The following is a 72,089-nucleotide window of genomic DNA, read 5'->3' as shown; positions in this document are numbered from 1 at the left end:
TGTTCAGCAGCATGCGGGCACAGAGTTGAGCACACTGTTCAACAGAGTGCGGGCACAGAGTTCAGCACACTGGTCAGCAGCATGCGGGCACAGAGTTGAGCACACTGTTCAACAGAGTGTGGGCACAGAGTGACCACACTGTTTAGCAGAGTGCGGGCACAGAGTTGAGCACTCTATTCAGCAGAGTGCGGGCACAGAGTTGAGCACATTGTTCAGCAGAGTGCAGGCGCAGAGTGAGCACACTGTTCAGCAGAGTGCAGGCACAGATTGAGGACACTGTTCTGCTGAGTGCAGGCACAGAGTGAGCACTCTGTTCAGCAGCATGCGGGCACAGGGTTGAGCACAATGTTGTGCAGAATGCGGTCAGAGAGTTCAGCACACTGTTCAGCAGAATGTGGGCACAGAGTGAAGACACTGTTCAGCAGAATGCGGGCACAGAGTGAGCACACTGTTCAGCAGAGTGCGGGCACTGAGTTGAGCACACTGTTCAGCAGCATGTGGGCACAGGGTTGAGCACAATGTTCTGCAGAGTGCAGGCACAGAGTGAGCACACTGTTCAGCAGCATGTGGGCACACGGTCGAGCACACTGTTCAGCAAAGTGCGGGCACAGAGTTGAGCACACTGTTCAGCAGAGTGAAAGCACAGAGTGAGCACACTGTTCAGCAAAGTGCGGGCACAGAGTTGAGCACACTGTTCAGCAGAGTGCAGGCACAGAGTGAGCACACTGTTCAGCAAAGTGCGGGCACAGAGTTGAGCACACTGTTCAGCAGAGTGCAGGCACGAAGTGAGCACACTGTTCAGCAGCATGTGGGCACACGGTCGAGCACACTGATCAGCAGAGTGCAGGCACAGAGTGAGCACACTGTTCAGCAAAGTGCGGGCACAGAGTTGAGCACACTGTTCAGCAGAGTGCAGGCATAGAGTGAGCACACTGTTCAGCAAAGTGCAGGCACAGAGTTGAGCACACTGTGCAGCAGAGTGCAGGCACAGAGTGAGCACACTGTTCAGCAAAGTGCGGGCACAGAGTCGAGCACACTGTTCAGCAGAGTGCAGGCACGAAGTGAGCACACTGTTCAGCAGCATGCGGGCACAGGGTTGAACACAATGGTCTTCAGAGTGCAGGCACGAAGTGAGCACACTGTTCAGCAGCATGTGGGCACACAGTCGAGCACACTGATCAGGAGAGTGCGGGCACAGAGTGAGCACACTGTTCAGTAGAGTGCAGGCACAGAGTGAGCACACTGTTCAGCAGCATGGAGGCACAGGGTTGAGCACAATGTTCTGCAGAGTGCAGGCACAGAGTAAGGACACTGTTCAGCAGCATGGAGGCTCAGGGTTTAGCACAATGTTCTGCAGAGTGCAGGCACAGAGTGAGCACACTGTTCAGCAGCATGTTGGCACACGGTCGAGCACAATGTTCAGCAGAGTGTGGGCACAGAGTTGAGCACACTGTTTAGCAGAGTGCGGGCACAGAGTTGAGCACACTGTTCAGCAGAGTGTGGGCACAGAGTTGAGCACACTGTTTAGCAGAGTGCGGGCACAAAGTTGAGCACACTGTTCAGCAGAGTGCGGGCACAGAGTTGAGCACACTGTTCAGCAAAGTACGGGCACAGAGTTGAGCACACTGTTCAGCAGAGTGCAGGCACAGAGAGAGCACACTGTTCAGCAAAGTGCGGGCACAGAGTTGAGCACACTGTTCAGCACAGTGCAGGCACAGAGTGAGCACACTGTTCAGCAAAGTGCGGGCACAGAGTTGAGCACACTGTTCAGTAGAGTGCAGGCACGAAGTGAGCACACTGTTCAGCAGCATGTGGGCACACCGTCGAGCACACTGATCAGCAGAGTGCAGGCACAGAGTGAGCACACTGTTCAGCAAAGTGCGGGCACAGAGTTGAGCACACTGTTCAGAAGAGTGCCGGCACAGAGTGAGCACACTGTTCAGCAGAGTGCAGGCACAGAGTGAGCACACTGTTCAGCAAAGTGCGGGCACAGAGTTGAGCACACTGTTCAGCAGAGGGCAGGCACGAAGTGAGCACACTGTTCAGCAGCATGCGGGCACTGGGTTGAACACAATGGTCTTCAGAGTGCAGGCACGAAGTGAGCACACTGTTCAGCAGCATGTGGGCACACAGTCGAGCACACTGATCAGCAGAGTGCGGGCACAGAGTGAGCACACTGTTCAGTAGAGTGCAGGCACAGAGTGAGCACACTGTTCAGCAGCATGGAGGCACAGGGTTGAGCACAATGTTCTGCAGAGTGCAGGCACAGAGTGAGCACACTGCTCAGCAGTATGGAGGCACAGGGTTTAGCACAATGTTCTGCAGAGTGCAGGCACAGAGTGAGCACACTGTTCAGCAGCATGTGGGCACACGGTCGAGCACAATGTTCAGCAGAGTGTGGGCACAGAGTTGAGCACACTGTTTAGCAGAGTGCGGGCACAGAGTTGAGCACACTGTTCAGCAGAGTGTGGGCACAGAGTTGAGCACACTGTTTAGCAGAGTGCGGGCACAAAGTTGAGCACACTGTTCAGCAGAGTGCGGGCACAGAGTTGAGCACACTGTTCAGCAGATTGCAGGCACAGAGTGAGCACACTGTTCAGCAGAGTGCGGGCACAGAGTTGAGCACACTGTTCAGCAGAGTGCAGGCACAGAGTGCAGACACACTGTTAAGCAGAGTGCAGGCACAGAGTTGTGCACACTGTTCAGCAGAGTGCGGGCACAGAGTGCAGGCACACTGTTCAGCAGATTGTGGGCACAGAGTGAGCACACTGATCAGCAGAGTGCGGGCACAGAGTTGAGCACACTGTTCAGCAGAGTGCAGGCACAGAGTGCAGACACACTGTTAAGCAGAGTGCAGGCACAGAGTTGTGCACACTGTTCAGCAGAGTGCGGGCACAGAGTGCAGGCACACTGTTCAGCAGATTGTGGGCACAGAGTGAGCACACTGATCAGCAGAGTGCTGGCACAGAGTTGAGCACACTGATCAGCAGAGTGCGGGCACAGAGTTGAGCACACTGTTCTGCAGAGTGCGGGCACAGAGTTGAGCACACTGTTTAGCAGAGTGCGGGTACAGAGCTGTGCATACTGCAGGCACAGGATGAAGCAAGCTGCAAAACCTTCCTCTAAACCCTGCAAATGTGCCAATGTAGGCTCTCAGCTAGCAGCTCTCTCCTTGATGGAATGACTGCTGCGGCCAAGGGGGTTCCCCTTTGCCTCTCTTCACCTTCCTGCTTCCCAGCAGAGCCATACTTTTGGGCAGCACGCCCAGACGCGGCAGGGGGAGGGGCTGCCCCCTGAATTCCCTCAGAAGGGTATTTAGGCTGGGTCTTCCGCCAGCATCTGTGCGCAGAGCAGGGAAGCACTCGAGGGTGCTGTAATATTTAGAGAGCTCGTTAAAGGGCAGCCTGATTAAGAGGGAGTGGATGTGCGCGGAGATGGGGCTGCTATTCTTAGCCTGCCAAGGATACCTCGGAGTGAGGAGGATTCCAGGCGAGGCAGCCTCTCTGCATCCCCAGCCTCTTCCACACAATGACATTTCAATCAATACTAATGATCTTTTGATGTGATAAGGGCCGCATTTGTTCTTGGTGATATCAAATAATAATCTAATAATTGAGAAACTACAGAGTTCTGAAGCCTCCATATCTGCTGAGGCTCAACTTCAATTACAACCTGATTAAAAATAATCCCGAGGAAATCCTGTACACTCCACCTCGTTATTGATCATAATGCAGTCTATGGATATACTTGATCCAAGATCACACAGCGCGTGCCTCACTCATTCATGGATACCCTGCAGGCACCTAACTAATGGTCGGAGTCGGCACGGAAGATTCGGAAGTGACCAGAGACCTCAGCTGCGATCATACTGCATAAGCTTATAAAACGGTTGTATGACATTACAACGCGTGCTTTTACCACGCGTGCCATTACAACGCTGTTTTTACAATGCAAGTCGTTACAACGACTTGCGCTGTAAGCGCTGGATAGTGGAATAGTTTAATTTTTTATTCCAACTGCAACCCACGTTACAGTAGGGAAGGTGTTGGAATAGAAAATTAAACTATTCCCTATCCAACAGCACCCTCCAGCGCAAGACGTTGTAACGACTTGCGTTGTAATAGCAGCGTTGTAATGGTAGCACGTGGAAATGCCCGCGTTGTACAGGCTGTTCCCCTATAAAACTGCACACGCATAATACAAACAGGCATTTTATGCATGCCTTACACCTCCACTATGGGCATATTTAACAATGGCAATACTGCACTACAGAGCAGCCCGACTGCTTACAAATGTCCGAGAAGAACTCCTGCCTCCCCATTGTTAAAACAACTACACTGGTTACGAGTTAAATACAGAATTCAATTTAAGGTGCTATGCATAGTATTGAAGGCTTTTCATGGCCCAGCACCAGCTTTCTTCACTAACTGGTTCAGCAGACACATAAAACACATAGCCTGCACTCTGCATCATCACATGTTATCGTTGTTCCAAGGTTTGGAAAAACTCAATGGGAAGGAGCTACATTGAGGGATTCTCTTCCATTTTCACTGCGATCAGAATCTGAACTCCTTTCTTACAGAAGTTTCTTAAAAACCTGGTTGTTCAAGCAAACATTTTCCTACTAAATTTTCACAGGTAGGTTGAACTGCACCGAGAAACCAGTGGTACATGTGCACCATATTAAGTATCTGTAACATAACATGCATTACTCAGATATGTCCATGCTGAAGACGCATAATAGATATTTGGCCATACTGCAGGCACATGCCAGATTTGGACATAATGAACAATTAACTCAGTCAATATGTGCTGATATACACGCATGACTCAACTCTACACGCAACTCAACATGGCCATCCCGCATTATGTATAGATGAGTACTGTGCATTGCTCATCCAAGTCTATACTGCCCAAGAAAAATCAGCCATTGTCATACAACACAGACATATCTCTGATTCAGCGATATTAAATGCTCCTATCCGAGTGATATCCATAGTCCATCCATATTACTCAGATATGCCCATGTGATACATACACGTATCTTAGTCACTCAAGCGTAATTAATTCAAGACCACGATGCATGTGCATAACTAACACATGCTCCTATACTCTTTACTGGATTCACATTGATCACAAAAGTGCATATTGCACAGGCTACTCAGCCAATAGCATCGTGCATGTACATGACTCATCTACGGCCAGTCTGCACATGCATAATACAGCAATGGTCATAGAGTAGGAAAATAACTTGCCTTGGTCATATGGCATGCACACAACTTAGCCAACATGATAATGCACAGGCATTAATCAACCATGACCATACTGCTTGCGCATAATGCAGGCATGATCATGCTGTTCTTAAATAAGTCAGCCAAGACATACATGTACTATGTTAACTCAGCCATATCATTTCTGCAGGACCATCATTTTCAAAAACCATTCTGACTGGTCAGAGGCAATTCTATACTCCACAAGAAGGAATCATTTTTGATCAAGCTGCTTGCACACTCAGCCATCACAACTCTTCCACATGGGGGAAGGGCGCCATGAACCATGAACAATGCACCAGAGACTGCACTGCAAGGGAATATCTCTGCTATGAGCAGACAACATCCACAAAAATCAGCTGTGACTGCAGCACATTCATATCTCAATCAAAAGCATACTGCATGGGAATAAATCAAACCTCATTAAAATTCCTCATCCAATATTTACCTGGATGAAAATAACAAGCATCATACAGCACCAACAATTATCGGACAAGAACATACATACAACAAAATGAAACTTAGCCAAGACATTACAGTGTGAACATAACTCAGCCAAACCATACTGTGCGCTCATAAATCAGCCACAAATATCATTGACTTACATAACAGGCTAAGTTATTAATGTGCAACCATACTCCTGCAAGATCCTACTGCCAATCTCAGACACTGCTGTTGATTACCCTTTTTTATCCTCTACGAGCATAAATCAACCAAAGAACACCGTAGAAGCAAACCATAGTTAGGACCATACTGTTGGCATACAATCAGTCATAATAAGAACACGGCTATTTGATTAAATCTGGAAAAATAGTGCAGGAGCATTACTCAGACAAGAAAAAAATTACCCGACCATAACTTCACTGTGCCTTTACTACATAACTCTATCAGATTGTAAATGAACAAGCATAACTCTACAAAAATCAAACAATACGAACAATAAAAACATAACGCAACTTAAACCATAACTAATACTGCTTACTTAAGCAAGACCATACTTCATGAGTATTAGAACCGGGTTTCTGATTGGCAGAGGTGTGCATCCAAGTCAGGATAAGTATAGTACATGCTAAAAGTTTAGCTGTGCCCACTCCTGGTAGCTTGGTACAGAGCAGTTAGGCTAAACTAAAGAGACAAAGTGTAAAGTATTTACACTCACACACATAGTGTAAAAAACACAAAAGTACTCCACACAAATCTAGAAAAATAGGCAATATTTATCTGAGTAAAACTACATAAAAATGACAAAAATCCAACATACAAAAGTCAAGCTATACATTTTGCAAGATTAAATCAAATTACAGTGCTTAGAAGTCAATAGCTCCAACTGGGGTTATCTTGTCGCGATTGACAAATCCAAAAGGTCAGTCCGACCATGATGGAACGTGTGTCCTGATACAGGAGTCCTGCAGAACCCCTAACAGTACCTTTGATGCGTCAGAGATCGAAGACGATGCGTCATGCAGAGGAGGTGAGGTTTCGCGGATGCAGGTGAGGCATTGGTTCCTGAAGGCAGTGCAAGGTCATTGGAGCTTTCACTACCTTGCGCAGGAGGTGATGCTTTGGTTGCTGGTGCGAGGCCTCGGTTCATGAAGATGACTTGGCACTGGGGATGTGTCCCAGAGACTTCAGAAACAAGAGGCAAGCTCGGTCAAGCCCTTGGTGTACCTTTAAAAACAGGATGTGGAGATTAAAATCCAGTCCTTTCACTCCCAGGCAAGAAGTAGCAGGCAGTAGACAAACATAGCAAATCATGCAGCAAAGTGGCAGTCACTTCTATCAGCACAACAGCTCTTCTTCCTGGCAGAATAGCCTCAGTCCAGAAGTGTTCTGAGTATATGGTGTCAGAGGTCCGGTACTTATATCCATTTCAGCCTTTGAAGTATGGTGAATTAAAAAAAAGGTATTTGTAGTGCACAAGCCCCTACCCTTCCTGGCCTCGGCTCAAGGCACACTACAGGGGGGTATGAAGCTCTTTGTGTGAGGATGATAAGCGTGGCTAAAATACCACACGAGTGACTTACCTCACTCACCTATAGTTACCCAAAATAAGTCAGCCGGACAGTGGAGAAGAATAAACAAAGCAAGTTTATTAGGCCACAAACTCCCATATGAGAGGGCCCTATATCGACCTCACCCCTAAGAGTGTGCCGAGAAGGACTGCCTCACATCATCATGGTGATACATTATATTACGAGAAGGCAGAGTAAACACGCCCATAATGGAAAAGTACTGGTCCACCAGGAGTGTGGACAATGGCCTCATACAAGAGGCATCTGCACCTGCAATAGCAACACTTGTTATCATCTCCCAAGGACACAGAGCCAGGCCGCTACATCCCCAGCGCATGAGAACGGCCTGATAAGGAGTTTCGCTAGCAGGAGTTTCAGCTACAGTAAACCAAGAAATGCATATATGCTGACACGAGGAATTATTCTTATTCCTACGGGAGGGGGAATGAGCAAGTACGGTTTGCACGCAGAGAGAAATAATTCAAAATGGTGGCACACATGCTAAGCTAAGAACACTGCAAACGGTATCACACGCATAAGTGAATAACTGCATAATGAGAACATAAACGTAAATGCGTAAATGCAAGTAATTAGTTAGACACATTCCGCTAACTCATAAGCATAATATACGAAGGGGCGGGGCTTGGGATTGACGCCTATCAGACCCTCCTTTTAGCGGACTGTGGCTAACACGTTTGTTTCCATTTATTAACCAAAAGGAGGGCCTTTACAGCAAAATCTATGGGCAGGGAAAAACTGGAAAGACATACTTAAACCAGAACATCATCATGAATCAGTATCAACCAATTAGCATCAGTAAGCTCAACAGCATTGGAGACAGGGTATTGTTTCAATCTTTTCGTAGACTTTTTCATAGTGCTGGCACACATGGAGCAACAAGGGGGAGGCAGTAAACGCAGAGGCAGCATGACAGTAGGAAACCTATAACACCTATAATGACCATGAATATTTTCCAACCCCAGGAAGAGAAAAGACCCCACAACCATGTCTGTAGGGACCAGGTACCAGTATCCTGATGAAGTTCAGCAGCCAACCTATGAAGTTTCTGCACAGCCAAGTTAACTGTCGGGGCGGAGTCAGGAATATATACACAGCAAGACGTCCCGATGACGCGGCAAGCTCCACCCCTATCTGCCAGGATGACGTCAAGAACCATTCTATTCTGAATCGTAAATAATCTCATAGCCTGCATCTCCAGTGACATATTAGCTGCAATATCAGCTTCAGTATTCACTACCTTTTCCATAACCCGTGAAAGACGTCTGATGGACCTACTATTAAAAATAGGGCCCCAGAATGGCAACAGGCCTTTAGAAAAGTCGTTAAACTGCTGTCCAGCGGTGTCCGTCTGATCAACGTCATCAACTTGAAGATCCCTCCTTTTTCGCTGTCCTTGCACCGCGTCAAACCTCCTATGTGTCTTATGATAATCCGAAGGTGCTACATAAACAGGAGGGAGTAAATACGCCAGGTAGCATGTCCCACCCCAACCCTCAGGCAACCACAGGTACCCGTTATCTCCACATACAAAGTAGACATTAGGGGGAGTGACAAGCGAAGGGCTAAGGGTCAACCTAATCGAGGTAGTCACATTACAAATGCTGTCATCCACCTTTATCGGACCTCTACCCTGTATACAGAAATAAGGCGAGGGTCCCACTACTGCTAGGGGCACCAGAGAATGACCACTACTGTTTGTAGCAGGAGGGCGTCGGTATGCTAGAGAAGAGTTTAACTGTAGAAAACTCTCTCGTACCTTATCAGTGTCATTAGGTATCAGAAATTTGTCCAACTTTTTCGAGCAAGTCTCTAAAAATGTTTGGTCAAAACGTCCATCAGTAAATAATCGTCCAAGGGATGAGGGCGGCAAAGGGCGTACTCGCATCGTCAGTGTAGACTTACTGTCGGGGAGTCGTGGGGTGAGAGAGTCAGGCTGCTGAAAAAACTTCACCCTACCTATCAAGGTATACCAGCCCACGCAGCTATTCACAGGGGTCAATTGCAGTGCCAATAACCTGTCCTTCTTATATGCTGCAGAAGGAAGCAACCCACATACCCAGCAATCTGTCACATTGTATACAGCGTGTGCATGATGTAGCGTTTTTATGAAGACATTATCACGGGAACCTTTTCTCATACATTGTTCACCATAATCAACAGTAACCATATTATGTTCTGGTAAGGGAGAAGGGGTAGGAACCAATTTGTGGACTGGGTAAGCTTTATCTAGAAAAAACAGTATTCCAAGCATGATCAGGAAGACAATAATGAGCACCATAATAACCACAATTTTACTTTTTCGTGATAGGGCACGCCATGGTGAATCTGGTTCTGGTCTGCGGGGGGCAGCAAAAGGCTGTTCCTCATCGGGTATTGGGCGACCAAAAGGATACATTTCTGCTAGAGAACCGGGCAAGGGATATCCTAAAAGTTCAAAAGCTAGGGACACTACTAAAAGTTCAGACACTCCAAAACCGGCCAGAGGGGTTCTTCACCCTTCGATGGGCTGTTCTCCCTATGTCCGTTAAAGCCTCATAGGCAGGCTTTCGACTTCGCAAACCCTATTCCCTCGACGGAGTCACACAACTGCAGTGACTCAGGAGCACAAAACTTGGGCCCACGTACAACTCTAATGTTCCATCCAGCAATGTCTCAGAAGCAATGTCTCAGAAGTGCACCAGGGCTCCTTTCAGCAGTCCATCCCTATTGCTACACTAACCTATCGACTATAGTCCACTCCTAGTCCCTATCTCAGCCCTTCTTCCAGTGCTCAATGCGTTTGCCTCTCTTTCCTGGGCCGCAAGTTATAGCGAGTGCTCCCTCGCACTTCGGGGTCTGAAAACAGAATTGGTGGATCGTTTGGAAAAGAGGTGGCTTCGGTCACTTGAGCACCGTGACCGATAGAAGCCTCGCTACTCGTACTCAGGGCTGGCTTCCGTGCTTTGTCGTCGTGCTCCTCCCCAATCAACACAGCATCAGAGAAAGGGAGATACTTAGGCAACGATTCTGTTTCGTGATCTGCAATGCCACCTCTTACCCAGGCATCATAGGGTAAAGGCAGTGGGACTTTCTTTACGTGAGAGGCGTGCGTCCACGCCTTTCGACCCTCCACTCGAAGTGCGGTGCGGGTGGTGAGCAGCACCAACCGTGGCTCAGACCACCTGGGCTCCAAACAGGACTTCCGCTGGTACTTCTTAACGACGACCCAGTCCCCTGGGTTGATGCCGTGGCCGGGCCCCTCAGGCAGCGGCTTCAGTGTGTCTGCTACCTGCTGGCGAACAGAATGGAGATCTTTAGTCAAAGCATACAAGTAGTCTGTCAACATAGGATATTCTATCTCTGAGAAACATATAGGTCTAGGAACTCCCCACACGTTGGCGGGCCTGCCGAATACAACTTCGTGGGGAGAAACACCTGTATTGGAATTCACTGTAACTCATGTGGAGAGTAGAGCAAGGGGAAGAGCGTCTGGCCAGCGTAGCCCAGTACTTTCCTGTATCTTGGCCATTTTCAGTTTCAACGTACCATTAAATCTTTCAACTAAACCCGCAGCCTGTGGGTGTAAGGCTGCGTGGAATTTTTGAGAGATTTGTAATCCCTTGCATATATTTTTCATCAGTTCTGCATTGAAGGATGTACCGTTATCACTCCAGATCACCCTAGGTAACCCGAACCTGCTAAAGTATTCCTTAATCAACATTTTAGCTGTCGACATGGCTGTACAGTCTTTCGTTGGAAAGGCCTCCACCCACCTACTGAATGCGCACACCACCACAAGTACATACTTAAGGTTGTTCACTCTTTCCATTTCAATGTAATCCATCTGTATTACTTCAAAGGGGTATGTTGGGGGTGCAAAATTACCCACAGGGACAGGTGTTCCCTTCCCAGGATTGTGTCGTAAACAAATCATGCACTGTTGTACCATACGTGTGGCCACCCTGGAAATGTTCTTATTACTCCATACTGGGTCTAATAATTTACATATTCCTTTGGCACTTATATGAGCTGGTCCATGAGCCATTGTCACCACTGGGAGGACATATGCATTTGGGAGCAACCATCGTCTTTTGTCTGTCACATCCGTCCAACACTCATCCGAGTCCAACTGTCCCTTTCCATTCTTCCATTCCCTCAGCTCCTCCTCAGTCACTTTCTCCTGTATGTTCCGCACGCTCTGTACAGTATCTGCAAACATATTAATGTCTGGTACCCATCTAGCCGGTCCAGCCACAAACATTCGCGGGAGTCTATTCCTGGCAGTTTCTTTGGCTGTCTGATCTGCAAACGCGTTTCCCCGTCCTACATCATCAACCACCGCTTTGTGTGCACTGCACTTTATGACTGCTAGCCTTCTGGGAAGCGTTAGAGCCGTCAACAGGCGCAATATCAATGGGCCATGTTGAATTCGTTGTCCGTGTGATGTCAAAAATCCCCTCTCTGCCCACAGTCTTCCATAACTATGAGCAGCGCCAAAGGCGTATTGGCTGTCAGTATAAATGTTCACATCCAATCCTTCACTCAGTTCACATGCACGCATCAACGCTATTATCTCTGCAGCTTGGGCTGAGTTGTACGGGACTCTAGAAGTCTCCACCACTGTTTGTAATGTCGTGACTGCATATGCTGCTGTTGTGGTGCCGTCCGCTAGTTTAAAACAAGACCCATCAACATACAACTCTCCGTCAGGGTCATTTAGGGGCTTATCCGTCAAATCTACTCTCCCTTTTGTCTCCTCCTCTGTTCGGAACAGGCAGTCATGCACTTCACCATCTTTCTCATCTGAAGGGAGAGGCAACAGTGTGGCTGGATTCAGGGTAGCGCATCTTTTTATCGTTACATGTGGGGCAAATAGTGTCATCTCATAACCTGTCAGACGAGCGCTAGTCAAATGCTGCGTCTGTGTTCTGTTTAGTAAAATGTCCACTGCATGTGGTACCATTACCGTAAGAGCTGAACCCAGTACGAGACCTGCCGATTGTCTTATCGAGACTGCAGCAGCCGCTGTAGCCCTTAGACAGCTCGGAAGCGCTCTTGCCACATTGTCGAGCATTGCAGAGAAGTAAGCACACGGTCTCTGTTTCCCTCCAAAATCTTGTGTTAAGACAGACAACGCGCAACCTTCCGCCTCGTGCACATAGAGTACAAAAGGCTTCTGGTAATTGGGTGTTCCCAAAACGGGTGCAGAACATAGAGCAGTCTTCAACAACTCAAACGCTTCTTGGCATGGAGGTGTCCAAGGTAGGGGCTCACACACCTCTTTCGTGGTCAGATATAGCAGGGGTTTTGTTAGTAAAGCATAATTAGGTATCCACTGACGACAGTACGATGTTATACCCAAGAATGCGCGCACCACTCGCTGTGTTTTAGGTACTGCCATGTTAGTTATTGCCTTAACGCGTTCTGGTGTCAGCCTTCTCCCGTCCTTCGATAGGAGGTGACCGAGGTAGGTGACCTCCTGTCGACAGTATTGGAATTTGGGGAGGGACACCTTGTGTCCCTTACGAGCCAAATGGTGTAACAATTTAACAGTAGACTCTCGACACCCCTCCTCAGTATCGGAGGCGATGAGAATATCATCCACGTATTGCAACAAGACATTGCCTTGCGGGAGCTCCAAATCATCTAACTGTGCTTTTAATGCTTGGCTGTAAATACTAGGGCTTTCTGTATAACCTTGAGGAATTCTACAAAATCTAAAACTGCGGCCAGCCAATGAGAATCCGAAGAGGTACCTGCTATCTGGGTGTACAGGTATACTGAAGAACGCATTCTTAAGGTCCAACACTGAAAAGTATTTAGCTGAGGGGGGTATCATAGTCAAAATGGTAGTAATGTCAGAAACCACTGGGTACTGGGGCTCAACCACTTTGTTAACATGGCGTAAATCAATCACAAAACGATAGACGTCAGGTGTATTCTCACCCGCGTCACCTGAGGATCTTTTAAGTATCGGAAGTATCGGACTATTACAGATATTCGAGTCCGTCTCCTCGACTACTCCCGATCCAATCAAATCCTGTATAATCTGCAACAGAGCTCTCTCTCCATCTCTAGAGATCTTGTATTGAGGTATGCGAGGCAGCTTCGCTCCCACCTTAACATTTATGGACACCGGTGCAATGTCCATTTTTCCCACATCAGTATCGCTACTGGCCCACAGACTCGGAGGGACATCCCTGAACTCAACTGGGAGGGGCTCATCCTTTGAAAAACATTGCTGCGCACGCGCGACAGAAGGACCCATCGTAAGGTACACACCATCCGGGGAACAATAAATCGTAGCATGCAACCTTTTTAACAAATCCAAACCCAGCAAATTTTCACCACAATTCGAAGTCAAGAGAAAAGGGGAGTCAACAGTAAAGGGGCCAATCGTAAGTGTCAACGGCTTAGAGATGGGGCTAACCCCCGGGGTACCAGAGAACCCCACTGAAACATTAGTCTTGCCAGACAGAGCCGCCCCTGGAACCTGAGAACTTGCTACAGAACTTTTCGTAGCACCTGTATCCAATAAAAATTTCTGATGGGATCCCGACAAGTCTGCCGTTACATAAGGCCCACGTTGATCAACATCCACAGAAACAGGTCCCTCACTCTGCCCTACGCTGTCCTAGTTATAGGAAAATCCTGTGAAATCATCCATGGCGTGCGTATCGTTGTAGAACTGTCTATCCCTGCCATCAATGCCCTCCCTCTGAGAATGCTGTCTATCCCTTCCTCCGTCAAAATAATTTCCTCCCGGTCTCCTGCCCTCCTCAGACTGCCTAGTGTCTCTATTCGCTTCTCCCCGACCTCGTCCCCTACCAGGTCCAGCCTGGGACCGTAGTAGTGGACAATCTTTCCACCAGTGCCCTTCCTGTTTGCAGTTAGCGCACTGGTTGGGTCCCAAACGCTCTCTTCTCTCTCCTCTCCCGAAGCTACTTCCTCGACCACCTGACACGGGCGGGGCTCCCCGTCCTCTGCCCTTCGCTACTTGCTGCAACAAAACCTTCGTCTTTAAATCTTTCGCCTTCTTTTCCTGTCTGTCCTTATTCTCGTTCTCTCTATGTTCATAATACTGGGCCATGCTCAAAATGCCTGAGGGGGTAGATGTTGTCCATGTACTCTCAGACGCTTGCAGTCGGGCCGATATTTCTGGCAGCAGATTCGTAACGAATCTATTGACAAAAAGACGGAGCCCTCCATCTTGAGAGATATCTTGTCCGCTAAAATCCATAAACGTTTCCTCAAAGCGGGTGAAAAAATCTGAAACTGCCTCATCCTTTTTCTGTTTGCAAGCCGTTAACTTATCCCAATCTACCTTTTTAGGAGGAATGAGTGAATGCATATATTTAATTATACGCCCGGGTAATGCTAGTATCTCAGGTTTCGGCTTTTCGCCTGGCTTACGTTCCTTATCCCAATCTGTAAATTCTTCCCAAGTTCCGCCTAACTCATCTCTATGTTCCGAACCCTTCACCTGTCTCCACACATCCACGGGGACCAATAATCCGAAAAACAGTTCAATATCTGCTAACGTCATTACTGTTGAGGAGGCTGCCTCTGTTAATTCCTTGTAATAAGCCGTTGGATTTTTCCTAGAGTCGGGTAACTGCGCCTTCAGAGCTAAAACCTCGCTCCTTTTCCAGGGCGTATACACCCATTGTTCTTGGAAATGAGCATCTACACGTGGTCTAGTCACCACCAAGGTGGTCGGGTCTACTATTTCAGATACCTCGGGGTGAAATATAGGGTGTACTTCACGCATTGGATGTATCCCCGGGAAGTGGGTCTCACCTGTTGCTGTTAGCTCATTCCTGTACTCCAACAAATACCTCAAACTACGGAGCACTTCCGCTGCTCCAGTATTAGCCCTGTAAGCATGAGCCTTAATATCGCGAAGAATCGCTGGCGCCTCACCACCATATCCCTGCTCCCATAGCGCTATTAGGGTCGTTGACATGTGCCACAAAGCATGCTGCTGCATCAAAGGCTCATAATCCTTCATAGTAGACCAAATATCCTCTAGTGAATAAATGTTATTCCTGGCCCATTGACAAGCTTGATTAGCTACCATTGTCTTCTCGTCTAGGGGTACAGTAGCACGTGTGAGTAACTTTCGTACCTGATGGAGTAGTCCTCCCTCCGCTCCTCTAGCAGGTGTTCGCAACGCGCTCTGAGGGGTGACGCTGGCAGAAACAGTGGGGATAGCGGGGCCAGCAGAGAACACCGGGGATAGCGCAGCAGACGCAGGGCTCGCCGCCGAGAAAGGGAGCAAGGGTGCCATGGTAGAAGGGGAAGTAGGTCCCCCTGCAGAGGAAGCAGGTGTACCGGACAAGGGAGGGGCACTGACTTGGGGAACTGAAACCACCGCCTGTGGGGCGGAATCTCCGAGCACGGGGTACAGCGGCTGTGGAGCATATGGGGGAGGGGGTCGGGCGCTCAAAATATCTTCCATCTCGTCTATATCCTCTTCCTTTACCACATAGCACTTATTTTCCAATAACCTAAAACGCCTATCTGCGCGCTCAATCCGCAGCTCATTCTCTTTCTTAGTGTGTTCCCTCGCCTTCTGCGCCATGGTCTGTGCCGATCTTTTCTGAGCAACCTTCTCCTCCCTTATCTGCCGTTCTCGTGCCTCCTTCTGCCACATTCGCAAAGAATCAAACATACTCTGACGGCTGCGCCTAGCAAACAATTTGTCTTGTAAATAGTCTAATTTTTCCGCATCAAAAGAGCCTAGTAAAGGCCACTGCAAATCCACATTATCCATTGTATACTTATGCCATAAAGAGGAAAACAAAATAGGAGGCAAGCCGTGTTTGACGTACATGTCGAAATTTGGAGAGCCTTCCTGCGGGGCAGGTTGGCTCTTAGCCAATCTCACATCTGAAACCTCATCACAACACCCGAAACACCGCAATTTACTAAAGCACGGCATTTTGTTCTCTTACAAACACACAACAGCACGACAAAAAAAATTCACAGTATCAATATGCATATATCAATCAAATAGAATCCGCACCAAAACACGTGTTACCAAAATGGGACAAGGCCCGTCGACCAAGCCCAGGGAAACCTGGACCCTACCGCAGACTGAACAGCACACACCCGCTGTTCCGAGACTGGGAAACCAATCCGTTTCCCGGGCAGCACTACAAATCGGCAGGCGCCACACCACGCGGGACCCGGCACTCTCCCGTAAATCACCACATTAGGTGTTCGGGCGAGCCCAAAATCCTCGCGCAGCAAGCCGCTCACCAACCCGCAGTACTATCCAGTCGGATTTTCACAAACCCACGTTCCCCAATCTCCATCAAGTCTGTCAGAGCGCTATCCGCACCCTGAGTTTCCCGGAGCACACTAGCCCCAGAAGCACACCGGCTCCTCCAATCACCAGAGACACCCCGGTCTCACAGAGCACTCCGGCCCCTCAATCACCGGTCGGACCACTTACCTTCCATGCGCGGTCCCGACCTCTACCGTTCTCCACTTCCGGCTGGCTGGACCAACACGGTCAGCTCCAAGGTTCCGCCTTCCGGACTCCGGCGTAGGATCATGGACCGAGACCTCCTCCGATCAGCAGGGTGGGGCAGCGCTGCGAGAACCAAGCTCGGCATCAAAGTGGGTACCCGGGCCCACCGTGCCGACCAGGGGGTCTCCGGCCTTCTGCTACCCACTTACGGGTGAGAAAGGTCCTAATCGCGGAGTCCCTATTCGGGCGCCATCTGATAAGCGTGGCTAAAATACCACCCGAGTGACTTACCTCACTCACCTATAGTTACCCAAAATAAGTCAGCCGGACAGTGGAGAAGAATAAACAAAGCAAGTTTATTAGGCCACAAACTCCCATATGAGAGGGCCCTATATCGACCTCACCCCTAAGAGTGTGCCGAGAAGGACTGCCTCACATCATCATGGTGATACATTATATTACGAGAAGGCAGAGTAAACACGCCCATAATGGAAAAGTACTGGTCCACCAGGAGTGTGGACAATGGCCTCATACAAGAGGCATCTGCACCTGCAATAGCAACACTTGTTATCATCTCCCAAGGACACAGAGCCAGGCCGCTACATCCCCAGCGCATGAGAACGGCCTGATAAGGAGTTTCGCTAGCAGGAGTTTCAGCTACAGTAAACCAAGAAATGCATATATGCTGACACGAGGAATTATTCTTATTCCTACGGGAGGGGGAATGAGCAAGTACGGTTTGCACGCAGAGAGAAATAATTCAAAATGGTGGCACACATGCTAAGCTAAGAACACTGCAAACGGTATCACACGCATAAGTGAATAACTGCATAATGAGAACATAAACGTAAATGCGTAAATGCAAGTAATTAGTTAGACACATTCCGCTAACTCATAAGCATAATATACGAAGGGGCGGGGCTTGGGATTGACGCCTATCAAGGACAGGCATAGCCCTATTCAGGTCATGTGTCATCTTCTCCCTCAACTCCAGCTCAGGAAGATCCATTAGCCAGGTGAAGGGCCTCAGGATGTGCAGGACACACCTCAGCTCCCTTTCTGCATGACTATCTAGAGTGCATTTGCAAAGACCTGCTGTCACTCTGACCCAGACATGTATTCTATGGACAGTCAAATGCACAGAATGGTTAAAGTAAGAACATGGCAACTTTCTAAAAGTGTTGCAGCAAACGAATGATGGAGGGAATGCTGATAATGCAAACATTCTCCCCCAGTCAAAAGATCTGGGTTAAATCCATTGTTATTTTGCCTACTATGCCACCCCAGTTTGGACCCAGCCAGGCGGGCAACTAGAGCCAAATTTCGGGGGGGCTGACATTTTTTTCGGGAGGGGCTAATCCTTCCAACCATAGACTGAGTGACTGAAAGAAGGGGTGAAAACACATCAAACGCTCAATTTACACGTAAATGGTCTTTTAAAGACCAGTTAAGCACTCGGGAGCGACTGCAATTAGACTGTCGCCAGCCGCAAAGCTGTGTCAGCCCGGGCTGACACACACGACGGGGGAAGGGGGGGCTGTAGCCCCGTGAGCGCAATGGGTGTTGCGCGCCTGGACCCAGCCATATGCAAATCAGTGTTGGCAATGTGCCCTATGGGAACAGTCCAGACTGAACTTCCAGGCCAGGTCCTCCCTGGACCGGAAACAAGCATCCTGGGACTGGCTTCAGGGTATGTCACCAATCAACAGCCAGGCTGGCTTGAATCCAGTGGCACAGTGAGCAAGGGACCTATGCCTGGGTATACCCACCCCACTTAGGGCAAAAAGTGTTACAGCAAACACATGATGGACAGAATCCTGACAATGCAAACATTCTCCCCCAGTCAAATGATCTGGGTTAAAACCATGGTTCTTTATCCCACTACACCACCCCAGTTTGGACCCAGTCATATGCAAATCAGTCTTGACCCTGTGTCCCATGGGAACAGTCCAGACTGAACTGCCAGGCCAGGTCCTCTCTGGACCGGAAACAAGCATCCTGGGACCAGTTTCAGGTTCTGCCACCCTTCATCAGCCAGGCTAGCTTGAATCCATTAACACCACCTTGTAAATTTGGGGCAGCATCAAAAGCAACGGGTGTTGAGGTGGCATGCCCACAGCAACACCCATTGGTCGCCCATTCACGCTAAGTAAGGCTTGTAAAGAGGCCGTTTTTACAAGGCGGTGTTAAGTCACAAAAAGTGGCTTAACGCTGCTTTGTAAATATGGAGAATGGCATAACACCACCAAAATGTTACTAAAAGTGACATTCTGGTGGCCATATTCCCTTGTAAATATGCCCCCTAGTAATGGGTGAGGACAGGAAACTCCAGGGCCAATCCCCGAGGAGTGGCAGGAATGCAGTTGTGTTCAAACATCTATTGCCAGCTTAGAAAGAGAGGGAGGACTAGAAGGAAAAGTGTCCTATCCATATACGAGTATGGTTTACCCCAGTCAAAATGGGCGAAAGCAGGTTAAGAAGAGCTCTGCAGACCGTGACTATTTTCCTTTTGCAGGAAATTGAATAGATGTTGAAGGGAATAGGAAAGTGGAGGGCCCGAGCTGGACACTAAGATTTATCCTAACCTTGACCATTATTTCTTGCATGATCTCAAATCTGAGTCAACATCCCAATGAGATAGAGTACCTGGGTCTGAAGGGGCTGTAAACTGGGAAGGACTGCAAATATGAAGGATGTGGCTCTGAAACTGGAACTTTAATAGAAGTGCTTCTGATGCATGTATGAAAAGACTAACCCACAACTGTGGGGTTAGCCCCCTGGAATTGAGACTGATAGACTGTGGGCCGATTCTAACTTGTGGTTATTTAATTATGTTTCACCTAGTAAGAAAAGAAAATAACACATACCACGGTTCCTTCCACATGATAAGGCTCTGGCCCCTTCATGAGAAAGCACTATTGTCTGCTGGAAGGATTTGATTAGCACTTTAGGGCTAAGGTTTAGCTTAGTAGGTTGGCCATTGAGTGCCTAACATGTAAGCCAGATAAACACATGGGGCCTCATTTATGAGGCTGTGCGTCAGTTTTACGCCGCCGGTGCGTCACTTTTTGTGACGCACCAGTGGCGTAAAACATGCACCTTGTTGTGCCATATTTACAAAGTGACGCATCTAGGTAGATGCGTCACTTTGTAAACCCCTGCGCCACATTATACCTGTGCCAGGTACAATGTATGCAAGGGAGGCGTATTGACGGAAGGAAGGGTCGTAGAAGTGACGCAGTGAAATCTATCAGAATTACTGACGTATCTGTAACTCCTTGCGACATGATGCGTCATACGTTAAATATGACGCATCAGGTATGTCGCAAAGAGTGTGCACTGAGAAGTGACGCATTGCTGCTTTCACGCAGCGATGCGTCACTTCTCATAAAAGAGGCCCATAGGGCCGTATTCACAAAAAACATCGGTACTCATGGCAGAGACCTTGAAGTCGCCGCGGGGGTCGCGCACTCACGGCAGGACCTACGCATTAGAAAACTGCTGTACAGAGGTCCCAACATGAGTGTGGGACCCCCACCACGACTGCGAGGCATCCGCCATGACTGCGGAGGCCGTTTGTGAACTAGGCCTGTTGAGTTTGATTCTCAAACCGCACTTTATAGTACATTTTGTTGTACTAAAAATGTTTCATAAAATGTACGTTTTGCCTACACTTGTGGCCTGTAGAGTTCTCCCCTCCCCCCAATAACAGTCTCCCCACATACAGGTGTATACTTTAGTAGTAAATATGGGAGAGACATTGTGAGTGGGTGGGGGTATGGACAGACTTACTACTGATGGGCATGGGATTAGGGAGTGTTTAGAGGGGTTTAGTGAGGGCAGGAAGGTGTTTAGGGAGGGACATCACACACCCACACACGAGTGAACACATTGCATTACTCTTGGGGTGCAGACATGCAACTTACACTTTTTAGTAAGTTTACACTCAGAGGTTGTGAATACCAAAAGTGATATACGTAATATAAAGTGTAAACCTACTCAGAAGTGTAACTTTACTTTGTGGCCCATCATGTTTCTTATATTATGCATGTGGTTGCTTTTCAAGAAATAAATTCATTGTTAAAAGAAGCTGCATTTTGAAGCTTTCCCCTTTTATTACGTACAGATAATTTGCCTACAAATGGGGAGAGAGCAATTTCAACCTAACCTGTGAGCTAATTTTATTCTGAGAGAGCATTAAAGACACATCTATATTTGTATTTACATCCTGTTTGGCATTTGTGTTTCATGCCATGCTAATAGCTGCCGCCTGTAATGATGCTCACAAACATTCTGAAAGAAATAGTAAAATAAAATGAAGCCTTATTGTCAAGGAGGAAGGATTGTGAAGTGTTGGGATAGCTTTACATTTGATCGCTTTGTATATGCTTCAACAAAATTATTAGTGCTCTGCTGCCTTTATAGGAATGGCTTGACAGCACAGCTGTCGAAAGACAATTTTTGATCAATCTAAAGAAGTGCTTTAAGAAACGCTACCAGGAGAGGGGTTTTGGATCTGCCCACATGTTGGTAGCTAGGAGTAAATGTTTTGATTGAGCAAAAGTTGTGTGCTTCTACAAAAAAGTGCTTGCCCTCCACACATTGTGTTTATCCAGATGCCTGCCCGAGCTTGAATTCTCTGGGGCGGACACTTGAAATTTCAATGTTCTTAAAGTGTCTAAGATAACTAGATCATTTACAGTGTTTGTTTTCCTCTGGCAGCTGCACAGAAGGGAGGAGGGCAGTTATTAATTTTAAACTTCAGGGTGTAGTTTTGTGTTTGAGAGTCCAGGGCTAATGATTTTTATGTCTGGTTTAGCAGTGCAAGTCTCGCCTGACCCTATGTGGTCAATAAAATGAGCTTCCAGAGTCCTACTGAGAGAGGGACTAAGGCTCCACCCACATGCTGGTCTCCCTGAGTAGAAGATTTGGGCTGCATTTGTGTGCTTCCACTGAAAATATGGTTTGTATTGCAAATGCTGGATTGTGCGAAAGTTTATACTAGATACAGCAGTACTGGATTGGTTAAGGTGGCAAGCCAATGACCATGGCTACAGACCTGATCTGTTTATTATAACATGTCATGATAAAGGCAACAGCCCTGAGGTATTTATTATGAACCTGGCCATTATCCCTAGGATTAGGAAGGCCAGGAGTGGAGGCCGACAATTTTCGTTCAACGCTGCCAGACTCTGGAACTCCCTTCCCCTCCACCTGCGAACAGAATCCAACCACCTTTCCTTTCGTAGATCCCTGAAACCGTTTCTCTTGTCTTAACTGACTGAACATCTCACTGTTGCCACTGTTAGTGCTGGGATGCCTCCGGGTAGCCATGCGCTATACAAATGTCTTTCAATTTCAATTTCAATGAATAGCATATTGTAAAAATAGACATTTTATAGTTGATTGTTTTTAATCTAAATTAAAGTACACACATAGGTATATTATTACAGGGAATCTCACGGATTACTATAGTATGCAAAGGTTTTGTGTTAGTCAGCCAGACCGAGATTTACCAAGGGCTTGCACTGACCTTGCATCACACAAGGTGATGCAAGGGCTACACAAGCCCTTAAATGAAGTTTACCATGCCATGCAGAGCCACCTTCTGCAGCTTTGCGTACCATTATAAATCTGAAGAAATGTAGCTGTCTTGCATTTCTACGCCCAGGGAAGGCTTTCTGTGGGTGGGGCATGGGTGGCCCTACACATCCACCATGCTCATTTCCAGATTTTCTAACAATAGTAAACCTGGGAATGAGTCAAAATGCCACGCCTTCACAGAGGAAGCGTAACAAGCAGAAATATGTTTTTCTCTTCTAGGTTTTTCCTCTTCTATGTATGCTGCAGTAGCACACGTAGAAAGAGGAAAAAGCCTCATGCAGGAGGGTGTCCCTTCCCACAAAAAAACAAACCTGCATTCAAAGCAGACCCCCTTGCTCCATAGTGAAACGGTGCCTGCGTTGGCACTTGGCAGCTGCTAGTGAGCCAGCTCAGAGAGAGCAGGCATGAGCCATATCTCATAGATATGGCCCATTCCTGCCCTCTCCATTTGATGCAGCAGATCACAGCAAGTTATCTTGCTCCGTTGTGCTCTGTCAAATGTTAGCAAATCTTTGCCCCAGTGTGATAAACTGTAGATATAGAAGGTTTGCTCTGTAGGAATCCTATGGCCGTATAAAGGTATCCCTACAATTATTTACTAATAGTGAAGAATACCATAGAAAACATATAGAGGTCCTACCTCTCTTCAAAACGTCACCAGGAACTACAACCCAGTGTTCAAGGGCTTGTTGCCTTCTGCTCTATTTGGGGCGGATGCCTCCTATAGTCACACTTATGTCAAGGTGGTTCCCTGCCCCGTTGAATAGCCAACTGGTACAGACCGGACCATGAGGCAACTAGCCCTTGAATTATAGCATACAGATAGGATTTTATTATTTGAAATTTCATAGATTACCTTAGTAGGTAAGGGATTTGGTGTTGGTTGCCCCCTGTGGCAAACAACAAGTATATGCGATTTATACTGTGAAAATCCTTGTAAATCCCTGCTAGGAGAAAAAGTATATTGCTTTGCCAACTGAACTGTAATTTTGTATACATATGCAATTTTGACTGTATGTCTGAACGTCAACTTGTGGAAAGCTTACACTCAGTACAGTATGACTGTGTTGGTTATGGTGACAAACCAATTATAACAGCTGCAGGCTTGATTGGTGTACAGAGAAGTGTTATTCCTAGTGCCACAGTTCTGACTCTTTATTATGAAAAGGTATTTCAAAGGCAGTAGTCCTGGCTTATTTATTTTGAGAAAGATATGTTAAAGTCAATAGGCATCTAACATTTCACTGTTATCACATTGTGATACATGCCATAGACAGTACTTGGTTACATGCAATATCACCAATCGTCATAGTAGAAAAAGGTTTGGTGTTGGTCACCCACTCTGACTAACCCTTGGAGTAATATTTCACTGTGGTGATTCTTGTTAGGCCCTATTGAGAGGGGTTGTATATTAGTTTTCCAATTGTAATTTTGTACACATTTGAATTTTAAAAATGAATGCCTAATTGTTAGACCGGTCAGCTTTACGGTCATGTTCCCCCAAACGTTCTTCCTTCTCACCTGAATTCAAGTCTGTTGGACTTAAGACTCTGTGCATGTTACCACTGCTAACCAGTGCTAAGGTGTTTGTGCACATTCCTTTAAACATGGTAAAATGGGCTTACAACCGATTGGCATATTTCATTTACTTATAATTCCCCCATAAAGTGGTATACCATGTACCCAGGGCAGGTAAATTAAATGTTTCTAGTGGGCCTGCAAACAGAACAATTGATTAATGAAATGGTGAACTATGTCAAACACTCACCCCCAAATCCATCGTTTTTTTGCTCAACATACCATTCCAGTTTGGACTCACCCACATACAAATCAATCTTGACCCTGCTCCCATGAGAACGGTCCAGCCCAACTAATAGGCCAGATCCTCCCTGGACCAGAAACAAGCATCCTAGTATTGGTTTCAGGGTTTCACTGGAACCAAGCGATAGCAGGCTGTTGAACCCATAACAAGGGCAAAACTGCCCCTAGCCATTTTTTCATGTCTACATACTCAAGGAAAGCCTTCTTGAATTGACCAATGGTGGTAGGCATGCTTCCTGTAATATTCATGATTTTAATAGTGAACTAGGCAGTTACCAATGCTTCACATTTACCTTCACTTTTAACAAAGATATTTCCCTGCTGTTTTGTAGAAAAAACAACCTCAGCTTTCCCTTGCCGTCAAAACTGAGTGAAAAGGTACTTCGGAGGTGATTGCATGTGCATTATTAAATACCCAATCCCTAATCAAGAACAAGTGTGAGTTTGCTGATTTGGTAGAAGCACATGCACTAGACATTATATTTCTGACAGAGACTTGGCTGACCCCACTTCAGAACCTGGCTTTAAAATTACAATCCCTGACAGTTTTTATTTGGAAAGAGTTGACCGACAAGAAAGGAGAGGAGGTGGCATTGTGATAGTGTATTGCAGATTCATAAAGGCAGCCTTTCCACCTATCACCCAGCTTGATTGTGAAACGCTCATGTTTAATTTAAAATGTAATAATACAAACTTCTTTCAGGACCTTCTTATATATCGTCCTCCTGGCCCTATTTGGATATTTATTCAAACTGTGCAGAACTTAGTGGAGTCCTGCATTGGTGTCCCTAATTTCACCATTATGGGTGATTTTAATTTCTATTTAGAGCTTCTTGACAATTCAGATACTGAACATCTTGTAGACAATCTTAATGGTTTTGATATTACTTGAGATTATAAATGAACCTACGCACCAGTCCAATCATACCCTAGATGAGTATTTACTAACAATCCATACCTAAGTCTGGAAAAAGTCCTGCCTCTAGGATGGACAGATCATAAGGCCATTTTTTTACACTTAAAGTTCCCTCTACTAATGGTTCCAGTTCCAACTTTCCCATTATGTTTAAAATCTGCCCTTGGAAAAACCTTCATTCTGGGGAATTAAATTACATTCTTTCATTCTGTCTTAGACAATAAAGTTGAAATTGCAGCAGCAAGTTATGCTAATTGGTTAGACTCTGCAGTGTCATTGCCAGTCCCTGAAAAAACAATAACTAGTCAAAGGAAAAGTTGTTCAGCCTCTGGTATTGAAAGGAACTAAAAAAATCTAACGAAAATGTAGATATCAAGAGTGTAGTTGGAGGAAAGAATATCGTTCTGAAGAAAAGATATAGGGGCCGATTATGATAGCGGATAATCCGCATCGTCCGGGCCGGCGGAGGCCACCGCCGGCCCGGAGGATGCGGATTATCCGCTGTGGACTGAAAAAATACCCCGTCAGATTAGGATGGCCGGGGGATATTTTTTCCGTTTTCCGCCGCGGTCGCCTTCCGACCGCGGCGGAAAACTCTAACATGGCTGGCGGTGTCTATCAGACACCACCAGGCAAATTAGTATGGCGGCGGCCCTATGCCTTTCCACGGCAGCATTTCCACCGTGGAAAGGCATACAGTCTTTTCTTTGGGGGCCCGTTACGGGCCCCCAGGGGTGAAGGGGGGGTGGGGTTTGCACATGGGGGGTACCTATGGCACCCCCCTGCCTTTGCATGCACGAAGCGGCAGGCACCACGCGGTGCCTACCGCTTCGTGCATGCAAAGGTAAACATGCACTTTTTAACCTTGCGGCGGGTGCTGCTTCGAGCAGCATCCGCCGCAATGTTAAATGTGGGGAATGTGACCGCCAGGGTGGCAGTCACATCCTAATTTCCATGGAGGGACCGCCGCTGCCCATGCAGACGGTCCCTCTTCCTCGGTGGTGGCGGACGGATGCAGGTCCGTCCGCCATCCTAATAGGGCCCTAAGTATAAATCAATTCTCAATGTGTATAAAGTGCTAATTATTGCAGCATAATCTAAATACTTCACCGTAAAATGAATCTCAACCAAAGTCTCTACTAGAGAGCTGTTTAAAAAGTCCAATCTCTGCCTAACTTAGGCAATGGCAGCACTTTTAATCCTTATCCATCCATCTACAACAAATTGGAAGAGTATTTTCAAGCCAAGGGGTATCTATTTTTCAGGATTTCACCTCCAATTATATTACATCTTGTGCTGGTGGACATTGATCCATCTCTACCACCTCCACCATGGTAGACATTCAGGAAACCAATGCTGGTACGGATCAAAATAGGTTTGATACATTTACCCTTCTCTCTGTGGAGAAAGTAATACATCACATTAACTCAACAAAGTCAGGGGCTCCTTCCAACCCCTGCCCTAATCGTGTTTTACATGAGGTTTTCAGGACAGTGTCTGTCTAACTGATGGAACAACTAAATACAATTGTGGCTGCAAGTCAGTTTCCAGTTCTTTGGAAAAAAGCCTCAATACACCCTCTAGTGAAAAAACCTCATTAGAGCTCCAAGATGTGAAAAGTTATAGGGCTATGTGTCTTCTTCCATTGCCAGCTAAGGTGCTGGAAAGAGTTATGAATGAGGAAATTCAATTTTCTTGGGATTCAAATCATATTCTTCATTCCTCGCAGTATGGCCTTAGAGCACATCACTGTATGGAGTCGGCCCTATTGGCAGCCCCTGAGGAAATAAGAATGGTAGGAAAGTGGCGTTGATTTTATTAGATCTATCTACCCCTTCAACAAAGTTAAGCCTTACTAATTTTTTTGCCAAGCTACCAGAGGGTTAAGCAGAGGTTAATTTAGTGACTTTTGTGGTCCACCCTGACACGGATTGTGGCTATTGCTCGAGAATGGTTCACAACCCACTCAACCAACAAAGCTATTTCTTACCAGCTCATGCGCACATCAGTAAGCCTTGGTCGTAGCTAGTGTCAAGCCAATGGTAAAGTCTAGAGGCATTATCAGTTCACTGAGAAAAACTAAGTCAGATAGCTTAGGTGTGATCTGTTTATGATGAAAGGGTATGACAAAGCAAGTGGGTTTTACTATTTATTGTGAAACGCACGTGTAAAATAGAGGTTTCCACAAATGCGCAATTCTCTTTTCTGTAATTGTGCAAAATTATGGCAACATTATATGTAATTACGTTAAATACTAATCAATCATTTTGTTACATTTTTTGCACATGACTCATTCCCGTGTCAATTTTTGGCATGACAATGCATTTAAAGAAGAGTTCTGTTGAATTTGTGTGTTCCCTTGAAATGATAACAGCAAAATACCGAAAATGTAAATTTTTACCATGAACAGCACATAATTACACAAATGATGTAATGGTGTAATATCAATTGTTGGCTCTTTTGCCATGTGAACGACAGCATTGCCAGATCACATGTGTACCTCCATCTGAAAAAGAGTGTATTTCAGTGTTAGGGGATGGTAAGCTAATCCTTTAGTTTTCAATGTTCTCCTTTTATAATTCATAGTTCCTCTTTATTTATTTGCTTCTTCTTTGTTTATTTTCATATTTCTTAAGCGGATACTAGAGGCAGAGCTTACAGGTCACCTGCTTGCCATTGATTTCAGTCAATTGTTTTACCATTCAAAGATAACCTTCACGTTGGTTCCAAGTGTGTTGGCCATGCTGTAACTTTAAAACAACAATAAACTATTTACAATACCTCTGCAACACGGACACCCACTACAGTGTTAAGTTTTGTGAGTTGAAGCATACGCAGTATTTAGAAGGCAGCATGTTTACTTTTTTTTCACTTTAATTTATCGTACACATGCTGTTATGTTTGTGTGTGTTTTATTATAGTTGGATCAATGGTTAAATACAAGCATGAGTCAGTGGATGCATGAATGGATGATTTGATGCATGAGTGAAAAGAGTAGGGACAGAGAGCATGTATGATGACTTATTGAGGTCCTATACCCATCAATGAAACAAAGAGCACTGTCATTCATAGGTCAAACCTATTGGCATTGCCAGTGCTTATTTGTCAGTTCTGTGAACATTTTTCCAGACAATTGCATACATTTAAAAGAAGTTGGGGTTGTTTTTCATTCCTGATCAATAATGAAAGTTGTGTATGTGAAGAAGTGTAATTGTGGATGTTACCCGTTGTAGGCCCAGTTGTCAAATCCTTGAGGCCCACATCTTACTCCTGTAGTAAGAACCATAGCTTGCATATTTCAAGTTAGGTAGATGGCGTTCAAAGAAGTATAACATTGTTGTGAGAAATTGGGTCTTTGATTGGGGGAGTGAATGTCCGTCTCAAGCAACAACCACAATTCTTGTCAGGGTGAACTACAATAGTCAATAAATTAACTTGTGCTTAACCTTCTGGTAAATTGGCACAAAATCAGTCACGCCTAACTGTGTAAAGAATGTATGCAGCACTTCGAACAGTATTAAGGTGAAAATACGGCACCCTAATACACACAATTTTTTTTAGAAAAATAGAGAAAATTGTAATACATTATTTGACAACAAAAACCCAGAACTGGGGATATACAATTTCAAAGGTTTAGGTAAGTATACCATATGAAAACACAAAGCACCAACATGGTTATCTTATCAGGCCTGACAGAGACAGTCAACCACAATAGAGTGAGGGCTGGATACATTGACCCAATAAGGCCAGCTGAAAAAAGTATCTTAAAGCCTGGCTTGCAAAACATTGCGAGGTACCATGTCGAGGATGCGTCCAATATTTATACTTGGTGCCAGCTTTGAAGTAGGAGAAGCACTGGACTGGACCACCTCCTTCCTCTCTGGCAGAATCCATAGCGTCCGTCTCCCCCCTTTTCCATTGAAGCCACCAAGATCATCTGCAGCGTACCTCAAGGATCATCCCTCAGGTTGACATTGTTCAACATCTACATGGCCCTGCTCGCTCAAGTCACCAGACTGCACAACCTCAACATCATCTCCTACGCCGACACACAGCTGATCCTCTCACTCACCAAGCACCCCAAAACCAACCTCCATGAAGGAATGAAAGCCACCGAATGGATGAAGAACAGCCGTCTGAAACAGAACTCGAAACATGTCCTCATCCTCGACTCCACCCCCTCAGCCTGGGACGACTCCTGCCGACCGACTGCCCTGGGTGTAGCACCGACACCCACCGACCGAGCACACAACCTTGGGGTTCGTCCTCGACTCAACGCTCTCCATGACCAAGCAAGTCAACGCCATCTCATCCTCCTGCTTCAACACCCTCCGCATACTCTGCAAGATCTACAGTTGGATCCCCACCGACACAAGAAGAATGGTCACCCAGGCCCTCGTCAGCAGCAGGCTAGACTACGGAAACGCCCTCTTTGCGGGAGCCCCGGCCAAACTGCTGAAACGACTGCAACGCATGCAGAACGCCTCTGCCAGCATGATCCTCGACATCCCTCAACACAGCCACATCACACCCCACCTGAGAGGCCTGCACTGGCTACCCGTCAAAAAGAGGATCACCTTCAAGCTCCTCACCCACGCACACTGGGCACTCCACGACACCGGACCAACGTACCTCAACAGACGTCTCACCTTCTACACCCCGAACCGCCAGCTCCGCTCCGCCAACCGCACCCTCGCTACCGTCCCTCGCATCCAATGAGTGACCTCCGGTGGCAGATTGTTCTCCTACCTCACCGCTAAGACCTGGAAACCCCTCCCCATCCTCCTACGGCAGACCCAAGACCTACTAACAGCACCCCCCAGCGCCTTGAGGCCCTTACGGGTGAGTAGTGCGCTCTTCAAATGTACTGATTGATTGAATGTGTGATTGATTGATTGATTGATTGATTGATTGATTGAAGCTCTGGAGGTTTCCACCGCCAGAGATGTTGGAAATTTCCTTCCCCCCCCCCAGCCCTGATCTCACCCTGCTTAGGGACACAAAAGACTAGTCTTGAAAAGCTTTGTGAGTGTGCTGAGAGAGACAGAAGCTTTGTGATGTGCAAGTGTGGTAGGTGACAGCTCCTTCCCCTCATCAAGTCTGAGATGGCCCATCCTGCCATCAACTATTTCCCCTTTGTCTCACTGTGTGGGAGCTGTAAACAAAGACCAACTGCCAGTTACACCTAGTCATGCCACCCAGGATACAGGCTGCAGGCACCAAATGGTTAGTATAAGAAAATGCTAACTTTCTAAAAGTGAAATTTTCAGAATTGTGGTTAAAAATCCAATTTACTATTAAAGAGAGTTTTATTTTACAATTCTTTAGACACCATACCCAACATCCCTACCTCCTTCCAATTGAAAGTTATCACTTGTTAAAGATAATACATTAACCCTATGTTATCCTATGGGGGAGGCAGACCATGCAGCAGTAAAAAACGTTTATAAGAGTTTATCACTAACAGGACATGTAAAAGTTAACAGTCCATGTCCAACTTTTGAAACGCGTTGCACCTTGTCCTATCAGTTATTTAGGGCCTACCCTAGGGATTACTTACATGTATTAAAAAGGAGGGTTTAGGCCTGGCAAAAGGTTTATTTCGCCAGGTCGAAATAGCAGTTTCAAACGGCACCCACAGTCCTCAGTGGAAGGCCTGAAAAGTTTTTAAAAGTCTACGTAAGTGGATGGCACAATAAGTGCTGCAGGCCCACTTGTTGCATTTCATTTGCAGGCCCTGGATACGTATAGTGCCACTTTTATAGGGACTTATAAGTATGCTAAATATGGAAATTGGGTGTAAGCCAATTTTATCATATTTAAAGGCGTGAGCACATGAACTTTAGCATGGTTAGCTGTGGTAAAGTGCACAGGATCCTAAGGACAACAACAAAAAGATAAACAAAATAGAGGAGTAGGGCAAAAAGGTTTGGGGGAAGATCACTCTAAGGCTGACACGTCTAACTGCATTCAATGTGTTAATGTTGAAGTAAACTCATCTTTCAAGACTATAGTTGGTGTGAAGAACCGGGGTTTAACCCAGCGGCCTCAGGGACACGCCTAAGATCTTCCAGTTCACCTGTCTTGGTATTCAAAGACACGGAATACTTCTGGATGGCGTCAGAGACCAAGTTTATTAGCTGCAGCTAGTAACAGTAATCCTAGAAATACATCACGGTGTAAATTCTCAGGAGACTGCTCATTTTACTAAGGCGAGACATCTCCTTTTATACCCAATATTCACATTATAAATGTACACCCACTGCACAAAATTCTAGCCAATAAGATAAATTTTCAAACAAAGTATCACATAGCAAAAACTCAATTTACAGTATCCCAACCCAAAAGTTAATTATTAGGAATGTCCCAAATTCAATCTCCACAAGCCGGACAAACCTATAATTGAAAGCATAAACCATGTAATGAAGAAACATAAAAAAAGAAACAGTAACAGATACTGAACAAGATAAGCACGTGCAAGGAAACTAGAAAGTTAACGATGTCCTGAACATTGATTGGCAATCTCAGATAAAGATCGATCAGGGAAATTGGCTTTGCGAGGTCAGTTTCAGGTGAAGAGGTCAGTTTCTTACAGTTCATTTCAGAGTCAAAAAGAAACCTGGTTAATGTATACATGAACTAAGAAGGCCAGGCCACTTCGTTTGCCAGGTTACCTTTACAGGCCTGCGTGAGGGCAACACAAAATGGTGGCACAGAACAAAATGGAGTCAGACTCGAGAATTACAGAACCTCAGGTGTGCAGTGTTCTCCATTTATTAAACCCCTTGTCAAAAATAAGGTTAGCCATAAGATAATTTAGATTGCACAAGTGCATTGTTGCCTTTTAATTGTTTTTAACATATGTTAAGGAAGAGTGTCTCACATGCCATGCAAATGCTCAAATGACCCTGCAATTTCTTCACTTTGAAATTGAACGCATCATATTTATCAGCATGCATCATTCTTTCAAGGTGATTCAGTGTATGCAATATTTGCCAGCAGGTGTGAACTGTGAGTCAGGTGGTGGAATACTATCAAAGCCAACCCAGCCTTTCATCCTTTTGACTGATACATTTAGTATTATAGAAGAGTGTACTGATGATAGACTTCAACACATGCTGTTGTGTGTCAAGGAACCCTGGAGAGTATCTTAAATATAGGACTGCTACTTCTTCTTGGGGGGAGACAGTAAGATGCTCTTCCATTTAGGATTGCTCTCATGACACATGGCTATGCACAGGTTTTGAAGTATTGGATTATTTAATGAGATCTCATCCGAAAACTAATTGTGAAAGCTTTGCGTTTTACACACTTGTGTTTGAAAATGTGCTTTAAAATGTTAAATGTACCATTTAAACTATTTTAAGAGAAAGACATTTAAAAAACAGGAAGCGTGTTTTCTCGTATCACGCAGTTGTGTGTACAATCCGAAAAATGTGTTCACAAAATCATGTAAATGCCATCCTGAGAGAAACATAATCAGAAGGAACACTGGTTGTAAGTTCCTGCTCGCACAGTGTAATCAAGTGTCAATAATAACTTAGGCCCTGATTTAGTGGCTTATTTATGATGCACCAGCAGCATAAAAAAAATGAGCCTTGTCGCACCATACTTACAATGTGACGCATCTAGGTTGATGCGTCACTTTGTAAACCCCTGAGCCAAAATATACCTGCGCCAGGTATAATGTATGCAGTTGGTGCGTTCTGACGCAAGAAAGGGTCGTAGAAGTGATGCAAATGCATCAATATCTTATGCCTGCCTCATGGCAGGCGTAAGACTGACATAGGAACATTTCACATGGGACTTGCCCATGTGTAATGACCCTTTGCTGGAGTTCCATCACTTTTGTGGCACACTCCAACAATGTGTCATTTTTGCGCCTACAGCTACGTCAGAAATACTGACATATCTGTAACTCCATGCGACATGATATGCCATACTGTAAATATGATGCCTATTTAGAGTGGGCAGACAAATTAAAGGTTTTCATTGTCCATCACGGCCAGTATGGCGCAGTATAAAAGCTGGTCACTCTTCCTGAGTAGCTGCACGCTCTACAAGTACCAATTTAACATAACATAACAAAATGACCCTCCTGTCATGGGCAAAAACTCCCATGGCAAGGGGGTCATTTAAAAAAAATAATCAAAGACAAAACCAGGCTTTTGCACTTTGTTTTTTAAAATAAAAACATAAGTTGAAAGTTTGACTTAAAGCTCAGTCTGTAAAACTTTCAAAGAATTTATAGAAACCACTGTAACTGGTTCCTGTAGATTGCAAGAGTTCTCTGCTGGGCCAGCAAACATCTCTAAATTTGACTGGCGGAGTACCCTTGCTGTGGTGGGAGTAAATTATTCCATCGTTGTAACTGTACTTTATCCAACTGCCAAAGCCTAAATCAGGCCCTTGGGGCCTCATTTACAGTTTAATGTACTCAGACTCAAACGTGGCAGAATACCCTATCTTTCAGACTGATTGTACGACTTATCTATTTAGAGTCAGATTGGCTATCATGCTTTTGGAAGTGGTGCCCCCCCACCAGCTCCACCTCTGAGACCTTACACTGACAGACTTGGAGCAGTTGATGGAAATAAATCAGATGATCTGCAGTGGCGTAACACAGGTCCCTGCAGCACCCGTGGTGCGGGGGGCCCCCTAAGCTCCAGGGGCCCACTTAGTACAGTGCTCTGGCCTGAGAGCTCCTAATTGAGTCCGGAGGGGGCCTCTCTTAAGCACCACGAGCCTTGCAGCGGGGCCCCCTCAAGTTTTGTTACACCAGTGACGATCTGCTCTACTTAGTGCAGACGGTCTGATGTACTTTTTTTCTGTGCAGGGCGGCCAGAGACAGACTGGCAGTCCCAAACAGAAAAACATTATGTTCCTCACACCCAGGGAGAAAACTCCCAGTGTGTCTGGACCATTAAAATCTCTCGCTTTGGGAGTTTGCTTTCATATACAGAAAAGTTTTCTAAATGGCCACATGAAACACTGTGGCCGCGTAACAAAATTTTAATTCCTTCAGAGGAGTCATGTCAATGACCCCTTGTATGGCACAGAGATCTCCGCCAAACTGGCGCAGATCTTTAATTATGCAAAGTGTTAGTCTAGGCTTCCACCACCCTTGTAGATGGTGAGCCACCTGCCAAACTTAAAATGAGGCTTTCAGTTTGTGTGCACCCAAGTTTCAAGTTTATTTTATTTTGCATAGTTACTTAAAACCATTGCTACAAAATATCTCATTACAAATTAAAACCGGTTAAAAGACATTATAACCAAATGGTAATTACAGTACATTAAAAGAATAGCAATTATTATAACAGCGTCAGTATTTTTTCTTGTCAGCTGTATTGCTGTTCTGACTTAGCATTGTGTGCACCCAACCTAACATATTTAAACAATACATGGACATCAAGATTGATGCAGGTTTAAAGACTTCAACGGATGGTACCTCGATAAATCCTCTGATGCTGCACAACATCTTCTGCTTCTTTCCTAATCAAGATACTACTACCTTTAAGAGTTAATACAAAGGAATTTGAGAGCTGTGTCCTACAAGGCAAAGACAAATTAATTAGAAACTTAAGAGTAGCTAAATACTGATAAAAACATTTTAATCTGTCTCAATTAAACTCAAAATATTGTTTTGAGTCACTACCAGGTACACTGGGGTATCTTCTACTTAGCACTGAAAGTAGCAGTCTAAGAGATGACTACCTTCTTGAATGGAAAACCATGCTGAAGGAGGTTATGTGTTCAGCACCAGACCTAACTGCCACTGATTACGATAAGTAGTTTATTGTCCAGACAGATGCTTCAGCACAAGGGATTGGGGCAGTACTGCCATAAGTAAATGAAGAGGGCCAAGATCAACCAGTTACCTTCATTAACAGGTGACTACACCCCGGAAAGCAAAGATGGAGTGGCATTGAGAGGAAAGCCTTAGCAGTGTTCTGGTCCCTGAAGAAGAGATGGCAGCATACCTGTTTGGTACTCACTTCCACTTTCAGACTGACCACAGACCTCTCAGATTGCACATGCAGGTGAAGAGGAGAACCCAGAACTGTTGAAGTGGTCGATGTCCATACAGGGTATGGACTGCACAGTGATACATAGGTCTGGGACTGCCTCCACTTAGATGATGAGGACTACCAGGGGGTAGATTAGTTGCTCATCACCTTTCGTCTAGGGGGAGGCTGTGGAGGAAAGTCATCCTTTTTGCCTAACCACTCCCATTATTTTGACTGATGATGGTGGTTACTGACTCTTAAAGTACCCCGGGCTCTGCTAACCAGGCACAGGGCAGGTATCTATGCTCTAAAGGTATATGATAATTGGTATAATTTCAATTGGCAAAGACAACCTACCTGTAAGTCCTTAGTATATGGTAGTGCATGTAGGTTTAGATACCCCAGTGGACTTAATGCACTTACATGTGCACTTCTGTGATGGCTTGTGTCATTGTAAAGCCAGACCAGCCTTTTGGAATTAAAAGTACTTCCAATGTCCGAAACTACCTTTTTATAATGTATATGTCACCCCTAAGGTTTGCGCTCGGTGCCCCAAGGGCAGGGTGCATTATTATATAAAGCGGGAACAACATGAAAGGAAAAACAGTCAAAGTCGTTTTTCCCTATTATGGTGCTGCTAGCACAATTGGCTAACATGGGCAAGGTTTTATTATATATAATAAAGTCTGTTTTTGTATTGGGAATATCAAACTTCTGTTAGAAATCCCTTAAAAACAGAAGAGAAGCTGTATTTGGCAAAACAGGAACAGTTTGTTTTATTAAACATTACTACCGTAAGATCAGTTACAGGCACAAGGTTTGAGGCCTTTCTAAATTTACAATGAGCATATATCCTTCTGTTATACAAAACGTGATGGTTTATAAAAGTTTCTGGCATACCATATATTGTGAAGAATGTTGGTTGCTGCCTTTGGAGTCATAAAGTAATTGTCTAATGGTTATCACAGGTAGGTCTCGTTCTTACGTGGACACAACATAGCCAATGGATAACGTATGCAGATGTTCAGGATAGGGAGCGTGTGCTCACTGCGTGCGCAAGGTCTTCATTGGCTATGTGTTCCTAACTCATGGGGCATCTGACTTTTTATGGTGTTTTAGGAGTGCCCGTGCCCCGTCCAGCCATGCGTGCTGTATTGGGGCAATCTCCCTTGATCAATCAGAGTACTTGTAAAGCGCGCTACTTACCCGTGAGGGTCTCAAGGCGCTGAGGGGAGGGAGTGCCGCTACTGTTCGAAGAGCCAGGTCTTGAGGAGTCTTCTGAAGGCGAGCAGGTCCTGGGTCTGCCATAGGTGGGTAGGGAGGGTGTTCCAGGTCTTGGCGGTGAGGTAGGAGAAGGATCTGCCACCGGAGTTGTTCGTTGGATGCGGGGGACAGCGGCGAGGGCGAGGCTGGCAGAGCGGAGCTGGCGGGTTGGGGTGTAGAAGCTGAGTATGCTGTTAAGGTAGGCTGGTCCGGCGTTGTGGAGTGCTTTGTGTGTGTGGGTGAGGAGCTTGAAGGTGATCCTCTTGTCAACGGGGAGCCAGTGTAGGTCTCTCAGGCTTGGGGTGATGTGGCTGCGGCGGGGGACGTTGGCGATTAGTCGGGCGGAGGCGTTTTGGATGCGTTGTAGTCGTCGTAGGTGTTTGGCTGGGATTCCTGCATAGAATGCATTGCCGTAGTCCAGTCTGCTGCTGACGAGGGCCTATGTCATCGTTCTTCTTGTTTCAGTGGGATCCACTTGTAGATCCTGCCGAGCATGCAGAGGGTGTTGTAACAGGAGGAGGAGACGGCGCCGACCTGTTTAGACATGGAGAGGGAGGAGTCGAGGATGAATCCCTGGTTGCGTGCATGGTCGGTGGGTGTAGGTGCTGCTCCCAGTGTGGTCGACCACCAGGAGTCATCCCAGGCTGAGGGGGTGGGTCTGAGGATGAGTGCCTCTGTTTTGTCCGAGTTCAGCTTCAGAAGGCTGTTCCTCATCCAGTTGGCGACGGCCTTCATTCCCTCGTGGAGGTTGGTTTTGGTGGTGTGCGGGTCCTTGGTGAGGGAGAGGATGAGCTGGGTGTCGTCGGCATAGGGGATGATGTTGAGGTCGTGCTGGAGGGCCACTTGTGCGAGGGGGGCCATGTAGACGTTGAACAGCGTCAGGCTGAGGGATGAGCCCTGGGAGACGCCGCAGATGATGTCGGTGGCCTAGGATCGGAAGGGCGGGAGGCAGACGCTCTGGCTTTTGCCGGAGAGGAAGGAAGTGGTCTAGTCAAGGGCCTTATCTTGGATTCCAGCTTCTAGGAGACGTGTCTTTAGAGTGCGATGGCAGACCGTGTCGAAGGCGGCTGACAGGTCCAGGAGGATGAGGGCTGATGTTTCGCTGTTGTCTAGTTGGCACCTGATGTCATCTGTGGCGGCGATGAGGGCTGTCTCGGTGCTGTGGTTGGGTCTGAATCCGGACTGTGACGGGTCTAAGATGTTGCTGTCTTCCAGGTGGCGGGCCATTTGCATGTTGACGATTTTCACGATGACCTTCGCCGGGAACGGGAGCAGGGAGATGGGCCGGAAGGTCTTGAGGTCCTTGGGGTCCGCCTTGGGCTTCTTGAGGAGGGCGTTGATTTAAGCGTGTTGCCAGCTTTCCGGGAATGTCGCTGTTTCGAAGCAGATGTCAATGACCTTCCATAGTTGGGGTGCGATGGCAGCGGCTGCTTTGTTGAATGAGTGGTGTGGGCACGGGTCTGACGGAGATCCTGAGTGGATGGAGTTCATGACCTTGCGTGTCTCGTCATCGTTGACGTTGGACCAGGAGGTCAGGCGGTTGGCCCTTGACCATTGTAATGTTGCTGCACTTATAAGTGGAAGTGATCAAGAGTTTCCTGCCCGAGCATTTACCTGCAAGCTACACACCCTCCAAGCAGTGGCCTATCAATCAGCAATCCCTGGACCTGGGTCTCAGGGCCTGCTTGACTACATATTAGAGTCAACGTTGATGTGGAGTTCACAACGTGTGATTTTATTATAAGGACGAGATTTCATTTTCATAGATTAATGCAACGATTTCCATATTAACATTCCTCTCTCTAGTTGATTCTTCAACTACACTACCTTACTCATGCATTTTGACAGTTACTTTATTTGGGGTCTGTTGTTCCTTATGCTCGCTTTTGACAACAGCTACCTTCCTGTTTACCAGTATTCTTCCCAGTTTGAGGACTGAGTTTTTACAGCAGGTGATCCCCAATTGTATAACCCCACATGCCAATAGCAAAATAATGACAACTGGCAACAGTGATTTACATAAACTGAATATCCATTGTGGGAGCCACGAGAACCAATTTGAAAACCACTCCTGATCAGGAGCACCTCCCTCTTTGCACATGTTACTTTGTAGATGGTACAGTGCTTCAAGTGCAAGCGTCAGTGTCCCATTGTCCTTGTCATTCCCTGGGATAAATGTACAGCAAGTTGCTCTAATCTTGCACAGACCCCTCTCTCCATCGTAGTCATTAAGGGCCCGATGTAGGTAATTCTTATTTACCACTTCTTAAATACCGAATTTTACCGATTCGGTATTTAAGAAGTGGTAAATATGAAGGGGGGAGATGGAGGTATTTCAGAATCTGTAAATACCGAATCGTTAAGATTCGGTATTTACCGATTCTGTAAATACCGAATCGGTATTGCTCATTGATTCCTATGGGCTTTGAAGCCCATAGGAATCAATGGGAAATACCGATTCTGTAATTACAGAATCGGTAAATTCCGATTTTAGCAAGGGTGCAGGGGGTGTCACTTTGACACCCTCTAGCACCCCAAAGACGGGCATGTGAGCCATGTGGCACACAGACATGCCCTAAGGGCATGTCTGTCTGTCACATGGCTAGGTGTGCATGCACACATATGCATGCACACCTGGATTCGGTATTTTACCACCCAATTGGATTGGGTGGTAAAATACCGAATCTGAAAGGCCTGCGGCACTCTAGGATGTGCTACCTACATGTGCTTTTACCGAATCAGTGTTTTTACCGAATCTGTAAATACAGATTCGGTAAAATACCGATTCTGTAAAGCATGCTCCTACATTAGAAAACCCTAATACCGGTCGGAAACGGCCGAAATCTGCCGTTTCCGACCGGTATTAGGGCTCCTACATCTGGCCCTAAGTCCAGTAACTATTTGTGCTCCATTACCATGAGGGGGATTGCCTACATTTCTTCTTTGATAGAATTACGGCTGAGCTCAGTGCTGTTCATCATTTGGAGCATCTCCCACCAGGTTATTTGTAACCAGTGGGTATTTGTTTTTATTGGGAGGGTAACGAATGGTTTTAAACCCTCTGCCCCCAGCTCTGCTTACGAAACAGCCTAAATTCTTCTAGAATGTCTTTAAATTGTGCCCAGCCAAATTAGTCCGAAGCTCTCCTTTCATTAGCTTGGTGCACCAAGGTTGTCTTTTTTACTTATCAGGTGCTGTTAAGATAGCTCTTCTCCAGGATTGATTGTCGGAGTGTGCATGGTGGCCAGGGAACAATGGGGCATATTACCAACGTTAAGCGATATTTATCGCTAACGATGCTTAGCAACGAATTTTTTAACGCTAAGCATCGTCAGAAATTATCGCAGATAAACCTTGCTATTATCAAGGTTTATCGCAAATGCGATAAAAAACGGCCGCAATGCATGAATATCGCTGAAAAGTCAGCGATATTCACGCATTACCGAGCTAATGCTCTTAGCCATGTTATCCACCTCCCATTGGATAACATGGCTAAGAACTGCTCAGGGCAGGTGTTAGTTTTTGGAGATATTCGCGCTTAGCGCGAATATCTCCAAAAGTTGGTAATAGGAGATAGCGATGTTAGCGACTGTTTCCAGTCGCTAACATCTTGGCACGCCCACTTTGCATGTCATTAGTGATAAATATCACTGACATGCAAAGTGGGGCCCAAGATGGTCGCTATCTCCTACTAGCTGTCGCTAACTGGTGTTAGCGACAGCTAGGTAATAGGGAGATAATTTTATCTCCGCTTTCTTGGCTTTTAAAGCCAAAAAAGCGGAGATAAACCCCCTTGATAATATGCCCCACAGTTCCCTCCCTCCGGGAGCAAGCTGAGTGTAGGCATACTCGCTGCATTGCCAGTAGTAATCTATCAGCGTGGAGGTGCACCAATGCATATCCAGAATATATGATATCCCTCCACAGTTAGAATTCGTGCCCATCACAAGTGTTTATTTTCCTCTGAAACATGAGGAATACAGTTTTAGTTTCCATACAATCAGGGGTTGTCCTTTCCTTTCTAACCTAGTGTATCCACCCACCTCGGTGTCCCACATTTCCTGACATGCGATGGTCATACTTTCATTCAACCCTCTCCGGTACAACACATTCCCCTTCCTATCCCTGAGCTGACTGGCCACACATAGGAATTCCATGTTGGGAGACCATTTGTTGTTTAAGAAGACTGGCCCGGTTACACTAAAAGCCACTCTCAGTACACAGATGGACGCTGGAGTGAATGTGTTTATGCACTGAGTTGGGGGTTTTTGCCACCTCCAAAAATCTTTTCTCCGGGAAATCTCAGCCCATGTGATATCTTCCCCTATGTGGCCCTTCCTACGCATCCTGACCAGCTCGATTTGGATGTCAGTGGGTTCAGTTAGGATTTATAGATCTGTTGGGTTGGGGTCATATCGGATAATGTTTACAACTACCCTGTGTTGTTCTATCTTGTTGGGTTGGATCTTGGTCCTTATTTTACATATATAGAGGTGCATAAGGCATTTTGCTTTCTCGGGGGCTTCTTTGTGGGACAAGCAAAGCATGTCTGCTCCTCTGGCACGTCGGATTAAAGAACAAACATAACATGACCTGGCTGATGCTTTGGAGCTTACTGTGCTTATGTGCTGGTACCATGTGTTATGCAAAGGGGAGCTGTCCCAGTGCATGTGGGATGCTGTCCATGTCCATGTGTACAGCTCAGTGTAATTGTAGGTAACACACAAGAGATCCCTACACAGGTGCTGTAGATCCCTTTAAGCGAACTTCTTTAGACACTGTAGTTCCTCTGTAGTACTAAAGTGTGGGACCTTCCATAATAGGAAGATCGTACATAACCATGTAAATATACATAACTTTTGGTGCAACACTGCGGTTCTAGTTATGGGTCTTTTAGGAGTTGCCTGTGCTCCTCCAGTGGCTGTGTTGTTCCTTCTGACTGGTTCATGAAGGTTGCGTTTTTTAGTTCTAGGGTGATATTGCCATGGAAGGGCTCGACCACATGGTGGAACGACGAACCCACTAACCTTACCCCTCCTCTTTGAGGGCTGTGGGTGTTAAGCAGACCCCTCGCTGAGGGCTTGCAGTTTTTTTCCACCTTCCATTTGCGCAAGTTCAATAATTTTCTTTTTCCTTGGGTTGTGACGGTTGCTGACAAGTCAGCATTGTTGCATTTTCTTGGCCTGGCGGCTACCTGTTTTTAAATAAGAACTTTGTTGACTGGTAACTCAGCTAAGTATATACTTTCAGTTCCCAATGGTTTTTAAGAATCTGTATTTTACCACAGCATTTTGATTCCATCAACCTATCAGTCACCATCTGGTGAGGTATCAGAAGGTGACCCCTGTTGAATACTTCTTTCAGTGATTAGAGGAGTAAGGTTGATTACTAAACACATTATTAATGAGACAGATCCTATTTTTATAAGCCATTGAGCCCCCCCACCTTATCCTACTAGGGTGTTTTCAGACCTTTTCCGACATTTTGGCTCTGGGTGGTCAGATCAGTGTTAGGTATGTTGTGAAGTGGCCCATGAGTTCAGTGAGGGATAGTATTGTGACTTTTGCAGGGCTTCTATGAGCGTCACTAGTTTTCCCATAACGCCTTACCCAGTACATGCATGAGAGCGCAGTTGCTGTGTGCCCCCCTTCCTGAGACTATTTTCTTACTGGGGGACTACTTGTTTTGATATTACTCCCAGTTGTGCTTGCTGTGAGTTGTGTTTTTCGCATTTTATATGTTTGCTACATGTGCACGGAAATGTGGGAAGAGGGAGTGTGTTGCCGTTTGGTGTTGCTGGTGCTTGCAACATGCCCCAGGAGATGTTTGTGCATCTCCCTGTTCCTGGCACATGGTGTGCTACATAGCCCCCCTTGTGGCATCATCGGACACTTGGCTGATCTCGACCACGCCTTTTTATCTGGAATCTTCTTTTTGGGCAGTTTTCTTTTAGCTTGATGTTTCCTTGGGCTGCATAATTAATTGTCTCCCTTGCTCTGTGGGGGATGGTCAGAGGTTGCTCTGTGGCTCCATTACCCCATATTACCCAGTAGGGTTGAAAGTCAGGGCCCACTGTTTTCTGGATTGTGCCTGCAAGGTTGGAGCAATGTGAGTGGACTATGCTTGAAATAGAGGTGATCCTGGAAGGGGTGCACCCGGTGCCCTGCGTTCCATCTGGTTCTGTTGGGGTTTCAATTGCTTAGAGTACTCAAAGAGCAAAAGCTTATTTACAACCCATATACCAATGATTTGTGAAAGAAAGTAACATACACCAAAATTGGAATTCAATAATGTATTCAAAAATAAGTATCAAATAATTGTGGTTGTCACAATTTACAAATTCAATGCAGTAAGGAATACGTGACTGGTGCAAAAAGTGACATGTAGTGATTGGTGATATTGACAGTACACTATATACAAAACAAATAAAAAAGGGAAAAAAATGGGTTTTGTTTGTCCTTATTATTTTTGCACATATGCTGCAGGATCCATTGATAAATGAAACTGTGATCATTAGCGCTGTGCGGACATATGTAACAAGTCACTTACATACATTTTTTTCCCCTTTTTTTATCTCACGTAAATTTGTAAATTGTGACAGCCATGATTATTTGACACTTATTTTTACATTATTGAATCCTAATTTTGGCGTGTGTTATTTTCTTTCACAAATCATTGGTATATGTGTTGTAAATAAGCTTTTGTTCCTTGAGTACACCAAGCAGTTGAAACCCCGGCAGAACCAAGTGTTATATTTAATACTTATACCCAGGTTCTGAGGGACACCGGGTCGCCCCAATTTTTTTTCTACTGTGTTCCATCTGGAGCAGGGGTAGAGCCTTGGAAGCCTCCATCCCTGGCAACCCCCTCTCCCTCGGACAATACACCGCTCTCTATCAGCGTTTTTGGTGGGCCTCTGTCCTTACCTTTTGGCTGGGGTCTCTACAGTTGTTGATTGCCTAATGAAATTTGTACTCATCCTATTGATCTCCAGAAAGGTGAAAGGTGAGTGAACCCACCACTGGAGTCTCAACTCATCATCATGCCGAGGCCTCTTGGCCTATTGACTCTCGCATGTGGTGACTGTGGAGTTTTACGGTCTTAGTATCCAAGCTTCAAGAAGACATTGTTTCTCTCACTGAGGATGGCTTCATTTAGAACTTAAAGAGAGGCCTCCATTAATTCAGAGGATTCTACTGCATTTGGGGGCTCTATTGGGACTACACACCACAAAGGTAATGCTAAGCGTGGACATGATGCCCGAAAATGGGGTCCTTCTGGTTTTATTATCAGAATGCATCCCATTAGACTTTGGGTGTGAGACCCACGTGTCTGCTTTTTAAAACGTTTTCTGGATGTTGTCCCAACACCTCATCAGACTGCCCTGCCCCTGGGTTGTGGCCAGTTAACCCTGCCCTGGTGGATCAGCAGAAGAGTGGGGCCTAGTTCCCTAGGCAACCTGATTATTCTGTGCTCCTGTAATATGACCATGACGTTAGTGTGGGCACCCGATTGACACAACCCCCAGCAGCCCTGGATTCCTAGATGCAAGTACAATATTTGGACCCCCAATGGTGTCTACTAGTTCTTTCTGATCTGATACAATTTTTAGGGGGAGAGGGTACGGGGAGGCTGGTTGTCTTTATCATTGGACTCGCCTTAACCAATTCAGTTCAATTCAAAAAATGTATATGATTCAGACCTCATCTGAGGTCAATAAATGCATAATATTCAAAGTTGTATTTATACTTTTAAAACTTTCTTTAAAACACGTTATAAACATGATGAATTCAAGTTGACAAATACAGATACATAGTTTGTGGTTTTTAAATTCATACACAACTTTAAAAAACTTTTTAAGAACTTAAAAAAGGTATAGCAAATGCATTCATTTAGAGGAGACTTGCACAATGTAATTAAATCTGGAGATAAAATAGCGTTATATCTAAGGCAAATGGGTTTTATGAAACATTGTCGAGTTTCTACCAGGGTCGAATTTGGGCAAATTAAAAGTATGTGGCGAAGATCTTGTGCTCCACCGTTACACAAGTCACAGATACCTGAATAATATTCAGGAGAATTTCATCTGGAAGAGTAAATTTTTAAAGGAAGAATTCCTACTCGCAGGAGAATACAGCGCCTTACTCTGTATTCAAGCTGAAACTTTAAATAGAGCTTGGGAGTTTTATATACTATATTATCCGCAATTTTTTGTAATGCTTTAATTGAGTACAATACTCCTTGTCTCAATCAAAACGTATTCTCAGCATCATATGTTTTAAAAAGAGCTTGAGATGTGCTGGGGACCAAGCCTGCAAAAGTGCTATAGTGCATTGTGATGCCTCAAGGGCTACTTTGAGATTCCTTTTAAAAGTATGCAGTGAGGATTCATCTCCGAATGTCTCTGATTTTAATATATGTCTTAGAGAACCAGGAGCCACTTGTAAAAGGTTAAAAGCCCACCTTATAATATTAGAGATGGCTCGAGCATATGTGCTTGTTAAAGAAAGCTTGAGGAGTAAGGCTTGTGGGGCGACTGATTTTGAGACTTCCAGCAGTTTCCTTAAAATAATCCCTTCTTTCACTTTTATTGGTTGCCAGGTCTTAATCTGTATATATTCCATAGCATAAGATAGACTAGGTGAAATTGTCATACTGTAAACCTCTAGCAGGAATTTAAAATGCCTCTTCCCAGTTGAGGAATAAAATCTCTGTAATGACCCAACATGGGAGTCGGCCTTCCGCCCCAAGTGCTGAAAATGGGAAGTGTTTTGAAGGTTATATGTGAAGATTCAGCCCAAGTATACATACTCTTTCACTATATATATAATATATCTTTATTCGGTTTTTAACAGTTCAAAACCATAAAAGTTAGCACAAAGTACAAAGTACATGGTTATTTTTGTAAAAACAAATATAAAAAAAGTATGACCAGAGTCCTGTACGTCTAGGAAGAGAAAAAACTATAATACCAATCTGAGTTTCTTTTGTTCTTATTTCAGAGATTATTCCTATGTCTCATGATACACTTTAGGAAATTAAGTACATGGTAGCAGGTACGTTCGGAGTCCAACATCTGTAGTGCTAACATGGCTGGACGACACTGTCTATAACCCCAGGTTTTTAATAAAGGGAATAGCCAGATTTTTCTATGGGTGTGAAAATATTTACAAAACAAAATTGTATGGATAGTTGACTGGTGAGACAGATCGTCACATGAACAAAGGGCCAAGTTTGAGTCCCAATTGTTTTTTTCTGGAAAAGTCACTTGTCTATGAAATTGATTCAGTCTGAACCTTGTTAGAAGCATCTTATCATATGTTGTAAATTCTAGAGTCAGATAAAGCTGGATTTTCGGGGTGTGCTGTATCATATTCGCATGGATCACAGATTTTTTGGTCGACAGCAAGGTCAGCCTCAGGGACTCTAGATGGCTCAGCCCAGTTTGTTTCAGGTCTTTCTTGGATATTTCAGTTCATTTTTCTGGGGTGAAATAATACTTTTGTAAACCCAGGTCGGAGAAAAAGTGTCTGATGTAGGCGAGCCATACTATTTTGTGTGCGCGATCCAGTGCCATGATATCCTGTATGATGTTTTTGGTCAACAAATTTTTGTCTGACAACCAGACACGCCTCCAGAGTAGTAATGGCTGGATCTTTATCAGATCTTCAATATATGGAATTCCCAATTCCATATGAGAGGCATAGATGGAAGCGCCTTTTGGTGTGGATAAGAGGAATCTCATAAAAATATTTTCTTCTTTTTGCAGTGAACCAGTAGCTGTGTGTCCCCAAATCCCTGCCCCGTAGAGGGCGATGGCCTGGCATTTTGCAGCATAAATCTTTAACAATTCGACTGGTGATGTTTTACCAAGTCTCTTTGAGAAATTCATCAGTGCTACAATAGCTCTTTTGAACAGATGTCTCCTAGCCTCAACAGCAGGCTTCCAGTTTAGGCTTTCATCAATCATGATGCCCAAATAAGGGTACTGTGAGGTCCTTTCAATTTTTTGGTTTTTTAAGTAGATGGTCTTTGTGGCTTTTCGTTGTCCACCCGCTACCATAACAAATGTTTTTTTACATTTATATGTAAGTCTAGGGCACCCATGAAATCGGCATACTTGGATAAAGACTTCTGAAGCTCGATGGGAGTGCGTGCTAAGATAACTGCGTCATTCGCATAGATCAGTGCGGGGATCAGGCGATGTTTCAGTCTGGCCAGGTCCTGCCCCCCCCCTCAACATGGTCTCTTCCAATCCGTTAGTATACAGGGAGAAGAGGAAGGGGGCTAGGACACATCCCTGCCTTACTCCTCGCTCTACCCTGAATGATGCAGTTAGCTCTCCTTTTGTTCCGTGTCGCACTCTTGCGGAGGCTTCACCGTATAACTCCCTCAGAAAATCCAAGAGGGGAGGATCCACCCCTAGTGTTCCTAGCAGGGTCCAAAGCTTCGCATGCGACACGCAGTCAAACGCGGAGGACAAATCCACGTAGACCATATAGATTGTCCCAGGCATTGCGTGAATATATTTGGAAACTAGCATGCTTAAGTTGAGGGCCTGTTCCACAGTTCCAAAGCCTTCCCTAAATCCAAACTGTAGGTCCGAGAGAATGTTTTTATCTTTTGCCCATTGCTGAAGTTTTTCTAGAATAACTCTGCCTACTACTTTACCCAGGGAGTCTAACAACGAAATAGGTCGATAACATTTCGTATCTTGGCGATCCCCCTTTTTAAAGATAGGCACCATAATAGAGCTTGTCCATGATTCCAACAATCCAAGTTTCGCCGCTGCAATACAGACTTGTGTGAGTATTGGGGTCCAGAGATCAGGGAGATGTTTAAATAGGTCTACTGGGACCCCGTCGGGACTGGGTGCTTTCCCGCTCTTACTCATCTGTAGTGCCAATTCAACGTCTAGTAGTTCAAAGTCTATCGATATTGGGAATACTACCGGGGGAAGATTAAGATGGAATTCATCTGTTAGAGATGTGAGTTCAAATATTTTTGAAAAATGGTTTACCCAGGTTTCCTCATCGATGACAACGTCGATCTGTGGGATGTTGGAGTCCCATAGCAAGGGAGACTTAACTATTCGCCAAAAGGACTGACTGTCTTTCATGAGTGCGCTTTTGTGCAAAGCGTTCCACAAAGACAGTTTCAACTCTTTTTTCCTTGCCTTTCTGGCGTTATTATACTCTCGCCGGAGGTGTTGGATTGTGATGTATTCCTATAGGTTCTGAATCGATCCCCCTATTCCTGACCCTATTCTGGTTAAACAAACCAACAAGTTAACTAGCAGTCAGCCCATGAGGCAGAAAACCCCCATGATGCAGATACCGTCATCTGACGCAGTCACCATACGGCACAGGAACGTGTTATCTGATTAGGTCATAACGCTTGCGATCTAATTAGACAAGCGATATTCCTCCAGCCCCTGATAAGGCATACAGAGTTCTCATAACAAATCAAACCTATGACAACTTGGGCAAAACCCTGCGGCCATTGTTTTGATTTCACCGAGAACTTCAGCAAAAGAATGTGCTAACGAGCAAGTCGTATGACATCCTTATTGACGTATCTATGTCCATCCTTACGTCAATCTCGGCACCTTAAAGGTATAAATATTACCGATATTGCCCTATGCAAAGACACGCGGTGGTGACGAGACGGAGCAGCCATACTTGCCGAAGCCCAGAGCAGAGCAGACCCCGCTGGCACAGCCCCGCCTTCCTGACGCGCTGAGAACGAGACGCGCTGCTTTCTCCTGCCGAGAGATCCAGCACCGGCGCTTCCGGGTAGCCCTCGCAGGCAGCCTGGAATATCGAGACCAGAGAGAGAGATACCATCCCTCATTCATCCTTAATTCCAGGTACAGAACTGAATAACCCCTCGTAGAGAATTCTTTAGTTATTCACTTGGCAAAAACAAACTTAACTTAAACTGTAACTTTCTATTCCCGCCCACGTATTAGGCTTAGGTCAGGTACACGGGGTAGGCGTATTTAGAAACACCAGTTGAGTACGTTTAGTCAAATGTATATGTGTATATAATATATTTTATTCATTTTAAAACATCTTATGGCTTAGAAACCATATCAATGTTTTTACAGTATTATTTTATACTTCTGCTTTTAATGTATGCACTTTACTTAACTATAAGTATTGCAATAATATCGATCCATTTCTCTTGTATGAGAAAAGAGACTGATCAATAAATAACACCTTTTTATTGAACACGCCCGTCTCTTCCTTTTCTCTACATTCTGATGAGACTAAGAATGCACGTACTGACTGAGTAAAATAAATTGCCTTTTGTTCACACGACTCTCGAGATATACTCTTGATTAGGGGAGAGCAAAGTTGTCATGTTCTATGGTTGTCAGAAACTGCGGGCCAGATGTAGGTAGGGTTTTACCGGTCGGTAACGGCCGAATTCGGCCGTTACCGACCGGTAAAAGGAATTTGAGATGTAGGGGGCAGAATCGGTAATTTTACCGTTCTGTAATTTACCGATCTGTAATTTTACAGAATCTGTAAATATACCGGTCGGTAAATTTACAGAACGGTAAAATTACAGATTCTGTAAAATCGATATGTAGGTGGGACTCTGATGAGTCCCACAAGGCCTAAGAAATCGGTATTTTACCATCAAATTCAATTTGATGGTGAAATACCGATTCAGGTGAGCATGCAAATGTGTGCATGCACACCTGTGCCATATGACAGGCAGACCTGCCCTTAGGGCAGGTATGCCTGCCATATGGCCCCCGAACCTTTTTTGGGGGTGCTAGAGGGTGTCAAAGTGACACCCCCTGCACCCTTGCCAAAAATCTGTATTTACCGATCGGTAAATACCGACCTGTAATGCCCCATTCATTCCTATGGGCTTCAAAGCCCATAGGAATGAATGGAGCATTACAGGTCGGTATTTACCGAATCGGTAAATACCGACTTTTAAAGATTCGGTAAATCCACATCTGGATTTACCTACATCTCGGTACATCTATTTTACCGACTCTTAAATACCGAATCGGTAAAATTCGGTATTTAAGTGTCGGTAAAATAGATTTACCTACATCTGGCCCTGAATCCCTTCTTGTCTAATCAGGGAAGTTAAGTCCTTCCTGAACATTCGAGAAAGTTTCTAGTGAACTCTGAGCTAAGCTGGCAAACCCAAAACTTTAAGTCTAATATCATCAGTAGTAGACCTAGTTAACTTCTGGTCTAGGCCTTTACTATTGAAGGTATTATTCCAATGCGCAGAGCCTATTGGGATAATAGGAACTACACTACATGGCGCCCAACGCGTTTGGAAAGGGCGATAAAACTAACGTAAGACATTTAAAGTAACTCAGTCGTGCTTTCTCACTCAGACCCCTTTCTCCCATAATACTCCAAAGACGTCTGGAGTGGGTAAAAGGTTATATCCGCCAGACCTCGCAGGAGGGAACTCCTATGTATGGTTCTTGGTATAGTCAACGTTGAAGGATACACTGTTCCAAAATATTGTGCATCTAATCTTTGTTTCCATAAGAAACCTGATCCGCAAACAAACAAAATAACCATCCTGTCGGTAAAATGGGAGACAGTGATGAAGAAAGAGAGGCAGTTAGATTAGCAACTGAATTCGCAGCAGCTGATGCTACCATGCAGGAAGCAGACCCGGATATAATACTCATCCCGGTCATCAAAAGGAAATCTATAACTTTAAAACTTATAGAAAATGGACTGACACCTAGAGGTGGCACAGTCATATTCGTAATTGAGGCACACGAATATCGGCAGACAGAGGTATACTATTCATGGATAAATTTTCCAGCAGCAAATCCTGTAACAAAGTACTTCCACTATTACAAAATAGAGGAACCTCCTGAAACGTACACTCCTTTCGAGGAGGTGGAAGTACCACTCAAATTTCAAGAGCATTTGCTCTTATTTGATGGTGCCCTAAAACATAATAATCACATCACCAGGCTCGGTCCTTTAGGTAGACCAGGAGCAACGTGGCCGGTCCTAGCCGGATACACACCACATCCAGACATCGACGGGATGTCTGCAGCTAACCTGTTAACACAGCTAAAACAATTAATAAAAATACATAGACAATTAGTCCAGTATGTGATGCGGACTTCAACAATTCAGCCAGCGATTAAACTCCCACAGCTGACCCCTCACCAGGGGAACACAAATAAAATTACACCACAGAACATCCAGTCCTGCCTAGGTAAAGTACCGGCTAAACGGGAACAAATACCATTGTGGCTAGCGCAGAAAATCACCCAAATAGAGGCGGTGTTTCCAGACACCACCCCGCTAGAAAAGCATAGGATTCTGACTATCTGTCTTCCAATGGGAATCGCACCACACATTGAGGACTGTGACACTTGGGGTACAGTCTTTGCTTCCATCTACACAAAAACGCACGGTGTTCCATCCATTTCGGTAATACCAGATGTGCTAAAACAAATTCAAGACGAATACGGTCCAGAACCCGCTTTAACTCTTGGTATGAAATTACTAAAAGACTTCAAGCAGGTCTCGGCTATAATATTAGCCAACATAAAGGGAGAAGCAGCAAACGTGGCGATCCGCCAGAGGTTAAAGGAAACAGATATAGCAGACCAACCAGCTGAAATTGCCAGAATCATAGAAAAATCCTATGAGGAACTAGGTAGAGATAGTTTAGGTGGGATACCAGTAAAACCACAACTAATTGAAAGTCCTGAAAAAATATTTTTTAATAATAATTCAACATCACAGAAAAAGAGCTGGGATGGAAACATACAATCCAATCCCAAAGAAAGGAAATTCCAGTCCAGAGGAAGGTCTCCTAGGCGAAGAGAGAAATCTCCGAACCAAAGACACAGGTCACCCCAGAGTGACCCCTCTGGGAAAAGATATAACCTTAGAAATAGGGATAATATAAAAAAGCCTGATAGATATCAAGACATTGATACACGTCCCTCTCAATCTTTTCAGACTTCCTCGCAGAAATCGGAAAGAAGAGGACGATCAGAACAAAGAGAAGAGCACGCCAAGTCCAAAGACAAGGAACCTGCTCAGCTAAAAAAGAAATTACAATTTCCAAAGAAGAAGGTAGCCAGCATTAAAATAGTTAACAATGCCGAGAATTCTGAGGACACAACTGAAAAACGGGGAATGGGCTCAGACAATGCTAGACAGCGCAGCAGAAGTCCTTATGAATCATCTGGAGACAGTGGACACGAATGAATATCTTCAAGTGGAAACTGCAGACACCAGAGTTAGCAAACCTCACAAAATATACGAAATAACATTACGTATAGAGGGAGATAAGACTAGAAAAATAAGGGGACTATTTTGGGATAATCTCTCCAAGGGCTATGATATCCTTCTAGCTGAAAAAGACTGGCCACCAGAGTTTGTCAGGGATTGCCCTCATGGCGAAGAAGTAATTATGCCTGCCTTCTCAAATCATATCCCAATTCATAAAAAATACACACTTGCTAGAAAGTGGGCAGTGGCTCTAGCCCCTGCTTTATATAAAAATCACGTGGGATGGGATGAGGACTCTCCTCCTCACAAAATCCAGTCAAAAACACAACCTACTGCACAAAGGCAGTACCCAATTAAGCAAGAAGCTAAAAAACAGGTAAAAGAAATACTAGATCAACTAGAATACCAGGGGGTGATTGAAACTTGCACCTCACAAATGAACAACCCTTTGTTTCCGGTCTCCAAACCAGACAATTCATATCGTCTAGTTTTGGATTACCGACACCTTAACACATGTTGCAAAACTTTTGCAGTGCAAAATTCGCATAGTGCTGCACTAATGAATAACATAGTGCGCAAAAAATACAAAACAACATTAGACATCTCTAATGGATTCTTTTGTCAAAACATAGCACCAGAGAGCAGATATTTGTCTGCGTTCTCAATAAATGGCACTCAAAAACAATTCTGTCGGTTAGCCCAGGGGTACAAGAACAGCCCAGGAGTATTCTCAGCGAGAGTAACAGAATTACTACAAATATATGATGATGAAGCATTATCTTATGTCGACGACATTTACTTAACAGATGATGACTTGGAGACTCACTTGAAGAGAGTGAACACCATAATACTTGGGTTCGCAGCAGAGGGTTACAAATTCAACTTTAAAAAATCCAGAATTGCCCATCTGACAGTCCTGTTCTTAGGATATGAATTATCAAGTATAGCCTGGCTGACAATGTTCTAGAAAAATGTGCCATACTCCAAGAACTAGAAGAATTAAAAAATCTAGAATATGAAAGAACATTCCCTCTGCCAATCGACATTCTGCCTTTACGACATTACGCCTGTGTAATTCATACAGACGGACATGCTCAACCCCCCGTTTGGGGAGAACAGGCATACAACCCAACATGTGGGATTACAAAAGAAGTGTGGCGCGGAGGTAAACTAAAACCTCTATTAACAAAAACACACTCAGTAGAAACTAATTCAGAACAACAGACTGAAATATTAGCATTGAAAATGGCGCTAGATAATGCGGATCGCGAATTCCCAACACTTATAGTGTCAGATTCATATTACTGCGTCAAATCATATAACAAGGATTTGCAGACATGGATTCAGAACGGTTACAAAGATGACACAGATGCACCAACAAAGCAGAAACTGCTCTGGGAACAAATAGCTCTTTTACAAAAAGAGCTACCAAAGACTCACGTGACACACTCACTGAGTCATCAGCGTGATGGCGTTCACGTTGCAGGGAATTCATTGGCTGAGACAGCCACAGCGGCAGCCACTAAATCGGCTCCCGTAGTTCGAAAAAAGCGTACATTAAAATACATTGACGGTGAAACAGTGCTGGCGGTGAAAACGTCATCAAAAGGCGACTGCTCAGCGTTACTGATCAACTATCCACTCAATTATACATACATAATCGATGCAAACTCCGTCCCTTTTGCTCGAATCCCTGGAGTGGGGGATAGAGTGATTCCAAACATGGACAGGAGAAACTTGTTAATCGCAGACGCACATATGGGCGAGGGTCTCAAACACCTCAAACTAAAAGATTCTCTGGAAGAATTACAATCACGGTACTGGTGGCCAGGCATGAGCCTGCGTCACACCATGTTTGTAAAAAACTGCCCAAACTGCAACAGAGATCGCAGTGGGGAGAGAAACAGTTTAATACCTCGTCGTTTTACTCCAGAAAAAAGCAAGAGTAAAAAGGAAGGCTTGCGATTAACATATACAGGCTAGTTTCCACTTATAATGTAGATCACCAGCACTCGGCTGACGTCTGGACTGTTATACAAAGATTTGCGAGTCTAAATGGCATATACGCTAAGAGCATGCTACGTTTGACCATTGTTTTCACTCTAGCCCTCCAGCCTGATGGGAAACATGGCCAAATGAGCATAGCACAGCGGGAATCTTCTCACTTCCTTCCTGAGGGATACAGGATGGTGTAAAGAAAAAACCAAGGCATAAAGCAATCTATAACGGAAAGGATATTAGGTTCGGGAGCTGGGTGGGTCAAACATCTAATAAGTGTCCAAACGTAGTCTAAATAACTTGCCAAGAAATTCTCTGAAGGGATTCAGTGCGTACGAATTATTATTTGGAACTAGGATGTTGATCTCTGACATTGATAGTCAGACTTCAGTGGTGAAAGAAAAAAGCTTTGATATCAAAGACCGTTTGGCTATTTTGCAGGACTTAAACAAAACAAGAAAAGACCTGAGCAACATAAAGTTGAAACAACAGCCAACAACCACTGAAGAACCACCACCTGTCCCAGCAAGACCTGTCTGGATTCCAAAAGTCGGGGATCTAGTCAGGGAAAAGATCGCGGTAAAGAAGGAATTTGGGCCTTCTTACAGAAAAGCAGTTCCTGTCTTGTCTGTCAACGGGACAAGATCAGTTGTACTACCGCCACTTGCTGGTAAAAAGGAGAACCGAGTTGTATCCATCGACCTGGTAAAACCACAATCATGTGGCCGATAACAAACAGTAGGCCAAGTGGACTCCCAATAAGTAGCCGAACACCAAGGTTTGCTACCAGTACAGAGGTCCTAACGAAGAGGCTCATCACATTCGAAACGCCTACAGAAGAACAACAAGGACTATGCAACAATGCAATAGAACTCAGACCTCTGAAAACCCAAATAAAAACTTTTAGCAGAGACACACCAATCTACAATGAAGTACCAAGCGAAAATGCAGGAAACAGTAATCCTGAAGCAATTGGAACAATTGACAGAACTGCATCCGGCTACTTCATAAACTTCGATGATTCCTCTGAAGGCTTCAGTGAATCAAAGACACAGACATCCTCAAAAAGCTTTAAAGATAAAGCTAAAGAACTTTTGAAACAGCTGAAAGAAACATATCTGATTTCTCCATGGATCGAATTTTGGGTGGGTTTTGGTGCATTTATCCTCATACTTTGGCTCATCCTGGTACTTACTTTGGGACGCTTCATTGAGGGAAAATATGCTAAAATGGACACAGCAAGTCAGAAAATCAACTTGATCCTCAAACCACACACATCGTCACACGTCGAGAAAAGAGAACTTTCTTCAGTCAACTTCACAGCCAATCCAATACCGGGTGGGGTAGCCTGGGACAACACTGACTATGAAATTTATGGTCCGGTCGAAATCCTGAAATATCCACACCAAATTAAGATCTCATTGAGTGACTTTGCAAAACCAAGCTCATTTGCTGATGATTGGGACTTCGAAAGCATTAATAATATGATGTCTGACTTAGTAATGTCTGCTAAATTTACCAAACATGATTATTTGCAGGGTTCTACAAATTATGATAGTATGTACTGTTATAACCACTATGGTAACCATTTTCTACATAGATCTGCACAACCTAGAAATGTTTTAAATTATAATCAATGGGAACATTGTGCAACCCCTCCAAAAGGAAGCTCAAGAACCTTCTATGACAAATATTCATACTTTTCAGGTTTTAACATAAGTAATGCTGAAACATTTTATTTCAAATTGTCAAATAAGACAGGGACAAACACAAAATTGATATATTCGGACTCATTCTTTGAACAAATGAATACTTTTGGTTTTGATTATTGGGACAAAAATGTTGAATTGAAAAGTGTTTGGGGCACAAAAGAATGGCAAGTGCAGGGTATAGAATCTATGTTTAGAGCCTGCATGATCCCAGAACAAATGATATTTTTAAATGACACTGTTCAACAAACTACCTGTCTTGGCCTAGCCAAAATTAAAGACTTAAATAAACCGTCTATTCCAAAACCAACAATGTACAGCAATAGCTCTATAGATGAAGAGATAGACGTAAATTATGTATTAAACCAAAACAGAACACATCCAGATTGGAAACAGTGGTTGATCTGGCCCACAGATACTAATAACTGTCAAGACAGATTCCTGAACAAAACACAGGGGTTCAAAATGACCAGGCCAGACCCTAGATATCCTCAAAGACATCACCCAGGGATAATAACCACCTACAGTGTGGGCAAATTATGCCTTCAGTGGCTACAAACTTCCACACTGACAGAAATTAAGCAACATCTAACTTTACTTACTGATGGTGCTGACTTGCGTGATTTCATTATGGGACCGCGCAAACAGCGTCAAAAAACGTTTCATAGCAGCCTCTGTATATGCAGCATACAATGAGGCCTGGAAGGTTACTCAAATTGAAACAGCAGAGAGAATACGGGAAATTGACCGTATTAATTTGGAAAAATCACTTTCTGTAGTGGACAATGGGTTAATGACTCTGTCCTCCAGAATTTTTTCTTTGGACAGCATTGTGTCTTCAGCAATCGACATATTATCGCAAGACTTACTGTTATTACAACACGGTCAGTCTCAATTGCGTTCTATTGTACAGCTTGGCTGGACGTTACAAAATCTACGTTCAGGCTATGTGCCTTGGCGTTTAATCAACACAACGTCACTATTCCAAATCTTTAACCTTACTGATAGACAAATCAGTATGGCACAAAAGGGTGCTGATTATACAATCTTGAGCATTGAAAAACTCGAAAGATTACCAGTGACAATGTCAGAACGACCTGTCAGTGAATGGATAATACATGGGATAATAAATATTCCAATCTCAACCTTCAGGTTTCAATACTGCCAAAAATATATACAGGCTGGCATGTACGAGAAATTGGGAAAGGGGTACATCAAAACAACATGGAACCTGCCCTATTCACATGCATGTGTCAGTAATAAAGGACAGAAAGTGTTTCTCAGTGGCAATAATTGTGCGATGTCACTAAGCGTCACGCTTCTGTGTAACGGAATTAGTTTGCATGGAGCCTGTGAAGGGAATTCATACAACCTTTCATGTCACCAGCAAGGCGCACCTGCAACAGAGATTGAACCATTCTTTCAAAGACTCTATAATGGGAGTTACATTCTAATTGTAGATCGCAGATGTTGTAGTCTTATGCCCGGGACACCTTATCTCGTAACTACGACTGCGAAGGTCAAGTGCTGTGGACGCTCATTGTTCCCCAGCTCCTTTCCAGACAGGGAGGCAAGGGCATGGCCCAACTTGAAAATTACTTCTATTCGAATAGATACTTTAAGCAGAATGAAAACAGTGCTTCTTCAGACGCCTACAAGGCTCACGTCATCAAAAGAAACGTATGATCTACAAGTCGCAAGGACGACTGCAGAGATACATTCATTGTTATCAACTAATTCCCCCATACATTTCGCAGAAATCCTGAATGAAATCTTAAATATTTCTGATACCAATGGGGTCTCAAAGGTATTTAAGACAGTATTTTCGATGGCATTAACACCATTCAAAGCCATACTGGGTATTTTTCCAGATTTCGTCCATTCGATTTTTGGCGGACTTCCCCTGATCTTGGGACTAATTGCAGGAATCCTATTCTTAGTCCTTATTTTTCGTTATGGCAACCCATGTCACAGACCAAACTCTTGCGACAAGGGAAGAAACAATCCTAGCCATTGGATACCGGGACCGGATATCAAAAATCCTGGGACTCTCCCGGCTTAGAGACCTGAACATGACTTGGTTTCTATCATTTCGACCAATGTGGCAAAGATGTGTTTTACCTGTATTAAGGTGTCTGCTATGCGGAGAAGAATGCGTGTTAGACACCTGTGTGACGCTACAATCGGATGCGCCAATGGATTCAGAAACATTGTTGAGCCCGATCAAGGTTCACGCTATGTGCTGCCCTCAAAGGCTACCAATCCTGATGACGGCATTCGTGGAAGCTTCACCACTACGATTAAGGGGTAGTGAAGTTCAAGATGAAAGCAGCATCGAACAGGTACGACCTTCTGTCAGCAATGCGAATCAGAATGTCAATGGAGACAATCATGCGCACGAATGCATGGTTACACCTTTTTCCGAGTTAGTGGAACTTTCCCAGGAAGCTGTTGACAGCTTTTTCGAAAGCCTAAATGATATGATGTTCTCACCAGAGCAGAAATAGAGACTTTTGAGCAAGCTCGCACACGGCGTTCCCTGAATTCGGCCTTCAACTTTAAAAATAAAGTCACATGAACAATTTTACCTCCAGTTCACGGACAGCAATTTTTCAGCAGCCCCAAAATATTTTTGCATATTTTTCGGGACACTATCTTCTGCTTAAAGTAAGAACTATTCTTAGAGAACTAAGGTTTCTAAATTTTAGATTGCTTATAGACATTAGCTGCCCGCTGATATGTTCATAAATATTTTATTCTGTGATGGAATGGTCTCGAACTTTTTTTTCTGTATTAAGAGCCATTTCATGTGTAAATTCTCATATACCAAATAGCAATAATGTATACAAATGCGTGATTACTTTGGCATTATTCTACAGCTTGAGTGCATACAATACATAGGACTGCAATTTTTCCGTATATTTGAAAAATTTCAAAATGCATTTATGTATTTTGGGGTGGTAAGGTATACACTATACTCTATAGTATGTTTTACTATGCATAGATTAGTAAATATGTCCATAGTTAGCGTGGAGTGGGTGTGATGTATTCCTATAGGTTCTGAATCGATCCCCCTATTCCTGACCCTATTCTGGTTAAACAAACCAACAAGTTAACTAGCAGTCAGCCCATGAGGCAGAAAACCCCCATGATGCAGATACCGTTATCTGACGCAGTCACACTACGGCACAGGAACGTGTTATCTGATTAGGTCATAACGCTTGCGATCTAATTAGACAAGCGATATTCCTCCAGCCCCTGATAAGGCATACGGAGTTCTCATAACAAATCAAACCTATGACAACCTGGGCAAAACCCTGCGGCCATTGTTTTGATTTCACCGAGAACTTCAGCAAAAGAATGTGCTAACGAGCAAGTCGTATGACATCCTTATTAACGTATCTATGTCCATCCTTACGTCAATCTCGGCACCTTAAAGGTATAAATATTACCGATATTGCCCTATGCAAAGACACGCGGTGGTGACGAGACGGAGCAGCCATACTTGCCGAAGCCCAGAGCAGAGCAGACCCCGCTGGCACAGCCCCGCCTTCCTGACGCGCTGAGAACGAGATGCGCTTCTTTCTCCTGCCGAGAGATCCAGCACCGGCGCTTCCGGGTAGCCCTCGCAGGCAGCCTGGAATATCGAGACCAGAGAGAGAGATACCATCCCTCATTCATCCTTAATTCCAGGTACAGAACTGAATAACCCCTCGCAGAGAATTCTTTAGTTATTCACTTGGCAAAAACAAACTTAACTTAAACTGTAACTTTCTATTCCCGCCCACGTATTAGGCTTAGGTCAGGTACACGGGGTAGGCGTATTTAGAAACACCAGTTGAGTACGTTTAGTCAAATGTATATGTGTATATAATATATTTTATTCATTTTAAAACATCTTATGGCTTAGAAACCATATCAATGTTTTTACAGTATTATTTTATACTTCTGCTTTTAATGTATGCACTTTACTTAACTATAAGTATTGCAATAATATCGATCCATTTCTCTTGTATGAGAAAAGAGACTGATCAATAAATAACACCTTTTTATTGAACACGCCCGTCTCTTCCTTTTCTCTACATTCTGATGAGACTAAGAATGCACGTACTGACTGAGTAAAATAAATTGCCTTTTGTTCACACGACTCTCGAGATATACTCTTGATTAGGGGAGAGCAAAGTTGTCATGTTCTATGGTTGTCAGAAACTAAATCCCTTCTTGTCTAATCAGGGAAGTTAAGTCCTTCCTGAACATTCGAGAAAGTTTCTAGTGAACTCTGAGCTAAGCTGGCAAACCCAAAACTTTAAGTCTAATATCGTCAGTAGTAGACCTAGTTAACGTCTGGTCTAGGCCTTTACTATTGAAGGTATTATTCCAATGCGCAGAGCCTATTGGGATAATAGGAACTACACTACAGGATCTCTAGTTGGTCTCTATTTGATTTACCAAGCGCCTTTCTTAAGTTGGTTTGCGCCTTGGTGCAATCGTGGTTGAACCAGCCTATAGTGCTTGAGTTGTTTTGTTTGGGTATTCTGGTCAACAGTATTTTTGTTTGATCTAATATCAGCTTAAAATTATCCAGGATTAGGTTATCATCTGCTTGAGGATCCAGGCATATCATTATGTTGTTGTAAGCAGTCTTTATTAGTGTGTTGGTGAGCTTGTTAGGGTCCACTTTTTCCCATTTTATAGTATATCCATTTTTTTTGCCCAGTTCAAGCCTGTTTTGGGATAGAGTATTTGCTATTGTTGTCATATGAGATTCTGGGTGATTCAGATGTAAATTCAGTCTGAGAGCAGAGTGGTCGCTTAGGGTGTTTTCCATGATTTTAAAATCTCTACTTCGATGTTTCAGACCATCTGAGATGATTATATAATCAACTGTAGTCTCATGCCCCCTTCCTCGGTAGGTAGTTTCTAATTGATTCTTTTCTGATAGTATCGGATTTATTATTAGCAATTCCAGTTCTAAGAAAAGATTGTTCATGGCTAGCCCCGTTCGTGAGTGGAGGAAGTGTACGAGGGGGTTCTCGTGTTCATCCACCATTCCACAGGTCTGATTGGCCGATAAAGGGCAGGGGTGTAGATTGAAATCCCCTCCCCATAAAATGTGAACGTTGCCCTTTCTTTCTTGAAGATAGGTGAAATGGGAAATTTTTTCTTGGATTAAAAGGAGAATATTTAAGAAATTATCATCGTCCAGATTATTATATAGATTTATTAATATAATAGTGTGTTTTTCCCTATCATAAGTAAGAACAATTGAAAGTTGGAAAAAGATTCTGCCTCTAGTACCTTCAAGTCTATTATTGTGTTGGCAATATAGGTTACCAAACCCCCCCTAGGTCGGCCTGCTCTGCTTGGAAGGGCGGGAGATGAATATGTCTTATATCCCACGAGATGTAGGGGCGTCATGGCCCATGTCTCCTGTAGACATATAATTTTACCTTTCTCCAGGGATTGGGCAGCAGAACCGTCCTCTATTTTTGGTCGGAGGCCTGCGATGTTCCAGAAAATAATCGGGAGCCGCAAAGTGTTCTTTACTGGGTCTGCCGTTTTATTTCTGGTGGATCTGGGGGGAGGACCGAGGTAGCCTGTCGGGGCTTCGGGGTTTCGACTCGTGGTCAGTCGACCATTTCCAGGCTACTAAACCGGTTCATGGTCGGTATGCCCGGCCAATTTTCCCACTGTGGGGTGTCTCTATAGATAGGTCTTTGTGGTCGATATCGCGGTCTGCCCCACTGTTCCCAGTTTCTGTCTCTCTTCTGTGGTCCCACAGTCTGCCACAGGCCCTCTTGGTGTTGATTATTCTGGTTTACTGACCACCAAGAATTGTCAGGATCGCTATGTCGCTGACATGCTTTAGGTCCAGCGAATTCTAGTTCCCATGGTTGTGGGACTGGTTTACGCCAGAGTAATCAGTAATCAGAGTAATTGTTATGAAATCTTTTTGGGTAGAAGAAGGAAAGGGATCTTGTATCGATCCCGCCACTTGTATTGTTATAACCCAAGAACAGATATACTCGGCTATGCTTGGGTCCTCGAAGGTAATCGCTATGCAGTCTCCCTGTATGCTTTTTTTCCTGTGTCCCACCCAAGGGGTCCTGCATACTGATGTTATCCTGCTTGTCCAGGTTGGCGGAACAGGTCGATTTATGTTCAACCAATATTGTACTTTATTTTTCAATGACCAATTTGGTTTCGTCCCCTCCCCTGTTAATTCAGGAACCCCTGTCATCACTACCACGTATGGGCATGCCTCGGGTGGCATATTTAGCGGGAGCCTGCTGTCAGTTGTCCCTCTCGTACCTCCTTTATTTACTGGAGGATTTGTTTTTTTAGTGGCAGGAATTTTAGGGGCCGGTATTTTTATACTTGGCGTATTTACTATGGGTGTTTTTGGTGCCTTATTGCTCTGAAGGGGGATTGTAAGGGCTTTGGGCGTAGGTTTCTGTACTATGGGAACCTTAGGTGCTGTAGGGGCCTTTGCTGTGTGTTGCTGTTTAGGCGACGGGCAGGCTAGTGTTGTGACTTCCTTTTGTGGAAGTAGTGTAGCCGAGTTGTTTGTACCCTTTTTTTGCTGTCCCTGTATATGATTTGGCTTAGGGCAACTAGCAAGTTTTATTAGTTGCGACTCGATGTTAAGCAGTCTAGTTTCGATTGGGCGAAAAAAGGAATGTAGAAGGGAAGCTATCTCCTTTATTAACCTTGATGCTTCTCTTTCCTTGCCTGTTGTTAGAGGGGGGGGGATTCTGGGGTGATGGTATTTGGGATATTCTGTGGTGGATGATGGATCGTTACCAAGTTATTGGCTGGGTCAGCAATTTGGTGAGATAGACCTGCCGGATTTGTAGGGTCGATCAGGTCTATATGGTCGACCACGTTCTTCTTTACAGTGTTATCTAACTTATCCCTATCCCTATCTTTCCTTTTCTTGATTGCTCCCTCCCTCCTCCCTCTAGCTTGCCTTACTTCTTCCGAGGTGTGATCAGGGAAGATTTCGGGTGTTTTTTCTAGCTCATTTTCTGAGAAAGTTATAGAGAGTTGAGAGGCAGAAAGGTCTACGTTATTTGGAAGGCTAAGTCTGTGTGTGCCCTCTGTGATTTGAGATGGGGCAGTCTGTGTTTCTGGGGTTCTTGCACTTGCTAGTAGACCCATTGAGGATCGCCTTGCAATTGCGAGTTCAGTTGATACTCTACCCTCAATCAGGCTGATACTTTGGTCAATGAATGTGTTTGCTTTAAAGATAAAATCATCCATTGGCCCTAGCAATTGTTCTCCAACCCCGGTTTTTTTTCAGTTTTTTTTGTTTGCTTCCCCTCGTGTTCATTTTCGCTAAATGGAGTTGACTTCAGGAAGGTGATAAATACCTGTAGTAGAAGTCCGATAATATAAAACTTAGAGAAGGGGCCCGGACCGGACTCTCACGTTCTCGAATGGCCTCAAACGGCCCGCTCTTTGCCCGGTCTTCGCCCCGTTCTTTGGCCCGCGCGCGTCCCGCGACGCGGGTAAAGTGATGTTGTTATATACTTGTAGGCGGTGGGCGTGTCCGTGGGCGTGAGCGCCGGGGGAAGAGGAACCGGCTGAGCTGCCTGGAGAATGCTGGTCCTCGCAGTCCCCCGGCTCGCTGATGGTGTTTGCCCCTAACCTCTACCCGTGGGACTCCAACTGGGAGCGTTTGACTAGCCCTGCCGATTGCAGGACTCGCTCACACCAGCGAGTCCTCGTTGAGGGGAGGCGTCAGCAGAAAAGCAAGATGCAGTGTGAAGCGGACTTGCCTTCCGTCCCAGAAAGAACAAAGCAGCACAGTTCACTAAGGCAGAGTGAGTGGCGCCCGCGAAGCGGGTGTCACAAAAGTTATTGCAGGTAGGCGGTGGGCGTGTCCGTGGGCGTGAGCGCTGGGGGAAGAGGAACCAGCTAAGCTGCCTGGAGAATGCTGGTCCTCGCAGTCCCCCGGCTCGCTGATGGTGTTTGCCCCTAACCTCTACCCGTGGGACTCCAGCTGGGAGCGTTTGACTAGCCCTGCCGATTGCAGGACTCGCTCACACCAGCGAGTCCTCGTTGAGGGGAGGCGTCAGCAGAAAAGCAAGATGCAGTGTGAAGCGGACTTGCCTTCCATCCCAGAAAGAACAAAGCAGCACAGTTCACTAAGGCAGAGTGAGTGGCGCCCGCGAAGCGGGTGTCACGAAAGTTATTGCAGGTAGGCGGTGGGCGTGTCCGTGGGCGTGAGCGCCGGGGGAAGAGGAACCAGCTGAGCTGCCTGGAGAATGCTGGTCCTCGCAGTCCCCCGGCTCGCTGATGGTGTTTGCCCCTAACCTCTACCCGTGGGACTCCAGCTGGGAGCGTTTGACTAGCCCTGCCGATTGCAGGGCTCGCTCACACCAGCGAGTCCTCGTTGAGGGGAGGCATCAGCAGAAAAGCAAGATGCAGTGTGAAGCGGACTTGCCTTCCGTCCCAGGAAGAACAAAGCAGCACAGTTCACTAAGGCACTACCTCAATTGGTTTACCTCCCAATAACCAAGTAAAAGACGAGAATTTCCTTATTCCTCTAAAGGGTAAAGTTTTAGTTTTAGAGATGTTAGGGACCAAGAAGTTTTCTTTTGCATTTCTATTAAATTCATTGAAGTTTCTTTGTAATTCAATTGGGGTGCGATCGAATATAATGATGTCATCTTCATACATTAGCCTATAGATGTGACTTCGCGCAAGTTTTTTGGGGAAAATATTAGTTTGGGAAAAGTACCCCGGTAGGTCGCTTATTTAAATGGAGAATAACAAGGGAGCATCCTTGTTTCAAACCATTCTTCGTGGGGATTGGACTGGTTAAGCTCCCATCTCCCCCCATTTTCACTCTACACCATGTTGCTGTATCCAAAGATATGATTATTGTAAGTAAATAATAGGTGATCCCTAAACTCTCTAGTTTTTCCCATAGCCTTGGCCTATCCACGCTATCAATAGCAGTGGAAAAATCACCAAAGGTGCAGTATTTGTGATTTTTGCACTACATAGTTACCGAGAACAGTCTGTAGGATAGTGATGTTGTCCGTAACTGAATGTTTTGGTTGGAAGTCAGCTTGTGTCATAGGAATCACGTTGTTCGAGAATGCCCAGTCTTTTAGATGGTCCAATACGCATGCTGCGAAGATCGTTCCAGTGGCGTCTAAAAGGGTGATTTGCCTATAGATAATTGGATTTGATCTAGAGCATTTTTTTAGAAAGGGAACCACAGTGCTCCCTTGCCAGGATTTTGGTATATCCCGAAGGAGTACTGAAAAATAGGAATTAAGAATTTGCTCCAGTCTTCTGGGTTTGATTGAAGAACTTTGATCGGAATATTATCTGGGCCATTGCTGCGGATAATCTGGCAGATTTAAGAAATGCGGCGATCTGTGTAGCTGAAATAGTTAACATGACCTGTTCAGATTGACCATTTCGATCGGGGCACTGGCTAGAAGAGGCTTGTATTTGACTGTTAGATTTATATAATTTTAGAATATGTTTCTCCCATTCGGATGGTGGAACTGGTGATGCTTGAATTGACTTTCTTATCCCCATTTGTGCAGATACTATGTTTCAGAATGCCTTATTGTTTACACTTTTTACTGCGATATGGATATCTACCCAGTTTATATCTTTTTGGGCTTGCTTTTCTTTTGCTTTAATTTGTTGACTGAGTTTTTTTAACTTTCTTATTTCTTTTTGTCTTATGACGCAGAAAGATAGGAATTGCATTCTGGCAGTTTATTTTAGTGTACTGACTGATGGTCTGTTCGCTTTCCATTGTGGACTGTTTCGCCTTTATTTTTACTAATTGTATTTGCCTGAAGAGTGGCCATGATTGATTGCACTGTATTTTCGTATCTGGTTATGGGGTCAACTTTTCTCAGTTATAGACTTTGACATAAAGGAAGAAATTGCAATGTGCATTTTGTTGATTGCTTTCGAATTACAGTGAATCCTGCCTGATTTTTGGTTTACTTTTGCCCGACCATTTAGAAATTTAAGAGACCATGGAAAAGAAGAATGCGTTAGAATTTCAATTCCCAAAGTAAAATGTTTGAGATTGCTTAAATATGTGTGCTGTATAGTTAATGACCGAAGTTTTGTGAACAGATCTGTGCTGCAGATTACATAGTCTAAAATAGATGAACTGCGATTACCATTCTAGTGAATCCTGCAGGGATATCTCTATCTACTTCTCCATTGAGGACAATGCCATTAATTAGTGAGATGTGAGATAGTAGCTGTTTGCCCCGTTTATCTGCTCTTATCTTGGCTGGGAATATGGGCATTGGAATTGAATATGCTTCATCTTGTGCTGACATCCCCCGTTGTTTAATAATGCACTCGAGACTTTTCCATGGAAGTCCCCGGTGATAATCGTAGAAGGAAACCCCCTGGACTCCAAAGTTTGTCGACTTTCGCAAAAGATTTTTCCAGAAGTTAGTCATTTGAAGAGCCGGGTGGAATGTATATGTTGAAGAGTATTAGATCTGAAGGCGACTCTGTACTATCATTTCAATACTTTATTTTAACGCACTGCACGTACAACAGGTAGAGCACTATTTCTTCCTGGTCCCAATGAAATTCTTAATTTAGCAGGATAGCGAGTCCGCCTCTTGTGTGGCCCCTTCTTGAGGCCTCTGCTGCATTGACAAGCATGAAATAATCTTTTTGAAAGAAAGGAGCCATGGACCATATTTCATGCAGCAACACTATAGGTGGAGTACTTTCCAGGATAAGAGATAACTTTTCTGTGGTTTTCCGGCTAAGTTCCATGATACTATTTTTAAGTTACTGCTAAAAGGGAAGTTTTGGTTCTTTGCCTGGTTTGTTACTGTTTAAGGCACCTGCAACCCACGCCCAAGTGTTATCATCAGGTTGAGGGGTCTTTTTAGTATCGGAGCAATTCCAGATTCAGCGCACTTCGGGCCCGATGTAGGTAGGCAAATACCGGTCGGTAACGGCCAAAAATTGGTAATTTCGGCCGTTACCGACCGGTATTTGGAAAATGAGATGTAGGTGTTAAAAATTTACCAATTTGGCAAATATGAATCAGTAAAAATCCGATTCTTAATTTACCGATTCCTTATTTACCGAATCGGTATTTACCGATTCCTTATTTACCGAGTTCTTATTTTCCGATTCGGTAAATAAGAAATCAAAAAAAATGCCCATCGAGATGTAGGAAAGGCCAAAAATACCGAATTACATGTAATTCGGTATTTAAGAGTCGGTATTTACCATGGACTGAAAGCAGGTGGTAACCAGGTGCAGGCTATAAAAAAGGGCCCAAAATGCAACAGTGTTGCAAGAATGGCGGCATTCTATGTGATTGTGAGGCGGCAAAGGCTACAGACAGCAGGAGACAGGGTATGGAGAAGGGAGGAGCAGGTGTACAGGCAGAGGATCACCCTATTCCAACTGACTGAGCCTGAGATACTGCAGAGGTACAGGCTACACCCCAGAACCATCCTGGACATAATTAGTGACCTCCACCCATACCTGGATCACCCAACACCCAGGGCCCACGCCATCCCACCCCATGTGCAGGTGCTGTGTAGCCTACACCTGCTTTCCTCTGGGAGCTACCAGAGTGTGATTGCTGCAGTAGGTGGTGTGTCCCAGAGCTGCCTGTCCCGTTTTTTCAGGAAGTTCCTGGATGCCATGACGGAGGGAATGGAACATTACATCCAGTTCCCTGACACACCTGCGGAACTTGCAAAAACAAAAACTGACTTCTACAAACTGGCACACGTCCCGCATGTGATAGGCTGCATAGATGGCACCCACATCCACTATGCCCACCTGCAGCCACTGAACACATCTACAGAAATCGTAAGTCAACGCACTCCACCAATGTGCAGGTGATATGCAATGCTGGCAACATCATCACAGACATAGTGGCCAAATTTCCTGGCCAAATGTCCTACATTTTCCAGAACAGCGGAATATACACACGGCTTGTTGCTGGAGATTTTGGTGATGGATATCTGCTAGGTAAATAAGTGTAACACACCCTGATATGAATGGCAGATGTATGTGTCATGTGTATGTATAATAATGTTCGAAAGTAGGAGGCGCACAGCTGATTAACACGGAGTTGTGAAAACGTGGTATTCTCCAATGTTTTTTAGAAGATCGGGTGCCCCCAACAGGTAACGTGTCCGTCCTTAACACGTCTATCTAACAATGAATCATGTGTCACCATGAGACCATAGTGACATCCCTGGGTGTCGGGCACTCCTTGGGTTCTCGTGGAAATGAGACTCCAAATATAGTTCAAGAGAGAATTTTCGAAAGAGAATTTTAATCATTCATCTTAAATTAAAGTCATTCAAATTTTCATTCGGTAAATGCATCCAAAGAAAATTATCCCAATGCTCCAATGCATTTCGGGCAAAACGAGCCCTTCATCGGGGAGCCTCTGTAATTAAATCAGACATAGCAATCAGAACAACAATAAAAAGACGAAGGTGTAAGTGTCAGAATGTAGATCGAATTAATCAGACGTGAAGTGGGTGAAATTAGTGAAAACCGAGTGTCAGAAAGTGAAAACGGAGTGGGTGAAAGAACTAAAGTCAACGTGAATTAGACTAACGTGCCGGTTCATTCTAAAAGTGTGTGGTAGCGGGTTTAACTGTGAACAGTTTAGATGTGCCCAAAAGGTAAACGCGGAAGGAAGTTTAAATATACCCAGCGGTAGACGCGGGAGAAAAAAATAAAACGCAAAAGAAAAATAATGATAACAATACGAGTGAGTCTACGCATACAGCGTTTGACAACGGTTAAAGACCGCAAATGTTAAAGTGGCTATAAAGATTAAAAAAAGAATCTTAGAACTACAACGATTCAGTTACTCACTGTAGATCAAATGGTCGCGAGCTTCAAACGCCGGTGCCGGTGTGAGACAGGGAGTGTGGTTAGTGTAGTAGGGGTAGAAATCAAAGAAGGACTATCGCGGAGGTGAAAAAATTGTGGAGGTGAAAAAATTGGTGGCCATCTTGGAAAGGTTACTAAACTGACGAGAAATGAACCAAGGGGTACAGAATAACAAAAAAGTAATCAAGGGTAATCGCATATGGGGAAACAATGACAGTAATTTTAAATAAAACATGAAAACTCTAGGCGATCATTAAGACCGGCAGGTTTCATTGTTTGCATACGATAAATCCAAGCCATTTCCCTCTGGAGTAGGTGCTTGTTATTGTCCATTCCTTCAATTTTACGCACTTGTTCCAAAATCAAAAACTTTAATTGGGAAACATTATGTCTGTTTTCGCTGAAATGTACAGCCACATTAGATTTAGTGTTCTGGAGTCTGATGTTGGATTTATGCTCGTTGATACGAGTCTTGATCTTTCTCTCAGTCTTTCCTATATAGCATTTGCCACAGAGACATTTGATCATGTATACGACGTTAGTTGAATCGCATGTGGCATCTACAAACAGTTTAATGGGGTTGCCTCTCATTGGGTGGTTAACCGTAGTGCGTAAAATTGAAGGAATGGACAATAACAAGCACCTACTCCAGAGGGAAATGGCTTGGATTTATCGTATGCAAACAATGAAACCTGCCGGTCTTAATGATCGCCTAGAGTTTTCATGTTTTATTTAAAATTACTGTCATTGTTTCCCCATATGCGATTACCCTTGATTACTTTTTTGTTATTCTGTACCCCTTGGTTTATTTCTCGCCAGTTTAGTAACCTTTCCAAGATGGCCACCAATTTTTTCACCTCCGCAATTTTTTTACCTCCGCGATAGTCCTTCTTTGATTTCTACCCCTACTACACTAACCACACTCCCTGTCTCACACCGGCACCGGCGTTTGAAGCTCGCAACCATTTGATCTACAGTGAGTAACTGAATCGTTGTAGTTCTAAGATTCTTTGTTTAATCTTTATAGCCACTTTAACATTTGCGGTCTTTAACCGTTGTCAAACGCTGTATGCGTAGACTCACTCGTATTGTTATTATTATTTTTCTTTTGCGTTTTATTTTTTTCTCCCGCGTCTACCGCTGGGTATATTTAAACTTCCTTCCGCGTTTACCTTTTGGGCACATCTAAACTGTTCACAGTTAAACCCGCTACCACACACTTTTAGAATGAACCGGCACGTTAGTCTAATTCACGTTGACTTTAGTTCTTTCACCCACTCCGTTTTCACTTTCTGACACTCGGTTTTCACTAATTTCACCCACTTCACGTCTGATTAATTCGATCTACATTCTGACACTTACACCTTCGTCTTTTTATTGTTGTTCTGATTGCTATGTCTGATTTAATTACAGAGGCTCCCCGATGAAGGGCTCGTTTTGCCCGAAATGCATTGGAGCATTGGGATAATTTTCTTTGGATGCATTTACCGAATGAAAATTTGAATGACTTTAATTTAAGATGAATGATTAAAATTCTCTTTCGAAAATTCTCTCTTGAACTATATTTGGAGTCTCATTTCCACGAGAACCCAAGGTGTGCCCGACACCCAGGGATGTCACTATGGTCTCATGGTGACACATGATTCATGTGTATGTATCTCATGGACCTCTCATTCCCTCCTAGGCGACAGTGCATATGCCCTGCGTTCCTTTGTGCTCACACCGTTCCTCAATCCAACTAACAGAGGCGAAAGGCGTTATAATGTGGCACACAGGTCAACTCGCAACGTAGTGGAGTGCACATTTGGACTCCTCAAGAGCAGGTTCCGCTGCCTCCACAAGAGTGGAGGTGCACGACAGTACACCCCCATCCTGTGTTGCAAGATTATATTGACCTGTGCCATGTGGCACAATCTTGCCACCAAAGAAGGCACAGAGGTGGAGGTGACACATCAAGAGGACATTGATGATGACCAAGAACATGCAGACCCCCAAGCAACAGTCGCAGCAGCAACAGATGGAAGATTGAGACGGACAGAGATTACACGTCGATATTTCTAGGTAATGTATGACACACAGACAGGTATAGTGTTTGACGAGTGTAGTTTAATATTCACTACATCATGATTACAATGGAAAAGCCATTGTCCATCAATGTCCATGTCCATGACTGCTTGTGCTCAGTTGCCGTCACTGTGAGCAGTCCTGTGGATCTTAGGCAATGTTCAATGCTTAAGCCCATGCACTACATTGCAGGATTTATGTGCCTGGGTTTCCATATCTCGGCTGGGGCCTGACTCAGCATTGCTGCGCCTGATGCTCCTGCGCACCTCTGGTACAGGTGTGCTGGAGCCACTCCTGCTGGTGGACCCCTCTGTCTCCTCCACACCTGTGTCACCAGCATTGCCTGTTTGAGTGGTGAGCATCTGCTCCATCGCAGAGGTCACTCTTCCCATGCCCCGTGTCAAGTCTGTGCAGCAGTGCACAATTACATCCTGCATGGATATTGAGCGGCGGCACAGTAGTGATGTAGCTGTAGCAAATCTGTTCAGTGCCTTGGACTGCTGCCGCATATACTGCCGCTCCCTGCGACGCTCTAGTTGATCCCTGTCCAACTTATCAGACAGTACACCCATGTATGTAGAGATGTCTGATATCCCCTTGGAAATTGCCTCCAAACTACAAGCAATGTGGCCTATTCCCTTGTCTATGTGTGACATTTTATTGTTCATGCTGCGCACCTGCCTTTGCACGGCCATCAGTCCCTTGGCCTGCATGCGCTGTACTTTGACCATTGTGGCCTCCAGGCCACAGAATACGCTCCCATCTTCCTGCCCATCGCCAGCCTCACGTGCCCTCCTGCCAAGGACACTTGTGCGCGCAGCGCCTGCTGAAATCTGTGGTATGGCCTTGTCAGCCACAGGTGCAATTGTTTGATGTTCTACATCCTCATCCTCCTCATCTGAGGATTGCAGGATCCTCTTTGGGGGCACATCAAGCCTGCTTGTCCTTCCATGCATGGACGACCTGGACGTTGGTTTTGGTGTAAGTGGTGTGCTTTCCACTTCAGGAGATTCAAACAATAGTGGTGATAGCGGGACAGGTGTTGGGGCTCGCTCTGGTGTTGAGGCTTCATGGGTTGTGTTGTTGCCTCCTTCTACAGCGCTATGACCTGTATTTTGTCTCTCTTTTTCTCTTCTGTTAGTTGCTGGTGCCCTCTCCTCCCTTGCTGGTGCAGTACTGCGTGAGGACTCTCCTGTGGAATCAAATTGACGTAGGGTCAATGTTGTTGTTCACCTGTGTGTAGTTCTTAAATAAATTGTTTACACACCTTTGCCCAGTGTACATTGTGTGTTTGGAGATGTGTGTGGCATGCGTTGCTGAGTCTTGTGGTGTATGCATTGCATGTATGTACTCATGACTACGTCTACCATGATGCATTGCTGGCCCCAAGTATGAGCTGTTCTGCAGTGTAATGATTATACACAGTGGGGTACGGGTTCAGGGTAATGGTTGTGGATTAGGGTACATGCATCTTACCTTGTTTCTTTGTTGCTCTTGATGTACTGTCCAGGTCTCCAATCCCATGGATGCATTCTGGCTCCAGGGTTGTTTCAACAAGCTCCTCCATCTCAGTCAGTTTTGGTGCTTTGCTCCTGCCACCTCCTGTCACACCAGCCTCCTTTTTTTGGACAGCAATCTTCTTTTTTGTTATGATGCGCAGGTCATACCATAGTTTTTGAATGTCATTGATCTCCCTGTGCGTCACACCAATGGCATTGATGTATGCCAAGCCATATGTTCCTCTTCACAGACTCCGCAACATGCAGAGACTGTTTTCCAAAAATTTGGTTGTAGTGACTCAC

This window comes from Lissotriton helveticus, chromosome 9, assembly GCF_964261635.1.
Source record: "Lissotriton helveticus chromosome 9, aLisHel1.1, whole genome shotgun sequence".
Classification (NCBI taxonomy): Eukaryota; Metazoa; Chordata; class Amphibia; order Caudata; family Salamandridae; genus Lissotriton; species Lissotriton helveticus.
This window is presented reverse-complemented; position numbering follows the sequence as displayed.